This window comes from Dermacentor andersoni, chromosome 1, assembly GCF_023375885.2.
Source record: "Dermacentor andersoni chromosome 1, qqDerAnde1_hic_scaffold, whole genome shotgun sequence".
NCBI classification, from domain to species: Eukaryota; Metazoa; Arthropoda; class Arachnida; order Ixodida; family Ixodidae; genus Dermacentor; species Dermacentor andersoni.
In genome coordinates this window covers 49844117-49916205 of record NC_092814.1, presented here as the reverse complement: position 1 = coordinate 49916205, position 72089 = coordinate 49844117, and the positions used below count along the sequence as shown (strand labels likewise).

The window sequence follows — 72089 nt, the reverse complement described above, 5'->3', positions numbered from 1 at the left end:
TATTCATGGGTGAAAACCTCATCCATCCAACGAAGTAGTCGCGCAATGTAACCTGCAGCGAACAGTTTGAATGCTTGTCAAAGTATAACAGCACAGCTCCTATCGTAGCAGAACGGTACCCACGCTGTTACGATCGTCGCGTATGTTTCATGGCTCCTAAACCGCAGCTTAGAAATAGAGGATAATACTGCAATAAGGTCAGATTATTGATTGGAGCATTCAGAAATACACAATTGATCCCCGAGGCTGATTGTAGGCTCAAATATGCGCGCACACATCGCGCTGCGTGTTCCGTCCACCTCAACACCAGCAGAAATTCCGGCCATGACGCCTTAAACCACTTCAGCACGTCTCACAGAACCGTTTACCACGTAGAAGACGCACGCCATACTAAACAGACCGCACGACCGCGAAAACAAACGCCAAAACCTACCGCCGAGCGTATACCTGCCATGCAAAAGACCGCTTTCACCCAAGCCAGTATGGCGCTACTCATAGGCGGCGCCACTGCGTTCACAATATGGCGGCGCCTACGAAAAAACGGTCTATACTTTGGCGTCATTTCGTAGCGGTCGTCACCGCAGAGCGGCGCTATGCTCTTCTTATCATTTACTTATCATGCTTTCGCCCTGCCTTCCTCTTCCCCATTTTCCTCATGCTTCCACTGTAGCCTCCTCCGCTTTCCTCCTCGCGCTCTCTTCGCTTTTCATCTCTCGCTGCGATCCGCGTTGGCTCTTTCATCCTTCGTTCTGCTCGTTCGCTCGGTTACGTTGACGACCCCGACGCCGAGGCACGCCGACGCTCATCGCAGGAACGGGCGCTTAAGAGCTGCGCTGTAAAAGAGTATTGAAGTCGATGGTCGAGTAACTTCGAAGCGCAAGAGATGTCAACGGTGAAAATAAGCGAAATTTGTCATGTTCAGGCTCATATAGTTTGGCGATGAGGTCCAAGTACAGAAGCGCGCTTGAGGTCATTCGGAAGATTGTACGAAAGTCATTTATTTAGGAGTGATTTAATCGGAGTACTCCTTGTTTAAGGCGAGAAAAAAAATTATATTGTGCGTCCACCGCGTCCATAATTAAGCGCGTCTGCGGGTATAAGATGCGGCAGCCGCGCGAGTCGAAAGACCGCACGTTGCATTGAGTTCTCACGATGTTGGCTATTTGATGATAACACTTATTGGGCACGCATGGGCCGGTTTTCCGTGGTGCCGCTTACGAAGTTGTTTGTTGGAGTGTACAAGTAAAAGCGGAAGCGATCGATAAAAACCTACAGAAGGACAATGCCACCTGACAATTACTGAGATGACGGCATCGTTGCAGCACAGATGGAGAGCGAGCACGTGTGGTTTACTCGTAGGTTGTGCACGTTTAAAAAGCTTCTAGCTTGGAAGGAGGTAAGAGGACGCTAGTATTGCTACTCTGAGTGTTGCCAATATGATGGAAGAGAGACGTCGTGATCGGCGTGCCAGTGCTTCTGCATTTGCAGCTTGTACTTCTGAAGATAAGCGTCAAGAATTTTAAAGTACTTTTATTTCTTTAGTTTACGAATGAACTAGCTGATTCCTTCGTCTTAAACGGAATGTGTTTATTACAACGAAGCTGTTAAGGGCTACTTTCCTCACTACTGTGTCCGCGTGTAGAAAAGAATTCCGAAGATAGTACAATGCCAGGCCGACCCGCGGTGGAAGTGCAGTTCGCCACTAATGGGCCCACGTACACAGCTTCACTGGTCATCGTTCTTCACAGAGTGGAAGGGCGTTTTTTTTTTTCTTCGATGTTCGTTTTTACGATGGCTGCGGATTGTTTTTAAGATAAAGTGACACTTCATGGTGTCGCTTTTCCAGATCAGATTAAAATCTACTATTTCGAAATAGTAGATTCCAAACTAGTAAATTAAATTATTGATTACTTTAATAAACACTCTAAGCTAGCTATGCAATTGCTGCTTGCACAGGAGGTTTATACGCTCTGGTGGACACAACTTTTCTGATGAACAACTATATATATATATATATATATATATATATATATATATGGATTTATCTGCTTTTTTGTGTGTTGGGTTTTCTTTTTCTCTCTATTGCTATTCTCCTGTAACGGTTTCTACGCTGCCTGTCAAGCTCTGCAGTCAAGCCCAACGAGGCTTTGGAAGCCCTGTTGAATGTATTGTGTTTTCTAGAAATAATAAAAAAGAATTATTATTATTATTATTATTATTATTTTGACGGGCCTGCCGATAGATAAGATGGCAGCAGCAATAATAATAATAATAATAATAATAATAATAATAATAATAATAATAATAATAATAATAATAATAATAATAATAATAATAATTATTATTATTATTATTATTATTAACACTGGAATATAGATTTTAAAATGTGCAGGACACTCTCTAAACACCTTTACAAGTGTGATCATTCCGTCTATGTAGCACATGTGGAAGCTAGTACTTCTAAAAATTCAAAGCCTTTTTGGAGACACGTTCGTGAACAGTCATCCAACAATACGAAACAAGATATCTACTTAGCGGCGACAGCCAGCCTGTCCCAGATGTCGCGGGCGCCTTCGCCCTACACTTCGGGTCTGTGTACGGTGAAGGTATACAGTGACGGAGTTAGTGAGCTTTCCAATCACCCTTCCCTGGATTCGAGTCTATCGGTCTCAGAGAAACTTGTCTGTAAGAGCGTCAAACGCTCAAAACCGTCTTTTTCGTGTGGTCTTGATGACATATTCCACCTGCTTTGATTAAGACGTTCGGGTGCTTGCTTGTTCGAGTGCTTACTTGTATTTTTAATTCTGCTTTAAAGACGAACACGTTCTCAAACGTTTGGAAAACAGCGCGGGTCGTTCCCATCTTTAAGTCAGGGGTAGAAACTGCTGCGAGTAACTACAGGTATATTTCTCACCGATGCGCAGCATCTAAATTATTCGAGTCAATTTTGCATTCAATAATTTCATCCTCTTTTAAAAATACTATCATTCCTCAGCAGCATGGATTCATACCGGGACGCTCCACAACTACCAACCTCGTTAGCTTCATGATGCGTGCCTCTCAAGCAATGTATGAGAAAGGACAACTGGGTGGCATTTATTTTGACCTCAGCAAGGCGTTGATGTCGTATGCCACAAAATACTCCTTCATGAGTTGACACAACTTGATCTGCACCAATCTGTCACAGCGCTGATAAGAAGCTATACCTACGCGACCGGTATTGCTACGTTAACGTAAATGGTCAGTCGTCAGAACTTCCTGCGGTTACATGTGGAGTTCCTCAATGGTCTCAATGTGCGCTTTTACGTTCCGCAGGAAGGCACAAGGAAACAGCGCGCCTTTCAGCCTTCAGATTTTTGTGACCCTCTATCTAGAGTGCAGGCCCATTCAAAGTACCTGGCTATCTTCCTGCCTAACTTTGATATTTTCCTGAAAGGAGTTGCAGAGATATTTCAATAACCGAACAAAAACTCTCATATCTGTTGTGTGTTCCGTCATTCTGTAATCCTTTCTTCTGTTTCTCCAGTTTTGCATTGTATTCTCTTCGTGTACACATTTTATGCTCTGTTAAAACTTGTATACGCGAAATTGTTATTCCTTTTTTTTTTATGTGTGCACGCGTGTGTATGTGTGTTTGTGTGTGTGAGCTTGCATTGTTCTTCGTCTTCATTGTTTTGCCGAGTGCGCCGGCACCAAGACCCTCGAGGTTGTTCTTTGGCACATTAATAAACATATCTGGGTGATTGACTGATTGATTGATTGATTGATTGATTGATTGATTGATTGATTGATTGAAATATTACAGTGCTTGAAAGAGGGAGCCTGGCGTTGCAGAACTAGTAAAATAGTGACAGCGGTAGCTCGCTGCTCATACGTGTTGTGCTGATCAACAGGTGAGCGTTGTTGTAATCGCACCGCTGGCACGAGTTGTTGGGGTCTCGGTGCTGACGCCCGTTATTGCCAATGGGTCGCAAGCCCCAAGGGTAGCGTTGGCCTGGCGGCCTGGGGCACTGGAAGCATCCGAAGGTCCCGGCAAAGCATGAGAAGACTGGTAACAAAACAACTGGTTTATTCTAACATAGCAAAAGAGCGGCCGGTCAGGTCGACCGAAGTGGAGAGACGGGAGAGCACGTAACTCAACAGTACAAATCGGAGCCTCTCTCCTGGCGTCCGGGGGCAGCTGCTCTTATACTCTCGGCGTCGCGGTCCAAAAGGGAAGGAGGGAAGGTCACGGGATGAAGGTCACGGGACGGCGCAGCAGGAGCCCACGACGGCGCGAACTGTCGGGCCGAGAGACCTGCTGAACCGAGTGTAGTGACGCATCGCCAACCTTCACCCACACGACGGCGTGAACAGTTGAGCCGAGAGACGTCCAGGCTCCTCATTCGGGGAACTCCGCTCCCCGGCTGCCGCGCTTTGACAAGCGAGGGCACACACACACACACGCACACACGAAGACACGTGGCACTGAAACACGCCTGGACACGCTTGGCGGGTAGGCGTTGCGGCGGCGTCGAACAGGCCAAAATGTCCGCCGTTTTGAACAAAGCCCCGGCGTCCGTTGCATCCGCGCCGGCATTACCGCGCGTTGTAGGCGAAACGTAACAGACCGCCCCGCCGGGGGAAGGAGATCCCGATGGTCAGGGGACTGCATCCGCTGTCCGGAGGGATGTCGCTCGATGATGCTCATAACCGAAGTTGGGCGTCCTTGGCGTTTCTTGAGCGCAGCGCACAGAGAAGGCCTCGTTCTCACGTTCAGGTGCACACAGGACACTGCAAAGTGACTTCGGGAGAGTTGACATTTTTGTTCTCGTTTCCGGCAAGCGTTAGAACCACGCCTGAAAGTCAACCGCTCAGTCAGCAAGCACGGCACAACCCTCACTAAGCCCTGCCAGGCTCTTTCCCCTTTTATACTGCTGCCTAGTTCCTTACAGTAGTTTAGCAGCACTCAGAACGCGTCCACAAATCGGAAAAATTGCACTAAAAAGCACATCATCACTTTGAAACACTACACAAAAGCAATAAGTTAAAAATCCTGCCTCAGGAAGAAAAACATCAGTAACAAGCAATTTTGAGGCTGATTCCCACGTTAGGGGCTTCGACTTAAGCCATCGGCGTTACCGTTGAGACTCCCCTTTTTGTAACGCACCTCAAAGGAATATTGTTGCAAAGCGAGGCTCCAGCGCAGGAGGCGGCCATTTTTGGGAGAGATGGTCTGCAGCCATTGGAGAGGGCAGTGATCCGTTTCAATGATAAACCTCGAGCCAGCTAGGTAACATGACAATTTCTGAACGGCCCACACGATACACGCACACTCTTTCTCGGTGGCGCTATACGCCTGCTCACGACTGGTCAGCTTACGACTAGCATACAGGACGGGGTGTTCTACTTCTCCATTTTCCCGTTGGCACAGTACAACGCCCATGCCTCGCTCACTAGCATCACACTGAACAACGAACCCTTTTGTGTAGTCGGGTGATCGTAGCACAGGCTGGCTTGTTAGGGCGCTCTTTAGGGCGCTAAAAGCTCTTTCCTTCGTCTCATCCCAGACGACTGTTTGCGGCTCTGTCTTTCTTAGAGCATCCGTCAAGGGAGCCGCGATATCAGAGTACCTGGGAATGTACCTCTGATAGTAGCCGGCGACACCTAAGAACGACCGAATATCGGTCTTCGTGCGCGGTTGCGGGAAGTCTCGCACAGCGGCCACCTTTATTTCAGAGGGGCGGCGACGACCCCGACCAATCACGTGTCCGAGGTAGACAACCTCGGCCTGTGCTAACTGGCACTTGGGAGCCTTGACTGTCAAGCCCGCATCGCGCAGGCGGGTTAGCACTGCCCGCAAGTGCGCCATATGCTCAGGCCAGGATGCGGAGAATATCGCTACGTCGTCTAGATACGGTAAAGCGAATTCTTGCTGTCCCCGCAACACTTTATCCATGAGGCTTGAAAAGCAGTATGGCGCGTTCTTCAAACCAAAACTCAAAACTTTAGGACGGAATGTCCCCATTGGTGAAATGAATGCCGCATACCTACTAGCCTCTTCTGTAAGTGGAACCTGCCAATAACCCCTGACAAGATCTAGGGTGGAAATAAACTGAGCGCTACTCACTCTCTCAAGGCGCTCCTCGATGTTAGGGATCGGATAAATTTGATCCTTAGTGATGGAATTAAGCCTGCGGTAGTCGACGCAAGGACGAGGTTCCTTGCCCGGTACCTCAACTAAAATCAAAGGGGAGGTATAATCACTCTCACCCGCTTCAATAACACCGAGCTGTAGCATTTTCTTTACCTCAGCCTCCATAATATCGCTCTGGCGGGGTGACACCCGGTACGCCTTGGATCGTACTGGCTCTGGGGAGGTAAGTTCTATGTCATGAGTAAGGACAGAAGTCCTACCAGGCCTCTCAGAGAACAGACCTTGAAACTCTTGTAAGAGCTGGTGTAGTTCTGTTTTCTGCTCAGGCGACAGCGATGCTTTACTTATTAAGTCACTAATGACTTGATCGGTGTCTTTCCTGTTCGTCACTGAGCCTAGTCCCGGAAGCTCGACCGGAAGCTCTTCTAACTTTCCCGCATCGGGAATTTCCTCTCCAGTATCTGGTGCCTTTAACGCTACAGGCTCAATTTTATCCCGTTCGGGCGTGCTCTGAATACTAGCTTGCTGCGCCTCTGACCCTTTCTCATCGTTCAACAACGTCGGCCCCGCAACTACCGCCTTTGCAGCGAGCTCCCGAACCTTCGATCTGGTTAAGGCCTGAACGCTAGCCTCACCAAACAAAAGCCCCTTCTCGCGCAGGAGGTGATCGGACCTGTTCGAAAATAGGTACGGGTACTGGGGGGGCAGCATAGATGACACTGCGGCCTCCGTCTCAAGTGCTCCGAAAGGTCCTTCAATAAGCACTTTTGCTACCGGCAGACACACGCTATGAGCTTCCACTGCTTGCTTGATCCATGCGCACTCGCCTGTGAACATATCGGGTTCTACGTAAGAGGGGTGAACTACATCCATTGTAGCTGCGGAATCGCGAAGCACTCGGCACTCTTTCCCGTTCACGAGGAGGTCTCGCATGTAAGGCTCGAGAAGCTTCATGTTCTCGTCAGTGCTGCCTAATGAAAAAAACACGACTTTTGGTTTTGTTTCTGGACACTGCGCCGAAAAGTGACCCGGCTTCTGGCACGTATAACAAACGCGCGCTTGCCTCGTCTCGAACCGCTTTCTGCGTTCGGCTTCGGTTGCCGCCGTCTCCTCACGTTCGGTCGGACACTGCGCCGAAAAGTGACCCGGCTTCTGGCACGTATAACACACGCGCGCTCGCCTCGTCTCGAACCGCTTTCTCATGGGCGTGAACTTCGGCCTCTCAAACTTGGAGCCAAATTCACCCTTTTGACCGTCCTTAGCTCCGCGAGCCCGACGCGTCACAAACTCCTCGGCTAACTCAGCGGCTCTAGCCACCGTACTAACGTCTGGCCTATCCAAGACCCAGTACCGCACGTTCTCAGGTAACCGACTATAAAACTGTTCTAGCCCGAAACACTGCAGAACTTTCTCGTGGTCACCAAACGCTTTCTCTTCTTTGAGCCACTCCTGCATGTTTGACATAAGCCTATACGCAAACTCTGTATATGACTCACTTCTGCCTTTCTCGTTTTCCCGAAACTTCCGACGGAACGCCTCCGCTGACAGCCGGTACTTTTTTAGCAGACTCGATTTCACTTTGTCGAAATCCTCTGCCTCCTCTCTCTCCAAGCGAGCGACTACGTCGGCCGCCTCGCCGGGTAGCAAAGTGAGCAAGCGCTGTGGCCACGTTTCCCGAGAGAACCCCTGCTTCTCGCACGTTCGCTCAAAGTTAACCAGGAACAAACCAATGTCCTCTCCAAGCTTAAACGGCCGCATCAGGTCAGTCATTTTGAACAATACTCGTTCTCCTGCACCGTGTGCCTGACTTCCATTACGAGCGCGTTCCATCTCTAACTCGAGACGCTTCATTTCCAAAGCGTGTTCGCGCTCTTCTTTTTCTTTCTGTTCTTTTCGTTCACGCTCATCTTTCTCTTTCTGTTCTTTAAGTTCGCGCTCCTGTTTCTCTTTTTGCTCTTTAAGTTCGCGCTCCTGTCTTTTTGCCGTCTCCCTCTCCTCAATGGTCTCAAGGCATTCCGACAGCTCGTCATCCTCAGCTTCTAACTCAAGAATAGCCCTTAGCAGTTCTGGTTTTCTGAGTTTGTCTGAGACATCCAGACCCAACTCTCTTGCAAGCTCCAGCAATTTCGGTTTGCGCAACGACTTCAAATCCATGGCTGCTCTGAATGCTGCTTTCTCTACTGCCTACTATTGTCTTGCCGCAAACTAACCCGGCAGCAACGACAACCACAATTACCAGCTCTGTTTCTAACACTAACAAAAGCCTGGCAAAACTCAGAAGAAGAAAGTCCCGCACTCACCAAACCTTGCAGCCAAGAATTCCGCGCAGTCGTTCCGCTGCAGGCAACCAGTCATCACACAGGGCTCGTTGCGCTGCTCCCGGATGGTCGTTGTGCTGCTCAGCATACAGTCAACCGCATCTCTTCGCTGCTGGCCTCCGTTGTCGCGATCTCACCGCTGGCAACCAGATGTTGGAATCGCACCGCTGGCACGAGTTGTTGGGGTCTCGGTGCTGACGCCCGTTATTGCCAATGGGTCGCAAGCCCCAAGGGTAGCGTTGGCCTGGCGGCCTGGGGCACTGGAAGCATCCGAAGGTCCCGGCAAAGCATGAGAAGACTGGTAACAAAACAACTGGTTTATTCTAACATAGCAAAAGAGCGGCCGGTCAGGTCGACCGAAGTGGAGAGACGGGAGAGCACGTAACTCAACAGTACAAATCGGAGCCTCTCTCCTGGCGTCCGGGGGCAGCTGCTCTTATACTCTCGGCGTCGCGGTCCAAAAGGGAAGGAGGGAAGGTCACGGGATGAAGGTCACGGGACGGCGCAGCAGGAGCCCACGACGGCGCGAACTGTCGGGCCGAGAGACCTGCTGAACCGAGTGTAGTGACGCATCGCCAACCTTCACCCACACGACGGCGTGAACAGTTGAGCCGAGAGACGTCCAGGCTCCTCATTCGGGGAACTCCGCTCCCCGGCTGCCGCGCTTTGACAAGCGAGGGCACACACACACACACGCACACACGAAGACACGTGGCACTGAAACACGCCTGGACACGCTTGGCGGGTAGGCGTTGCGGCGGCGTCGAACAGGCCAAAATGTCCGCCGTTTTGAACAAAGCCCCGGCGTCCGTTGCATCCGCGCCGGCATTACCGCGCGTTGTAGGCGAAACATAACAGCGTCATACATTTTCCCGCTTCGTGTTAGGAGCGGAAGACATCGTCCGCGGACACGGAAAGTTCTGGAGGTTGAATTGCCGGTGCCCCGCTTGCGGCGTGACTCTGTACCAATATTGTTCCATGGGTGCGCGTCATACCTTTCGAAGCCAGAGCACAGCCGACACGAAACTGTGAACGGAAGCCTGCGAAAATCTTCACAACTTGCTTGGGCCTTTAAAAAATGACGTGTGGCAACGTACGAAGCGCCGCAAAAAGAGCCATGTTTCTTAACCCCTGGGAAAGTGAATGTGCGCCTCCGAGTAACCTCGGCGCCAGAAACATGAACGTGAGACCTGCACAGTAAACCTCGGCTGAAAGCTTCTGTTACAATTGTCGATCACCTTACAGTCAATGCCTCATGGTATTGCGAAGAACAGATCAGAAAAGTGGGCGACAGTGTTTGAAAAGCCAAAGATGCATCTATTATATGAATTCCTCACTGCATATTAAAAAAAAAAAAACACATGCGTGTTATCTGGTGTTACGTTTCGCCTACGACGCGCGGTATAGCCGGCGCGGATGCAACGGACGCCGGGGCTTCGTTCAAAGCGGCGGACATTTTGGCCCGTTCGGAGCTGCCGCAAAGCCTCCCCGCCAAGCGCGTCCAGGCGTGTTTCAGTGCCACGTGTCTTCGTGTGTGCGTGTGTGTGTGTGTGCCCACGCTTGTCAAAGCGCGGCAGCCGGGGAGAGGAGCTCCCCAAGTGTGAAGCGAGGAGGTCTGTCCGGCGCCCGGCCGGCGGTTGAGTCACTACACTCGTCTCAACATGTATCTCAGCTCGTCCGTGCCCCGCCGTCACGTGGTCACATCCCGTGACCTTCCTTCTTGCCCGTGACGCCGAGACTATAAGAGCAGCTGCCCCCGGACGCCGAGAGAGAGGCTCCGATTTGTTCTGTTGAGTTACGTGCTCTCCCGTCTCTCCAATTCGGTCGACCTGACCGGCCGCTCTTTTGCGATGTTAGAATAAACAAGTTGTTCTGTTACCAGTCGACTCATGCTTTGCCGGGACCTTCGGATGCTTCCAGTTGTGCCCCAGGCCGCCAGGCCAACGCTACCCTTGGGGCTTGCGACCCGTTTGCAATAACGGGCGTCAGCACTGAGATTCCAACACTGGTAAACGCCAAAGCTCTTTCCGCCTCTTGGATGTCATGTGCGCACTTGTTAAGTTAGAAAACACTCTTGACGAGTACATTATTATCAGCACAACGTTTCTGAAGGAACGGTTAAGAAAGTAAACAAAGTAAGTAAATAAAAGAAAAGGAAGATGACAATACTGGCACAAAAAAATAAAAAGAAGAACGTTACTTTCAGAACGGAAAAGATATAAGTTCTGTTGTTTGTTGTGGCCACAAAAAAGAAACTTTAGGATATTTCTGTTTTACAAGTTTGACGCGTGCATCTCACTGCGTTCATTTCATATTGCGTTAGTCTTGCTGGGTATAGGTCATGTATTATGAAATCGGAATGGTGTATGCTGTGTTCATCGTATACATTCTAATAGTTGACTGAAATAAATATGTTATTTTACTTCCTTATTTTTTTATACACAAACGCGTTTATACAGTCCAAATGTAGATAAGGCTTCCACATTTGCAATGAACCGTTAAAAAATATCAGCGCCCCTTTCAGTCCATGAAGGTGGTCGAACAGCGAAGCTGTGTTAGTTCCACCGAGTGTTACACCATGCAAGTCAAAGTTCGTAAGCAGTCTATACAGTAAATATTTTGTTTCATCATTCTTTCACCTCATTTTCGCTGTTGCCGTAGGCAGCTTCTTTCTCAGCAGTATAGCACTACTCGTGGTCTCCCCATAGTTGTAGCTGGGATGGAATGCGCGGAATCGCTACTCGAAAGTTCCGGATATTGGGCGCACCACTGGGGATGCGGGCGCGGCAATCGTTTTTACGACTGCTTGGATTGGTTTGACGATTGATGTCTTTATGTTTCTTAATGCGGTTACACACGCGTTCGGCTGCGACGGAGAGAACGTCAGTGACGGTATGCCCGCAGTCTGCCGCTGTCGCTTGCGTTCGATGTCTCGAGTATGCTCGGTGGAGTGGTTAGCAGCAGCCACCCGGCATTAGAGCTTGCGATTATTCATAATTAAATTGCGTGAGCCAAAATTAAATCCGTCCCTTACGTAAGATAATCAATGGCTCATACCTTCTTAAGCAATGGTTCATACCACCGTAAACGCGGCCTTCCCCATTACGACGACAGAAGTGAAATTCTGTGCTGGAATGACGAGCGGCAACAAAGCCAGCTGTGGAAGAATACGACGACACTCGCGCCACTGATGATGACGATAGTTTTAGCAAACTCCGACAACGATGGCACAAGGTCTGCATGAACAGTTTCGCTGTAGAATCAAGTCAGAAATGCCTGACTCTTGTACGATGCCACGTAATGGGTAGGAACCATTTTAGAGACAAGAAATGGGGAGCAGTTTCTACTCGCTCATCCTGCTGAAAAATCGGCACTATACAACTGACAAAAAACAGCAGTTGGCAACCAAGGCATACGGACCCTGCGGGATTGTGTTAATCCGCCAGCCAATCACAGAAGCAAACAAAATTGCCGTAATGCGACCTTTTCAAAATGGCGTCGTACTTGATACCTCCGGAACGTCTGCTGTTCTTGTTTTCATTGGCGGAAGTGATGAGGTGTGCAAAAGACATGGACGAAGTGTATGGAGTCTGAGAATTTCACTTTTCAAAAGTCCACGGTATAGTTCATTTCACTGCTGAGTCGGTTTTACTCGTTAAACTTCACTGCCAACTAAAGTTAAACTTGACAATAAGTTGCAGCGGAGCAAGCGTTTTATTTCTGTTCAATAAGAATTAGGCTTTCACCGTTCCGCTATAATAGACGAATGAAAACGTACAAAATTACGCGCTTATAACTTTATTTTTGTGGTTACCGCCTCATTTAGGTAACAGGGAAAGTTTGAAGTACGAACTATTTGCAGCCTCGCGGAGGAACGGTGGCTGGCGGTTATGAGGGCGTGCGCGGGGCTTCACTGCAGACTTAAGTTGTATCTGACTATAGATGAAGATTGTCAGAACGTGCAGTGCGGCTTTTCGTGTCAAACACCGGTACCAATTTATCCCACAACCTAGAACGTAAAATCCACTATCGCATCTCGGGCGCGCGAAGGCTAGGCGAAGCTGGTCGGCCGGCGGGTCTCCACGTAGCCGACGTCATGCCACGTGACGCGCACGCCTAAAGGTGGTTCGCATGTGGTGTTGCTATTACACCGGTTATATATTCTGCTCCACGCAGCGCACTTATCACTCCCGACACACCTCGTATTAGACAAAAGAGCCATCTCATAGAAAATATATATGTATTTAATTAATGTCCGGTGCTAACAGACGTCTTCAACGGTGTCGCTTCTGTTCAGTGGCCCCTACAGCCACGGGTCCCGTGTCCGACTTCTTTCTCGGTCCTGGCTCTACCCTATAGTAACGATGATGTTCGTGCCGACAATTTCGGCCTTGAACCGCACGCGGCGGTCCCCTCGCTTGACACGTTGCTCCTCCCGGGGAGACCCCTTAGTTACCGAGAGGACAGGCGTGCCGTCGCTCGCCGTGCCACGAGCGTTGTCCTGCTTGCCGGTGGCGTTGAAGACCTTGAGGACCGTTGAACTCTACGTCCGGGGATGTCCCCGAAAGCCGACGCTCGGGCAAACGCCTTGTTGCCGCTGTTGTATACCAGGCGTTGCCACCTGAACGTTCCGAGGGAGTCTTTGCAGATGTTTGTTCCCGCACGGGAGCTTCTTGGGCTTGGCCCCCAGCGCGTCGGACTCGGGAACGCCACCGTCGTGGGACCGGCGCACCGGGCACCTAGTTTCTCTTCGAGAGTGCTGGCGACGCGCAGCTGTCGTCAGCTCCGAAGGCCGCCCTGAGTGAGGGTGAAAATAGAGTAGCTGACACGTAGTTGTTCCATAGCGCAGCGGCCCTGGATGGGCGGCCCGGCACGTGCATCGCCGTGGTCGGCAACGCCACCGTGTTCGCCGCTGCCAGAAAAGACAGCAAGTGTACGTGGCTCGCAGGCGTCTTGTTCTCCTTGCGTGGAATCCTCGGGTTGTTCTGGTGCCTGGGCCGGTATGGTTGTAAGCCACCTCCGGTGGCGCCCACGGCGGCGATGGCGAGCTGTTTTCTGCTTCCGGGCCCGGATCCCGGTCTGTCCTGCGGAAGTTGGGCCGGCCTCCATGGCGGCGCGGGAGTCCTCGGAGCGAAAACTTGCTGATGCTTTCCTCGGCGGCTCTGGGAGTGCGAGGACCTTTGATGGCACTCGAACAATCCTGGCCGGCCAAACGGTGGCGGTGGAATGGCTGGCTCGCCGGGAGCAACCATGTGCCAGCTGGCAGCTACAGCAGCGGCAGCGGCGGCTCTCTTGGTCACGGCAGGTATATACCAGTCGAAGGCGAACCAATTGCACTCAATTTGCATTAATTTATTCGTTCTTGTTTGCCAGCTGGGCCCACCGCTTGCTTCCGACTCCTCCAATGGTACTCCTCCCTGAATGGGCACAAAGTACAGTGGTTCCAGAGGGCGGTACCGCGGAGACCACATCGAAAGCCCACGAGTGGGCCGCATGGCCCAGAGTGGTTGGATTCGTCCCGGGGCCACCACCCGGCGTCGTTTGAGGGGTCCGCTGTACCTCATCCAGGCTGCAGAGCAGGGACGGTGTAACACTCGGCCTGCAGGGCTGGGTTGTCTGGGCGCAGCAACTTCTCCGGGTCGCAGTCGGTGTCCGAAATGGAACTGAGCTACCTGGAGCTCAACGTCGGCCACCCCGCTTCGAACGGCTGGCTAGAGCGTGGCGATGCCACGAGGTGATGATGATGATTATGAAGGCTCAATTAATGGCATAAACCCACTATGGGGGATATGCCACGAATCGGGTGGTAATTAATATGATCGAAAAAATAAATAAATTAGTTAACAAATCAATAACACAAAAAAGGAAGATAGATGTATAACTCAAGATGAAAAATAAACTGTGAATACATGAGATAAAGTAGTGATCAATACTGTAATCAGTCTTGCGTTGATCGGAATACTAAAGAAGAAAATTGTTACTGAAATACATAAAATAAAGGATATACTTAAACATATGAGCAAGTTAAATTTTGAATAATAATACTAGTAAGATTTAAACTGTGAATTTGTGCTTTTACTTTCTGAATTTTCTAAATTGAAGTAGAAGTAAATCAATTGTGAAAACTACGAAACATTAACAAGGCATTCTTTTTGTGCCGCATAGAAAATTATGAATGGCTAAGCAAACGTTCCTGTGGCTGTATCCCAATACTGTTGCTCCAAGGAAGAGCATAACAGTACTGCTTAAAGGCAATCCTAAATTTTGAAGTGGAATTTCTAGACATCGATGAGTAGAAAACAATCGACACGATAATAAAAAATGATCTATGAATTCCGGCTCATTGCAGAGGTAGCATAGAGGAGATACCGCCAGACTACATCTGTGCAAGTAAAAATTAAGTGTTGGAATACGGCAACGGCAGCCTAGTAAATGAAACTTCGAATTTCCGGTTGGGACACCATTGCCGGTTCCAAGATTAATTTAGGTGCAACAAATCTGTAGATTTTGCTAATGACAGGGCTTTTTTGTCTTCGCTCAAAGAAAATTGCCTATATCTGGATGCAGTGATGTGCGCAGTTGCCGGCAGCACAGATATCACAGGACCTGTTAAAGAGGCTCGTGCTAAGGAATCGGCTGTTTCATTAATATGAATGTCTCGGTGGCCTGGGACCCATACCGTGTGAACTAAACTTAGGTGAAGCGGAGCTAATGTATAAAACGTGTTCAATGCTGCCGACTTTGTAGACGCAGTAAGTGTGCTGCATACAGATACAGAATCTGTGACGATAATAACTTTTGTAGTATGAAGGGGTAATTTCCGCAAGGCAAGAACTATTGCCAGAAGAAGTTTGGCATAAAAAATTGATGTGTAATCTGGTAGGCGAAGTGAAAAAGACCAGTCGAGGGATGGTGAGTAGATACCCACGCCTGCCTTCTCTTCACACGAAGAAACATCAGTCACTATTACATTTAATTTGAAGCGGGCCAAATATTCTTGTAAACGGTCATTCAAATATGTCGTGGGCAGAAATTTCGCATTGTTGCTGGTCCCCGCGAGAGTGTTCTTCGTCTTCCTTCGTCTTCAGCCGCGATGTCGCTGCGGACTTTCGTCTACAGCAGCTCAAGAAAGCAGTTCCCACACCATTAAGTCGCACAAATTCAAAGCGACAACTGTAAGGGCCCCGTGGCACAGAAAATCTGGTGTCGTCGGCGTTGGTGAGTTGGCGGTGAATTGACGGTGAGCGAAAGTTTTCTACCAATCATAGCGTTCTGCGCCGTGTCTCTACCAATCCCAGATCAGTGTTCGGTTCCTTGCAGCATCACCAGAGGGCCGCACCGCAGCATAAAGCCCCTCAAACTTTGTAAAGTAGCTACACGCTTTGAAGAATGCCGCCGCCTCCTCCTCCCTCACCCAGGTCGATGCCGACGCCGCGTTGCTATTGGCCTAATGGCATTACGTGGGCCCTCGCGCCGGATTCGTTTCTTTACAGTCGCGCTCCACCCCCATTTTCGCTTGGGAAGCGTCTAACGACTAGCAAGGAGCGCATCATGGCGCCGTTGCTCTTCAGTTTTTTTTTTTTTTTTTTTTTGCGAAAGACGATTAAATTTTGTGGGAAGTGCGACGTCGCTTCACGGAATTTTCCCTCACCATGACCTGCGGCGCCTTCCTATGCCGAAATAGCTTGAGCAAAGGCAAGAATGTCTTCTCGATACCGTCCAGTAATCGCGGCTGGTTAAGAGAGGTATGAATTCATCGAATTGGGTGGAAGAACTTATCGCGCAGTTCACTGAGCATGTTGCCATTTGTCTGCTCGCTTTAACACGATTGCTGCGCGACGTGTACTTTGTTTATATAAGAAGTACGTGGTCGTATTTCGTGCGCTTAATGGTTTTGTACGCCAATAGGCTTGAATTCGCGGGCACGCGAGGCTGCGTGGGGGAAAAAGTGATTACGAAACTTTTAAGCTTCAGCCCTGTCCTTTTGACAAAACTTGAGGCTCGAACGTGAAAACTCGTCTCAGGAAAACAACTCTCTGTCATTTTTGGTTACTTACTAGCCTTCTTTAGAGCGAATTGCCTTGTTTGCCTCTTCGTATTCGCCTTGGTGGTCGCCCGGTGGATTTGCGATACGAAGGAAGAGCGTGCGTGCTGGCCCGGAACCGTGTTCCCATCTAGCCGCGCCCACTGTAAGGAATGTGGTCGTTATATATCCTGTATTGAAAGATACTAAGATTATCTTCAAGAGTAACAATCAGCTAACCCACGAAATGGCAGAGGCCTACTACAACAAGAAAAGAGGAGATAACTGTGTCAGCCACCCCTGCAGTCTTCGTACATAAAGAATTTGACGTTCTTGATAGTTGGACTGTTTTTTTTTGTTTTTTTTAATTTGTAACGTTGCCTTTGAAAGCTTTAACCCTTGATCCTTCACACACATGCGCAACCCTCCTACTCCATTTTATTGCGTGCATATATTTCTTTCCTTTCAATAAAATTTTTCATTTGTGGTTAAGCGTCTCGTCCCGTCTTCTCTCTTCGTTCTGGTCTTTGTGCGTTTTTACAGTTTCAAGATGCAAGGGTATCATGGATGGAAAGAGTAATGGCAAGTGCACTCGTGATGACATGTAGTGCCCCACTAGGGACAAGCGCGCCCCTCAGTGACTGCAAAAAGTGCCGCTGGGAGGCGCCACCATCCCATCCAGGAGAAAACACACTGGTTGCTCTGGCCACAGCCTCGAGAAAATACAGGAGGCCATGCTCGGGCACGAGGGCACCGACGCGTAGACAGTTTGGACCAGCTGTCGTTGTCGTGGCCCCAACGCAAGGCGCACGCCCGCAAGGGCTACTTGCCATTCGTAATATGATGCCTTCACGCTACAAGAAAGAAAGCAGAAAACGCTAGGTCACGAACGTGATGTCATAGCAGAAAAAGAGAAAATATACCACGATCGGCAGTAGCGCAACTATCCGCGGACGCTTGAATGAACTTGCGGATAGCATCTCATGACAGGACACCTGATTTCAGGGCGTTAAAGTAAGCATAGTGGTCTTTGCTGAAATCCGAGGCCAGCTCTTATCACAGTGAATTCAATCATTACTACCAGCACTGTCACCAACCACCACCTGCTCATATTTTTTATTTTTTTGTTCAAATCGGGTCATTTTCCCTGGCCCAATGGTTTTAGGGTTTTTATTCAGCGTCAACGTTATTCAGAACATACCTCGGAATTTTCACGCTTTATTTCCCGTCTAGACTCGTGTATTTCATCCCACTGTACACAGTGAATTATTCGCGTTCCACCATTTTCATTCGATTCAATATATTTGTGTTTGTTACCCTATAGAAGTTGCTGCGTTTTTTAAATCTTTCTGGAGACCAATCTTCCTACGACAGCTTCACATTACGTGTGATATGGCTCAATGTGTAACCTGAGACGCCAAGGCCTTTAATATCCTGCTAGTAACAGCGCAAAATGTAGACAAGGGACGAGACAAGAAGACACCACAAGCGCTGTCTCGTCTTCTTGTCTCGTCCCTTGTCTACATTTTGCGCTGTTACTAGCAGGATGGAAAACCAACAAGCCCAAGCTGCTATTCTAGCGAAATACTTTAATATCCTGAAATGTTGGAAGAGCGCCGGATGGCCAGAAATATTCAGAAGCGTAAATGTTAATCTTATGTTAACTATAATGTTAAATAACAAAGATATGAGGCGTCATGCAATACAATAATTTCAATTTTATATTTAGGTACAGTACATTGCCGGTTTCTCACTCGTCAAGTTGCGCCTCCCTGCCCTAGCAAGCATGGTGTGCTCTTTCGGAAATGAAGTTTAGCCTGGCAAGGGTCTAAACATTGCATAAAACCGGTTTCCTAAAGTTAGCTTTAGCGCAGTACACTTGTCTTATGTGGTAAAGCATACAGAACACAATGAGATGAAGCATACTAAAAGCGGAAAGGGGCCACTCTTTAAATGGCGCGAACAGAGAGGAAGCACAGTCGAAGAAGCATGGAATTTGAACTCTGCCGAATTCTTGTTCGTCCTTTAATTGTCGTAACTTTATCGTCATCATTGCGTCGCCGACCGCGCGTCGTCGCAGGGACGGCGAAATGAATGGCAGTGGTGACGCCAAAATTAATTCCTTGACTTACTATATATGAACAAAGCAATTAGACAGGAAATGGGCTTAAATCGTCACAGAAACTTCTGAAACAGCTTGAAATGGCTTCCAGTACAGTTATTAGACGTCTCAGTATTCGTACTGTGACCGAATGCGACACGTGTTCGCGTGTATAATTAAGGAACGCGTACTAGACCCCGTTACGGTCTGATATACGGGGCGTGCAAGGTGGGCAGAACCAGAGTTCAAATCGACACAGTCATGTCCGAAACAGCTCTGACGGCCTGACAACACACTTATTAGGCATTCTGGTGCTCGTACTGTGACAGGAGAAAGCGGGTGCCCGCGTGTAAAATTAAGGAACACATACAGGGCACGTGTTTCAGCGAACACTTCCAAAAATGTTTAAAAGTTGCCTGTGGCAGATATCACAATTCCAGTTCATGAGCTGGTCTACTCAAAGCGGCGGACAATAGTTGAACAAAAATTGATATCCAAAATTAATAAATAATAAAAATTCACTAATTGTGTTTTAACTAATTACAGTATGGCCCATATTGGAATTTACAAGTTCTAGCCGTGGAGTTCGCAAAGCGGATCCACTTGGAACGAATTTTCAAAATGACACCAGTTTCGAGATATAAATTCCCGAACTTCGTGGAGAAATGCATTGGCGTTCCAGTTAATTTGCTAACAAAACATCGTTCCATGCACTGAAGCAAACAAGCAACTGGAACGCCAATGCATTTCCTCGCGAAGTTCGGAATTTATATTTCGAAACTGGTGTCGTCCTGAGAATTCGATCCAAGTGGATCCGCCTTACGAAGTCCACTGCTGGAATTTGTAATTTGCACTGTGGGTCATAAGATAATTAACTAAACAGTTAATTAGTGAGTTCTTGTTAATTAGTCGACTTTGCATTTCCATTTTTTTGTGCAAGTAGTGTCCACCGCTTTGAATAGACCGGCTCATAAACTATAATTGAGCTATCTGCCAGAGGCAACCTTTAAAACATTTTGAAAGTGTTGGCTGAAACACCCTGTATATTATGTCCCGTCACAGTCGTGCCGTTCCATTTTTGGTGTGCTTCACTGCAATACAGTAAGTATGTTTCGCCGCGTAACATTGCTGTACTGCGGCAAAGCTGACTTTAAAAACCGACGCTATGCAATGTTTTTTAGAACCCTGCCGTTTAGGCGTACGTTTAGGTGTTTACGGAGAACAAGCATTGATTTTCATTCAAGGTTAACTTATTTCGAGAAAAAATTATCACAGAAGACCAGCGCCACGACAACTACATAAACAACAGCGCGGAATTAGAACACGTTTACAATTACGAAAACGTAGTACTCTAAACACCGAGAATAATGGGAGCAGAGGGTCCCGGTTTTTTGTATGTCACAACTACATAAAGTCAACAGACAACGACAACAAGGAAAATATAGGATGAGTTATTTACTTGCGTCAATAGCAACGAGGCGACGGCGACTAGGTTGTTAAGACAGTAATGGCATGACAACTGATTTTTTTGTACGTCACCCAAGGAAATTTACAACACGCTCCGTTACGAGCTGGGCCTACATGGAAAGCGATGCATTGTAGCTGCTACGAGGAAACGACTGGAGAATGTGGGCCATTCCAAAAGGCGCTGCAGCCTAACACAGAATCACAAACCGCTACCTGTCACGAGAGAAGAACAGGAGAAACTGGTGCGCTCTTGTATTTATAACCAATGCGCAAATCACCTCAAAAATGTAACTACCGCTGGCACGCGAAATGTGTGGATGTCACTTTACAAGTGAATGATTTTTTTTTCAAAGTAACTTCCCACCAAAGGGATATTTACTGTTGAAGTGGATCTGTTTGCTTCCCATTTGAAGAACCGTTTGCTTTCCTAATTGTCCCGTGAATCGTTTGTTTTGTGCTTGTAGACGTGGATATGACTCAATTGGCCACTTTGTATGTGAACTTTAAGCACGCACGTTTTTGTATTTGCAATAAATATTATGATTAAAAAAAAGACGACTGGGACCTAACGATTAGAGCATCGGGCTATTATGCAGGGAGTCCGGGGTTGAATCCCACCACTGGATAGGTCAATAAAAAAAATATTGCTTTGGTTCTTTCGCCTGTTTCCGTGGTTGGTGACGTGATGTTGTGATCATGGGTGGTGGCCCTGTGTCTCCACTGTTTAAAATTTCTGCAGCGCGAAACACCGAAGTGCGCAAAGAAAGGTAAAAATAAAGGACGAAGAAAGAAGCATTGTAAGAGGACAACAGAAGGTGCTGTCCTCTTGCAATCCTTCTTCCTTCGTCCTTTCTTGACCTTTCTTTCCGCACTCCGGTGTTGCGCGCGCTGCAGAAATTTTAAACCATGGACCCTAACGAACTGGCCCACATCGCTATTCTTTCTTCCACGTGTCTCCGCTGCCTATATATATATAGGCTTACGGTGCGCGTTCGTCGCCGATATCTGCGTGTCTCTTGTCGAGGGGCGCAGTTCCTTCTTGCCGGCTCACCCCGAGTCCCACAGTGCGTAGCATCTCTGTTGTTTGAAAGTGGAGTGTGTGACCGTAGAGTAAACCTAAAGTGAAGAAACCGCCGGTGCGCAGCCATCGCCATCGTCGTAATGCATGCCGTCGTCATTGCGTTGTCGTCACGCCGTCCTGGTCACGTTGGCGTCGTCGCGTCATAATTTGCGTCGCTGTCGCTTTGCCATCGTTGTCGTGCACCGTCAACCAAAACATGTCCACGATAATGTATGCAGCCGTCATCAAGCATCGTTATCGACGTCATCGCTATATACCTCGGAAGTATTGCTAGTGTTGTGTGCATGTGGGTCCGTGCAAGCTATTCGCTGATTTTGACAATCATCTTCGACGGCTTCTTTCTTTTTTCTTTCAACAATTTTCATTGAGGAGGGCCGCATCGACTCCTAAACGGAAACAACCCAACCAGCCAGTCACAGCCTAGCCTCGCCTACACTCTACCCCACCTGTGGCTTTACCTACCTGTGACCAACCAGTTACAGCCCAGCCACTGACTAGAATAGACTATAGTGTCACGTGGAGTGACGTATGAAGAACACAGTAGCAATACTGTGAAAGACGAAACTAACTTTTATTGGGCGAACCTGTGCCCACGAAAAAACAGGCTACACTTAAAGAACGGCGACAACGGCGAACACAGTCGGCGATCGTCAAAATCTGATCAGCGGGTCGAGCGCGTCGGCTTTTATACATCAGTCGTCGAATGTTCCAGAGTAATCGCTGGGACCCGCGTGCCTTCCCCAAAGTTCTAGATTATTCGCGTCGCGCACACATGCAATCATATCACACAAGGTTCGGTCACAGACAGCGGATGGAAGCATCGATAACATTCCATTGGATTGGATTGGAGAAACTTTATTTATGGCTGCAGTTGGGCGCTCGCGCACCCCGACGAGGGCCTACGTCATTCTCGAAGTTGCCGTTACTCGGCGCGGGTCTCCGCTCGCCGTTGCCGGCTCGCTGGGTCCGTGCCTTTCAAGCGCCTCGAGGACTTGCTGGACGGCCCAGAGCTGATCGTCTCGGTCGTAGCTCTTCGCGGCTGCCTCGAGCCACGGTGGGAGTGTTCTTGATTTAGCGTCTTCTATGCAGTCCCACAATATGTGCGTGTAGTCTGCGGTCTCCCTCCGGCAGACTCTGCACATATCTGTCGGATATGTCTCGGGGTACATGCGATTCATCAGTTTCGGGCTCGGTAGCGATCCGGTCTGGAGCTGTCTCAGTACTACCGCCTCCGCTCGACTCAGTCTCGGGTGCGGGGGTGGGAGAGTCCTGCGAGCCAGGCGGTAAGCCTTCGTGATTTCATTGTAATCCGTCATGCGGTCCTTGGTTCCGAACCACGTCGGACGGTCTGTCGCCGATACATGCAGGCGCGTCCTGCGCTGTGCGATAACATTTGTTAGGCGGTGAAACGTGTCGCCCGATAAAGACAAACAAGTACACGTGTCAATAGCATATCCTTGCCCCCTCGCCTTGCCCTTCCTGCTCGCCTACCTATCGCAAATTTGTATATATTTTCGAGCACCGCTTTTGTCATTCTGGTGGACATAGTGCAGCCCTTTCAGATGTACCGAAAATTATGCCTCCAAAGTCAAGACATGCTAAGTCTCCTCTTTAAGGTTGTTAATAGCATTATGCATTGCCCAAAACTTCTTGATCGTGTACAACTTAGCTTACCGCAAGAAATTCACCGGGCAGCTTTCTGGGCGAGTTGATGTTGTTTCATGCGATACTGGGGTTCGCGTGGAAGGACAAAGCGAGGCGCGAAAATGCATGTGCACGTACCGGAGCGCTCTGTAGCAGTTGATGTTTAGTGAAAATTCCGTGTCTTCAATATACATAACCGTACAGCCATGTGACGCGCCCTTTCGATCTTCCTGCTGAATTTAAGAAGAAAACTTATTTTTCTGACAACAAAACTGATGGTGTTGGGACATACTTGGAACCTTTGCTGATCTTCGCTTCTGCAGCTATAACTCCTCGTGTCAATTTACCTTTGTCGTAGCTTATTAGGCTGCCCTTTGAAAAAAAGCGGCAAGCAACCGTAGTCACTGGCAGTGCGTTGACAGGTGCCAGTCTCTGTATGGCGTAACGTTTTGTTTGTGCTCTAGTAACCGGCCATTTACACCTGTCTCGCCGATGTAGCTTCGGCCCCATTGACAGTGGTACATTTTAAACCACTACTTCTGCGCAACGAATGAAGTGCTTCTTCTGGCACCGTCTCGGGCTTTTCGTAGTCAGGACGAGAGTGTCAACACTGACGCTTTTCTGGCGCCGAAAAAGAAACTCTATAACCCCTACCTGGCTGGCGACATTCTTCAGTCAATGCGACACCTTGTATAGATATTAGAATGAGCGCAACCTTCTATACTTAATATAGTTGCGCTCGCAGGAACGCCATCTGGGTTCCGCCCTTTAATACGTTGCTTGCCACTGCGGCCTTGTTGCAGTAGTCATGTCATATGGCTCGACTTCAAAAAACACGCAATACGTATTCTGCCCAAACTGACATTAGAGCTCAATTGCTGTGTTCAGTACAAGTGTAGATAAACATGTTGCATGACTAACTCGCTTTCAGGCCCCGTCGTCGTTCAATTTTTCTCCTATTTGTTTCTCTACTTTATATTGTTTTGTGTATTAGTTTCTAAGAGCACTTTGAAAACTTCATATAGCTGTTCCTGGGCGATATATTATATATATATATATATATATAATAAACGTTTGATAGAATTATTATTATTATTTTTATTATTAAGCGTGCGTGTCTCCCATGATGACAAGAAACTGGTTCGAGTAGACAAGTATACCCCTTGTCTTTCAACTGTGACAACACTGAGACTAGGCTTCAAAGACAATGCACCAAAAGAGCCCGACTCTCCGAAGTATAATTTCGCCGCTGCGGATTACGTTAATTTTTATCGCCATCTTTCTAAGGCAGACTGGTCCCCTATATTAAAGTAGGGGAATAAAAACTATCAAGTTGGACAGTCATTGGAATCCTGCAGGAGGGAAGAACTGTGTGAAAAATAACTAGGGTGTCTAGATCTGCTTTTCATGCATCTATTCCTGGCCGCTCAAAGAATCTCTTGGCCAGAATTGCGCAAGCCTGCAACGAACATTCACTAAAAATTGACATTTTCCACGGACATTTGCCCACTTTCCGGGCTGCGCTCGAATTCATTTGATGACCCGTTTCCAGAAATGACGGTGTTCCTTTTTTTGTGCCTTGAGTGGTGAAGCATTGGTGTATGACATGTGCACTCTATCTTGTTTATTCGTGTGTATGTGTCCGCCTTGTTCTATGTCAAGAGTACCCTGTACTTATATTTATCCAAGTACACATAAGTATCGTATACTTAGTAATTGCCCAGTCTTCGAGAAATCTCAGTCACTGTTTTTTTTTCTCTATGTTATGTGGTGTGTATTGTTGCGTAATGCTATGTTGTGCTATGTTGCGTTGCGCTGCGTTGTTCTATTATGTATGTTACATATTACAAACTGCACTTGTATGGTTTGTGCGTGTTCTGTCCCTGTTTTTGATGTACATACAGAGTGTCCCAACTATCATTCACCAAGATTTAAAAATATGCTAATGCCACATGGCTGGATAGAACCAATGTTATATTGTTTGCCGTCGCTTGGAGATACTCAGAATATTTTTTTTTCATTCTACCTAATTACGTAATTAGTGGTAATTAATTAATCAACTTTTCAAGTATTACAATTAGATCAAAAGCGCCACTGAGAAAATTGTAGAGCAACGTGAAAAGCTCCCGATACAGCTTTATGTTGCTGAATACGTGCTACATAAAAGTGTTTTTCTGAGCACGAAATAAGCCCGCGAATACAAGCAAAAAAACTTGGAAAACGCTTAAGCTTCACCTTCAAGAGAGGAACGCGACAGCATTCAAAGATCCCTGACTGCTTCTCACGCTTTCCGGCAACTGAAGCGTATGTAACCGTAATGTTTACCGGGAAACGCTGACCGCGAAGGCTATGCACGAAGGCGGGCTTTCAAGTAGAAACGCGGCCTCTTGCGTGGCCGCGATGCGATGGAGGCGAGCGCCAGCTGGAGGTATTGCAAGGAACCGGGCGCTCCGCTCCGTGGCCCCCGAGACACCCGCGCGCCGGCGCGCGCAAATAGCGGACGACGCGGCTGGTTTGTGAGTGGTAGAAACGCTGAAAAAAAAAAGTTTTTTTTGAGTTATCGCGATACAGAATTATGTTTTCTCGTATAGTCAAATTACAAACCGACAGCTATCACGTCTGTAGGTTGTGTTGAAGTCATCGTTCACAATTTTTCCGCGCGTATTTTAGGTTGAGAAATTCAATTGGTTCAGTAAATTTCTTGCGTCAGATGGCGGGCCTGGGTTTGGGTGGTTCGAACTGTTTTTCACCGAAAGCCAACACCATGAGACTTTTGAAGCGGGTCTCCAACCGCCGTGGGGGTATGAAAGAGGAGAATCTCCTCCGAATAATCCAGTCATTCGTAATTTGCCACATCACCTACGTTGCTGCGTATCTAAATTGGTACAAGGCTGAACAAACCAAGCTCAACATCCTCGTACGCGGAGTCTATAAACAAGCCCTCGGCCTCCCCGGTTGCACCAGCACTGACCTCCTCCTTCAACTAGGCGTCCATAGCACACTGGACGAGCTCATCGAGGCCCAATGCCGCTCTCAGCTGGAGAGACTCACTCTCACAACGACGGGCCGTCATATCCTCACCTCGCTCGGTATCACCTGCCGCCATCAACACGGCCATAAACACCAGATCCCCTCCCCCATACGAGGCTGGATTCACGCCGGCCTTATCCCCAGAAACATGCACTCCGAATACAACCGCGCACGCCGCACAGCACGTGCCTCGGCTGTCACCAAATCCCTTGCTCGCTACGACGGTGCGAGTTTCGTCGACGCTGCCGAATATCCCCACGGTTCCCGCTTTGCAGCCGTCACCATTCACCACGCGTGAAGGCTCTCTCCACCATGCCCCACACGCTGAGGAAGCTGAAGAAGTGGCCATCGCGCTAGCCACACTAGACCTAACATGACATACCATCGTCTCTGACTCCCGCTTCGCCGTTATCAACTATATCAACGGCCGTATTTCACACCAAACCTTGCGCATCTTGCAACAAGCGCCCCGCTCAACCGACCATCAGGTTACCCTCGTCTGGTTGCCATGGCTCATGTAGGCACCGTCCGCCCGCACCTCCCCAACCTCAACGAGGTTACCCACTCCCTAGCGCGACGCCTATAGTTAACCGCGCGGGAGACGGGGAGGCTGCCCTTACTGGTAGGGATCGCCTGACACGCTACAATGATCTTGTGAAGTCCTACTTAGAGCGTAGAACCTTCCCCAGCCCACACAACAAACTATCCCGTGCGCAGGCTACACCTTTTCGCCTGCTACAAACCAATACTTACCCCTCGTTACAACGTTGCAACAAGATCTACCCAGACATTTACCCCAATCCCACGTGTCATATCAGCAAGACACAGCCAGCCACACTTCCACGCGTGCTTTGGGGCTGTACACAACAATACCCCGACACTAACCCCACGACCCTCTCGTCGAGATGGCACGCTGCCTTGCGTAGCTACAACCTTGACGACCAACTCTGAGCTACCCAGCAAGCCTGCGAGGCGGCGAAGAGGCAACACCTCGACGTCCCCACGTGGGAGGCCTAGGCCCAGCCACCACCTCTTGCTGGTATCAATAAAGTTTATTCAGTCAGTCAAACGACGTCCAACGCCGACACCGGATTTTCTTTGACACGGACTCTTTAACGTTATCTCGTTAATACATGCCGAATACATGCCTTGAGCGGCCAGTCGCGCGGCAATATTGCGTGTATTCGCGGGCTTCTTTCACGCTCAGAAAAACACTTTTATGTAGCACGTATTCAAGAACAAGAAGCTGCACCAAGAGCTTTTTATGTCGCTCTACAATTTTCTCATTGACGCTTTTCATCTAATTGTAATATTTGAGAAGTTGATTAAATGATTATGACTAACGGGCTTGAAGAAGACAAGTCCCCTTGTCGAAACATTGGCTCCTGCTTTCACCTTGTTCTGATTTTGCTCATCGTCTTGAATTTCCATCTCCCGCCTTCCCCGTGTTTTACGACCAATTGTGTAATTTGGTGGAATGCAAAAAATAATCTGAGTATCTCTAAGCGACGGCAAACATTACCTTGGTTCTGTCCAGCTATGTGGCATTGGCATACATTTAAATCTTGGTGCATAATACTTGGGACACCCTGTATATCTGTGTATGTATATTATACCATTTCTCACGTGTGCCAGTATACCAAGACCACCAGGTTGTTCCTGGGTACGTTAATAAAATTGATTGACTGATTATTAATCTTCGTCACACGCTAATTTCAAACTTACAGATACCGCCTAAAAGCCTTCAGTGTCACACGGCAAAGCACACACCACTGCACAGTTCACAGGCAAGCTGGCCGCGTGGGAATGGAAGAACGGAACTGCGTAATGAAAAGGCAAGGCCCTCGTTAAAGGCGAAATTATTTTAGCTCCCTCCGGTTCTTTTCGCGACAATAAACCAATGATCAAAAGTTATATGGATAGCGACTGTTTAATGTCATTTCCTGCGTGCCACGGGGTCGCAATAAACCAAGGGTTCAAGGTTCGCTGTAACTAAAGAAATTTGTTTAGTTACAGCGAACCTCGTGCTTAAGCCTCCTCGTGCTTAAGCACGAGGATGCAGCTATGTTTGTACCAAAGGAGGCAGGTCATCTATACTTTCGCTTAAACGAGCAGCAAAATAGCACGCACGTCACTGAAACTCTAGTGTGACATACAGGTTTTCGTCTTGAATGAAACCTTCCTGGTCTCCCATCTCCAAGCTGAATTTCGCATTGAAGCTGCTCGTGTTGCATTGATCCGGTCAAGGTTTTATTACTACATGATGGTCCATCAAAATCGCAGCTCTGACGTCCTTCGCCTCGTCGCTCGGATGCATCACGATCACGTGGACTGTTTTTGCGAACTACTCGACGAAGTTGTTCTAGCAGCCATTGCAACTCCAGCAGACGAAGGCCGAACGATACAGGCTCGCTCGAACACACGTTCGTTTCCTTGCTCTGCTTACACAGTTTAACCGTGTATCCGGTGTAACCGTGTAACTGTGTATACGTTGCAAGTCTTCAAAAGCACTTTGTTTTTCTCCGAGAGCTTGCTGGCTCAACTGTAATTACGTCTGAGAACTCACATGTCGCCACAAACACATGCGCCTTTGAAGCCGGTCGAAACGGCCCAGCCATATAGCTTGTTTCGGTGGTGGAAGGCATCAATCATCTGGACGCTTGATGGCCTCTTTGGTGTTCGACAAGACACGGCCTTAATCTTATATAGTTATGTCGCTAAATAATTTGTGCCTTTGACGGCGGCGTCCCGCTGACTTCCGTCACCCGATGCCAGCTCACCTAAGTTTTCCAGCTCCATGCTTCGTGTGTATAGGTCCTTCGACAACGCTGTTATGCTGCGTAACATTCAAAGGTCGAGTCTTGGCTGGTCACTCGCGGTAGTGGTGCACCAAGTCCTTGCGGACGAAGGCAGCGTCGCAATCGGTGCATTTCACCTGTTCGTCCGAGCAGCCGATTATATGTATGTTCCTTAAGTTCAGAGAACGTGCCTGTGAAGCCACAGGTGTGGTTGACGCAGCGAACGCGCATGCTGCATTCCGTATGATGGCGCTCGAATTGAAACACAGTAAAGTCCCTGGATATGCTTTCTTTCTTTTAGGATTTTATTTCTTTGTCTTTCATTTTAATTACTATATATCGTACTCAGGGACACTAAAACACAGTGCTCCATTTTTTCTTACTCGGCAAATACGTGTGCCACTAAACATTATACTGTTCTTGGAAGGGCAGCTTTCACTGCTTTTGACGATTTATTCATCATTACGGACATTTGCTCATATATGTGCGCTGGCTCGTATCTGTCGTTGAGCAAAGTGTCCTTTTTCAGGTTAGTAGTATTTTTTTTTAAATTTAAATCCTATTTTCGCGATAACTAAAATTATTTATAGCCGGACGAATGCTGCCTTTCCAGTTAAACCCCAGTTATCCTCTATATCTAGCCACGCTTTTGAGAGAATATCAGGCTTCTAGTCTCACCATCCTCAGTGTAAGACCACTGTACCAAGCGTGTTTTTTAATACTATACAGAATTTTACTGAAACTGCCTTCGGCAGATAGCTCAATTCTATTTCTCGAGCTGGACCACGTGAAGATGCGGACATTACTTACACATTACATAGAAATGCACAATCAACTAATGAACGAAATGTCACTAATTAAGTTTAACCAATTTACTTTATGGTACATATTGCAAGTTACGAATTTGCAGCCGGCCAGTACGCAAGGCGTATCCACTTGCAACGGATGCTCAAGCTGACGTACCGGTTTCGCGACACTCATTCCCAAAGTGTGTGACGAAATACAATGGCGTTTCAGCGAGTTTTGTGTTTCAATGCATCAAACGGCGGTTTGTTAAAAAGTAGTTGGAACGATAGTGCATTCGCTTTTGCGGTAAGTTTGACACTGCATATTGCAAAACCGGTGTCATACTGAGAATTTATTCGAAGACGATACGCCTTGTGCACCCACCGCGGCTACAAATTCGTAAATTTCAATATGCGACATAAAAGAATTAATTAAAATATTAATTGGTGACATTTTCCTAATTCGTCAATTAATTGATTAGTGACGCGCTGTAGTGCCGTGAGCAGTGACTATGCCCCATTATCACTCCCAACTCGCTCAAGAAGACATTGTCTTTGATCGACTTCAACTGCACGTTGAATCGCTTTCCGACATTTTCCTGTTTCTGGTCTCACCATAGGGATTGTCACCTGGTTCACTGCGCATCTGTGAAAATATATTTAAATTGACGGCTTCCGACACAAAGGAGAGTTTAAAGTTTGAACCAGTCCATGTCTTTCCTCTTGCTCGTCCTTGTATAAGTTGCAATGCATATTTCTTTCAGCATAATCATTCAACTGGCCCTGCAACAAGTTTGCGCAGTAAGAAAATTAACATTTAGACACCAGCACTAAATAGTTATTACAAGCCAACACTGGCCTTACTGTCACCTACCCCGCTCGATACAAACTTGAAATATTTCTTCATTTAGGGTAATAAACAAAGGGACTCCGTCATGTCTTGTCCCCAAATCAGCTTTTGTAAATAATAACGGTGCGCCAGTTTGAGCAGTGCAACCCAAGTCTACCCGAAACATGTATATTAACTGCAAAATGCAGACAGGCTCGGCATTTTTTCGGGAATTCATCATTATTCTAAAGTTTGAAATTACACTTATATAAAAAGGAAATACGGGTGATAATTATTGTGTCCTCAAGTCTTTCTTTTTTGTTTGTTTGTTTAGTGTTTGTTTAGGTTTATTGCGAAGACAGATAATACCAGGCGTTTCAGAAAATTCATTCAAAGTAGAGATGTGCTAGATACGCGAATTTCTCGTGATTGATTTTATCACAAAGGCATGCATGCTCGCCCGATGGTGAAGTGGCACGCGACTCATGAGTATCTGCTGAGGCCGTGACACTCGCGCTTTCCAGCGGCTTATGAATTCCCGGTGAAACTTGGCGCAGAGGCAGTGTCGCATCCAATGAAGTTATTACTGAGGAGCGACTGTTGCTAGTCGAAGAAAGCTTTTCTCAAAATCCCGCCTCCAAGATATGGAACCCGGTGGCTAACTGGATTCCATTCCTGAATGAATTTTTTGCACTTTCTTGATAACCATCAGAATGCTCAACTTCGCTGCACGTTATGCATCCCTCTTCTACGTCATCATCGTCATCATCATCACCCCTCATCAGACCTTTACGTCACCGTACCCCCTCCCCCTTTGCAGAGTAGCAGGTTAGAGTGAACTGGCTCAGGCCAACCTCTCTGCCTTTCTTTAAAAATATTCTATCCCTCTCTGGCCGGTGTTGGAATCTCAGCGCTGACGCCCGTTGTTGCAAATGGGTCGCAAGCCCCAAGGGTAGCGTTGGCCTGGCGGCCTGGGGCACAACTGGAAGCATCCGAAGGTCCTGGCAAAGCATGAGTCGACTGGTAACAGAACAACTTGTTTATTCTAGCATCGCAAAAGAGCGGGCGGTCAGGTCGACCGAAGTGGTGAGACGGGAGAGCACGTTACTCAACAGAAGAAATCGGAGCCTCTCTCGGCGTCCGGGGGCAGCTGCTTTTATAGTCTCGGAGTCGAGGGCAAGAGGGAACGCCTCGATAGAGGCGCACGTGACTGGGCACGGACAGGCGGAGAGACATGTTGAGACGAGTGTAGTGACGCATCCGCCGAGGCGGCGCCTGTCAGACCTCCTCGCTTCACACTTGGGGAGCTCCTCTCCCCGGCTGCCGCGCTTTGACAAGCGTGGGCACGAACATGCACACACACACACACGCACACTTGAAGACACGTAGCACTGAAACATGCCTGGACGCGCTTGGCGGGGAGGCGTATCGGCGGCGCTGAACGGGCCAAAATGTCCGCCGCTTTGAACGAAGCCCCGGCGTCCGTTGCATCCGCGCCGGCTATACCGCGCGTCGTAGGCGAAACGTAACACCGGCGTTCAATACGCTGCGGAAATCAGCCGCCTTAGCTAACTGCATGTCTGGAAACAGTTATGACCTCGGGTGACGGAGTTCCAACTTGGCGTCAGGACAACCGACTTATTTCGTTAAAAAGTTACTTAGCCTAGCTTTTTAAATTACTAGTCTCATTACTACCGCTAGTCATCTTAAAATGTATACCTCTGTGGTAAAAGCAATCCCGAGGAATCCGCGTAATTATTGCACCTTCCCTATTTCTAAGGAATTTCGAACGTATTTTCGAGCATCTCGTATATGCATTAAGCGTGCGGAAAAGTTCGACACAGGAAACATATCAAATGCGGTGCCCAGGACTACAAATATCGATTTATTATGGCCACATGGACATAAGCCAGACAGGGCGCTGTTTAATGAAGCACTGGGACTAAGAAAAAAAAAAGCTGTGGCCAGTTCGCAGCTGGCAAAACACTCGTGACAACAGTTGTAACGTGTTTCTTCGTGCAACTGTTCGTTTTGCAGCGTCAGAAGGCGTCGAGGTGAAACTTTTCAGGAACCGAGTATAAGCGGTGTTTATTGGTGAGAGCCTTAAAGCGACAAGAATGAGCGATACCAGTTTAGTCAAGAGCGGCAGAATATTCGTTCTATACTCTCCATTTTCATTCATTTCAATCTAAATGATCAATCACTAATGGCGCAAATGAAGACAAAACTTTTTTTTTTCGCACTCACACCTCAGCGCTGGTATGCCAGTATGACATCACGAATTTCGCAGTGTTTTCTCGCATTGAGGCCATTTTATTGTGACCGGTACAGGCTTTCGAAATTTGCTATAGATTGAATCCTTCGTTATCTTGGAGGGCAATGTAGTCATTCTCTACCAATAAACAAGTAACCAGGACCGAGTAAACGCTGTCGAAATCCATGACGTCACGGCAACTGGTACGAGAAACTTTCAGGGCGGTGTCGCCACCCATCCTTAGTCGCTGGTCTTAGTTCTTACGGCAACTCGCCGTGGTCGCTTAGTGGCTATGGTGTTGGACTGCTAAGCACGAGGTCGCGGGATAGAATCTCGGCCACGGCGGCCGCGTTTCGATGGGGGCGAAAACGCCCGTGTGCTTGGATGTATGCCCACGTTAAAGAACCCCAGGTGGTACAAATTATTTCGGAGTCCCCCGCTACCGCGGGCCTCATAGTCGGATCATGGTTTTGGCACGTAAAACCCTACAATTTCCTTTTTAGCTCTTACGGCCGCGCCACCTGTAGCGTCGAAAGCGCAACTATGTCACTGATCCACCTTCAGTCGTGCACGTGTTGTTGTTATGACCGCGTGTGATTCGAAACTTCTGAACCACGTGCGCCACTGTCCTGCAGGTAAACGTTCTCATATACCGCTGTTTTACGATGGCAAATTTGCAAGACATCGAAAACTGCCCAGAAAAAAAAAAGCGTGCGGACGGCGGTTCTGCTGCATCAAAGACTGTATAGCGGCCGCGCAGGACTGCCTGCTGGCCGTGGTTTTGTGCTTGCGCTTCCTTCCTGGAGGATCGTACTAGAAAGTATACTGTAGTCAGTAGACTGAAGTTTTTGGTCGAGAAAGAGTCTTGCCGGGAAGCCGACTTAATTTTTCTTTTTTTAAATTCTCCATATCATTTAGAGGTATTTATTTTGCTGCACGAAGCGTACTGCGTTGTGGCTGCAGCTGTTCTGGCTTGCGTGAGTTGCTGAGCACTTCACGCTGTGCGGCTCTACTTGGGTTCAGATTGCCGGATACGGTCACCCGAGTCTTGGCTGCCGGAGCGGCCCAAGGGCGTGCCGGTGCCTCGGCAGTTGCAAACAAAGTACTGCGGTTGCTTGGCAGAACATAGCAGTCTAATACAATTTTTGTGCAAGTTGTTTAAAAGAGCCTTTTAGTAATTCGAAAAGATATGGCGCCTATCAGCCGTGGCGGGCGCATTTCGATGGGGGCGCAATGCGAAAACACCCTTGTACTTAGATTTAGGTGCACGTTAAAGAACCCCAGATGCTCGAAATTTCCGGAGTCCTCCACTACGGCGTGCCTCATAATCAGAAAGTGGTTTTGGCACGTTAGACCCCATAACTTAAATGGCCCCATAACTTAGACCCCATAACTTAAATGAGACTTCGCAAGCGTGTCAAAACAACACCACGGAAGAACACGTTTTGTCTACGGTAACTCAAATGGTTGGCCAAGAACACCTACGCCTAACCCTTAATAAGGTCAGTCGTGCCTGCTCACTCAATTGAGCTGCTTGATAAAAGCATAATATGATAGTTGACTTTTCTCACGTCCAGAGATGTGCTGTAGTTGTGTATGCCTTGCTGGGAGTGATACTTAGCCAGCACAGTCACACCGGCGACTTCTTCCACGCTGTGAACGTGCCCGGCGGCATAGGGCTTTTTCCCTTTATGACGAATGGCAGGGCGTATCCGACCGTCTAATTTTGAGATTGGTTTGAAACCACACAGCAAAACTTGCGCCATTTGTTCGTTTCAAAACTAGCATGAACATTCGATCACGCTGGCAGATCCGCGTGGGCAGACCGAGTAGCGTGGTCAGTCAGTGTCAGTTTTGACGGAAGGTGCCGCAAGAGGCACTAACGATCGCTGCTCGGTCGCGCCGCCTGGGCAGTGTCAGGAGCGTAACCACAGCACTCCTCTTTAGTGTTCTTTTATGTGCGGTAAAATTGCAGATCCCGTAATTCCCTGTTGTAGTGAATGTTGAAGCTGCGCGGCACCTCGGCAGCCGGCGGAGAGCGTTCCTATATATTTTATAACTGCCTTCATGCAAGCTTTAGCAGATCCGAGTGATCTCTTAAGAGGCGGTTGATAAATGAACTTTGTAAATATCTCCAGGCCTTTAGGCGTTCGCCCTCAACTGACGCCGATCTTGATGTAGGTATCGGCAAACTCTTTGGTATAGCACGGGTATATATATATATATATATATATATATATATATATATATATATATATATATATATATATATATATATATATGTCGACATTTGCTGGTGCATATATTTTAGGAGCGTAGACTGTTGGGCCAGTTGGTGCATCATGTCGTGTCGTTTAGCGGAAAAACGGGCGGGAAGAAACGGAATGCACAGGACAGACGCTCACTTACAAATGAAGGCATGTGATCAGCTGTTTCTTTATTTCTAAGAACACGACCACGTTTGTTTTTCAGGCTTCTGCGGTTATGGGGTTATACTTGTGGTAACGTGGGTTCTCGGACTCGGATACTTGAAGACGAGATATCTTACTCTCATTCCGCTAGCTGTTTTTCGGTGACATGGCCGTTTGGTGCCCATTTATTTATGAGAACCTTTAGTTTGCAGTCAGCACACGAGCCGTCCATCTGCTCGTGCGTCCTTGTTTTTCTTTTCTTTTGTCACTGTTGTCTACTGCACACGTAAGTTTGTATTTTTTATATTCGCATTCTTAATAACGGGGAAGAAAGTGGCCCGCCCTTTATTTAATGTAGCGGCATCATGAAGGACAGTCCGGTCTCGGTCGAAACTCGCTACCCAAGACGACTTCGGGCGCTCTGTAGTCCAGACATCAAATCAACAAGGTAGTCACCACTGTTCTCGCACGGCGACCTGAATATAGGGAGAGTTTAATAAAAAAATACTATATATATTAGTAGCCAGCATGCAGAAATGCCTTGAAGTTTTGGTTCGTCTTTTCTCCAGCAAACAGATTCAGGAGCAGGCACTATGCTATACGATGCGCAGAGCAATATCAACATTGCTACAAGTGAGCGATAGCTAGTAAGCGTGATCATTCAGTAACATGCATCAGTAAGTGCAGTATTTTTTCCCGCGCTTTGATTCCACTGAATTGATACATTAGAGGCATGCAATCCCGCATGTGCCATTTGTATGCTGTCTTAAGTAAATTTTCTTTCTCTCGTTGTATATGTTCTTTTTCTATAAAGAGGGTGAATGAATCACGCTCTTGCGAACTTCGCGCGCAACTCCAACACATCTTATAGGAGCGAGCGCGTCCGGCCAGTCTCGGCTGTCCTCGTTATCGCAGAACAGACGGTCCAGTGTCGGTCGGCCGGCGTCAAAAGCGTGGCACGGCTAGCGAGAGCACAGATGCAATCGCCCTCCTCCCGCCACGAGGGGTGAGCAGCCGCGGCTGGAAGGGCGCGCCCCCTCTCCGCCGACGGGCCCTGGATTGGCGCGGTCTTATTGAATTAGGGAGCGGGGAGCAGCATCCTCCCATGATGACGGCCATCAGAACCCGCGCGCGCGCGATGCCGCTCTCCCTAAACACTCAGCACGTTGCCCCCCTCCGCGAAGGGAGAGCCCCCGTCGGGGTCCATGACGTCAGCCCGAGCCCCCGACTAAAGAGGGGCGGGCAGCAGCCCCCTTCTCTCCCGAGTCTCCGCCTGCTTCACGCCCGTCCCCGGCGCATTGTCCCGCCGGGGGCCAATCCCCAGGCCGGTCGCCGCGGTGGCCGACGAGTAGAGTCGCCCTCTCGACCGAAGGGCCAGAGCGAGCCATGACTGGCAAGGAGCGCGCGTCGCCCATCTTCCGGCCCTGGGCCCAACAGCAGAGCGCCGAGCCCCGGATCGTGCAGCCCGAGCCGGTGTACCTGCTGCCCGCGGCACTGCAACCGGCCTTCCCGATGACCGCGTGGGATGTCGCCGCCGCCGCCGCCGCCGCGCACCACCACGCATCCTCGCACGCGCCCGCGTTCCTCCAGCAAGAGCTGGCCGCCCGGTGGAAGGCCAAGAAGCAAAGGCCGAAGCGCTTCCAGTGTCCACACTGCAAGGTGTCTTTCTCGAACAATGGACAATTGAAAGGACATGTGAGAATCCATACCGGTATGTTCCTCTCCTGTTCTTAGCACGAAAGGAAAACGCAGTGGCACAGCACGCGCGATGGTCAGCTCGAGACTGGTCCATACTGTTGCGCCGTCGTGTTCTGTCACAGCGGTGATCCTTTGGTTGCTTAACTCCAATAAGCAATCGACCTCACTCAGAGTGTATGTGTGTGTCTTCTGTCGCTTGAACGATGACCTTCTGATCACTTTCGTTTTTTTTTTTTTTCCTTTTTACAAATCTGAATCGTGCTATGAGCTGTTTATTTTTTTCTGCGTATGAGGTGTCCCTCTGACATCATTCTAGACACACTGGCCAAATCATTCATGATGTTCGAAAACCTTCTATAATCGGAATCCTTAATGGTGCTGCTCAATCATGCAGTAATGCATGCGACTCCCATGTCTACTCTTGTAGTTTCGTTTTTGATTATGAAGCTTTGTGTTGCATGTACAGATATATGTGTGTCATCCGACTTTCTTTCCTCACGGGCATACTGAAATATAGGCGTGCAGATATTGTCGGCAAGGATCTTTCGCAAATGTTTTGAATCCACCCCACACGCTACCAAAACTCGTGTTTTTGGAACGCATATACCGGGTGCTTTTGTAACACGCCTGCAAGATCGAGCGGAGGCAGAAGTGGAGACGGTGAATATTTCCTCACTTATGGAACAAAGGCGAGTGGGTGGAGCATTTTCCGGCACATCTGCCCGTGTATTAGTGCTGCATGCATGCATTAAAGAAGAATAAAAGAAATCAGCTCATGTTTTGCTCTAGTGGAAAGGCGTGTCACACGTATACGGTTGTATTACGTTTGCTGCGTGACCAAGCTTAATACTTGATCTTGCAGTCGTTTCGCATTTGGTGTACGTTGGTTTCACGTGAGCACACCTACAGCGTTTTGTCTGTAATAGGGAATCATTCTGTGGAGATAGCAGGATAGGAATAAATATAAGGAGGTTCAGGATCCGGTTTGGTATACCTTACTGTGGGAGATGGAAAACCAGGAACGAAACGTAAGGGGCAGAGAAGGCCTGATATGGGCCCGTGCGCACCATATGTGGGAGCTACACTGCACTGTCGGATGACCCTCGCGCGGCCATTCACTCGTTCAATACAGCAGACTTAGGCCGCAGGCAATAACGACTAAAGACTATAGCGAAAATAAGGCAGCCTATAGTTGAAAGACTCGGTACAAATATTTGTCCTGTGCCTTTCTATACACGACTTTGCTGTCTGGCTTTTCGCTCTGGTCTTTCATTCTTCATTATCTGCTAACCAGTCTCATGTTTTATGATACGTGGGACCTATTGACCAATATCGCAACTCTGAAGCCAGAAACGCTGCCGCCATGCGCACACGCTCTATGATGGAGCTTTATATCTGCGCCCATTCTTGTGCGGGTAAGATGGCCACGCACAATCTTCATTCATTATTCAAACAAATCCCGCAGCGCCAACATGCATTATTGCGCGGGGGATAGAGCAAACTAAAACAAATCAGCAGAGTTCCGTCTCACGACTTCCACCGGTAACAAATTCCATTCCGATACGGTCCTAGAAAAAGAAAATTATAGACATCTGTCCTTGGGTAACAGGAGCACAATGAGTGTCTGTAGTTCTTTAACGCGAATGATTCAACCCCTCTTAACGTGATGGTCCAATAAAGGTTACCAATGGTAATGGACGCTCAGGGAGGCAGAGAATATATACACTTAAGGATAAATATATGCATACCGTGCCGCGAGTTTACGAAAGCAAGTTTCAGCATTAAATACAATAAAGTTGTACGTTGACTCCACGTGCCTTCAATCGTGAACTAAGAACTTGCAGCCACGGTACGTGCCTCGCACTTCGTAAAGCGTCTTTCCTTGCCAACGCGATTCTTTTCCGTTCCAATTTTTTCCCCATCCGTGGTCTCTACACAGACACCTCTCGTCGGCCGCTTAAGAAGCTCAGGTTGTATACGAACTCCTCGGCTATCAGCGGCTAGCAGCAATTTTAACATTAAAGCATCGCCCAGCGTGGAACCACAAGCTATAGCTGCTGGAAAAAGTCAATTTTGTTGCAACATACTTCTTTAGAGCAGTGAAGTTTTTTACGTTTGTAACACAATTTACTTTGTGACCTAATTTTCAGAGCACGAATAAATGAAAATTCTTTCAAGAATGTGCGCCACTAAATTTAACTTAAGTTTTGTAGGTCATAGTCACCATGCGCAATTAGTTATATTCCAAACATATATTTTTTTTTGTATAATGTGTTGAAAACCATCGAAAGATAGAAATTTTAGGCTACGTGAGAACATGCATTTTTATTGTCATGCAATGATTTTCAATAAAGTGATAAGCTTCAAGAAGGCAATATAGGAATGCACTAGGACGTAGCGGTAAAGCGTAGCGGTAAAGCGTAGTGCGGCTTCAAACACGTATTCCTGTGTGAACATGAAATGCAGCTTCATTAAGGTTGGCATATGTGCCAAATTATTTATTTCGCCCCTTTACTTTCTAGTAGCGATACAGATAAAAATGAGGGGGTATTCAAGTTGTTTGCATAGTTGCCATATACACAGCACCTGACATGTATTCTACACTGGTTTATTGCGGCTTCTTTATATACTTCCCTTAAGTACATTCAATCTCGCTTTTCCCTACAAAACATGTAAACAACCGTCACAGACATGATTGGTATGAAATAAAGTTTTACGCCCTATCATAACCGAATACCGTATTGCATTTTAACATATAAAGGGTGAATGATGTAAAAATATGTGCACCGGTTCTTTCGTGTACCGTGGCATGCTTGCTGCGGCACAAGCCAGGCGTTCAAGTGAGGCGGACGCCTTTCGTTTTTTACAGCGAAGCTGTATATGGCTAGCCGATTCGTCCGTCCGTCCGTCTGTCGGTCGCCTGTACGCCGAAAACTCCTCCGGCGCAACCCTATGCGCATGCACGAAAAGAGAGAGAAAGAGAGAGGCGCGCAATTAGCCAACACCACCTAGATAGCACAAGGCCTGTTTACTACGATCCACGACGTCACGCTACCTGGCCCGAAATTTCCATTGACAAGGCTGGCGTGATGGAAGCGGTGACGTCAAAATCACTGTTGCCTACTCGGGAAAATCCCCATTAGATTCTCTGGCAGTCTGGCCAGGTAACATTACGTCATTGATCGCAGTGAAAAGGCCTTGTGCTACCTAGGTGGTGTTGGATTAACTGTAGCAGTAGTGACGTCATTGCTCTCCGTCGCAGCCGAGCGCGCGCGCAGCCGTTTCTCTCCGGCTCCGAAATGGGTAGGTCACGCGTTGTACGTACTCCTGAGGAGCAGGCAGCTTTCGATCTGCAACGCCGCGAGCAGAACCGGGAGCAAGCTCGTCTGCGCCGTGCCGATGCTGCAGCCCGGGCACAAGAACAGGCTCGTGCAACCGAGCGCAAGCAGCAACTGCGTACCGAGAATCCGGCAGCCTACCAAGCCGTCGTTTAATGAACCGTCGGGATTAACCCAGTGACGAACACCGGAGCCGCACGTTTCACCTTCGCTGGTTAACCATCTGTACGGAGTGCTTGGGCGGTGATTTTTTTAAAGAGCACACTCTCAATGGTTTTCGCCGCATACGTGTGCAGTCTGAATTTTCAAGACTGAGTCATAAACTCAGAATAACCCAACCTCTGAAATTCCGATGTGTGCCGTATGTCTGTCTCGTAAATATAGAGATTGTACCTTGTTGTTCTCGCCAGAAATGCGGTCGTTAATCTGCTACGAATATTTTCTTCTCGACAGATCGAAATTAGCAAACTTAGTTCGGTTGCCGCAAAGAGGTGGTGCAACATCTTCGACACTGCCATAAAATAACCTGATCGGTCACAAGGCAGTAGCGCCAGCGGAAACTGCAACAATGACAACGAGTACGTCATCACGCCGTCATTACACGTCCACAGTTTATATGCACATTGCACACATTGCATGTTCACATTACACGCATTCTGTATACATCGCAACCCATGAGATGCCATCAACGGGGTTTTGCAAGAACTTCTAGAATTTCTGTGGCTGTTTTCAGTCCGAATCCAAAAAAGAAAACAAAGGAAAAAAAACGCTATATGAGAACTTGGGACAGTAACGTGGCTTCTAACCGGCTCGTGACTACTTGGCCAAGGATGGAAGCCTTAATTGCCCTAATTTATATTTTCCCTTTATTCTCCCTTGAACTAAGAGCTCTTTGCCAGGGTACTGTATTAAATATCAAAGATTGCAACGAATGGTACACATTTTTCCGCAATAGTACCGATGGCTCCTTCCTTTGTCGTATCAGAAAATATTAAGCGAAAAGTTGGAACAAAGCAAACACATGAAGTGATATCGCTGCGTAGAAGTAACAGTTTGTGTTGAGGCACTGCAGACAAAATAGCCACTCGGAAATCACTTGGCTAGAGCGTGACGCTTTCTGTCGAGGTGCGTTTCACCTTGCACACAAATGTCATGCAAAAACGTATTATTGCGGCAAAGACGGAAAGCGTTCGGTGGTGACCGTAACTATACTCCACCTCACAAGTTGTTTCCAGCACTGTGGAAGCTGCAGGACTCCTTATCCAGTAAGAAGGCCGAATGACCCTCGAGAGGTGTTCATCCGCGCCGCGTCGTCTGCTCCGAGGCTGCTAAATTCGCGGTACGTGCATACGCAAAGGTCCTAACATTACACCTATTGATGTAACATATCATGTACCAAGCAAAACCAAAACTTTCCAATCCCGTCATTAATGAGACAGTTACGCTCGGAACTATATTTCTGCTGCGCAAGGATATTGCCTGCGTACGCCTCGTACCTTCCGCAATGCTGGAAACGACTTCTGAGATTGAGTATACATACATTCTATAGAAAGCTGGTACGCGGGCCGCGGCCAAGCTGAATGCATCTTCTGCGCGTATTATAACTTATGCACACTATATATCGTAGGCATCATTGATTGTCATTCTGGTAATTTGGTTGCAGAAGCATACGATGTGCTGTTATCGTGACAAGTGTTCCAATGTCCGCCGCACTCAAGGCCTGTTCTTTGTGACGTCTGCGCAGGGGAACGCCCGTTCGCCTGCGAGCACGAGGGCTGCGGCAAAACATTCACCCGGAACGAAGAACTCACGCGACACAAGCGCATTCACACGGGACTAAGGCCCTTCCCGTGTCCACTGTGTCAGAAGCCATTTGGCCGCAAGGACCACCTCAAGAAGCACGTGAAGACACACGAGCGAGCTCTGCTTCCTGGCCTTCCCTACTTTTTCGGCGGCGCGCCGGACTTCCTCTTCATGTGAGCCCCACCTGTTGACCCATCGCAAACGTCTTTTCTGTGAACAATGCAGCATTCTCCGAGGACAGCATCACCAATTGGCCGCTGCTTGGAGCTAGCCACTCCTCGCTAAAAAAAAAAAAAAAAAAAGGTCTAGAACGAACCCTGTGTATGCGCACTGAGAAAATTTCGCAACTTGGTTCCCCTCGAAGGACAACTGTACTCTACGTTGTTGCTTTTTTTCGCCGTGCAGCTCTTTAACGTGTGATTATTTGTCCAACTAAGAGAACCTTCCAAGTTATCATTCTTCCAGTAATTAACGAAGGTATCGCTGTTCTTAAAGCGTTAATACGACGCAACGACACCTGCCGTCTTGTAATTGCATGAGACATTAAGCTTCCTTGGTCATGAGCTAGGCTAAGTAAGCGACACGTGAGACCAGTTCCGAAGCTTAACCTGTGCAACTTTTCTAAGTAATGTCTTCTACTGCAGTGTTTAAGTAAAGAAGTGTGCTAGATGAGCGAGAAAGTTTGATAATTTATGACAGCATATTTATATAGTGCTCCTGTACAAAATGAGCGAAACTTGTACATAAAATATTATAGTTTTGTACAAATACATAGACTCAATGAGTGCCATAAGAAACATTGCTACACAAAGTGAGCACGACAGGGCCGGGTAACTTTGCCGCAAGCCCTCACGTTCTCTTGCCTTCGCATCACATTTCAACAGTGGGTCCAATTGTGCTCAGAAGTGAGGAAAACTATTTTTGATGTGCAAATTTTATGAGTGCTCAGACGTCTGCATCAGAGCAGAACATATTTCTACAACTCTCTTGCTGTGAGAACAATGCATTATCAGTGAATGCGTCATAGGATTGAGTAGTTGTGCGTTGTGATATATGCTACCCCTGAGGCAGCTGCCACTAACCTTTCTGGCCTCATTCCTTTTTCTATACCATATGTATAGTGCCATGTTTACCAGCACATTTAGTGTTAATTTAAACCTTACGTTACGCGAACTTCTAATTTTTTTATGTCTTGTTAAAGAGAAAACATCGTTCGTCACCGATTAATATTCATATCGATCCTCAATGTCGATACGGGTTCCGAATTACAATACAGGCAAACATTGTAACTATTATTTTATATCACCATCGTTACCAGCCAATTGAAACCTCCCAGTGAAACTGTACTTCTCAAAGCTTAGAGATTACTCACGCTATAAGTGCAGGCGCTTTTCAACATTGTGAGCCCATCCTTGCTCAAAGCTAGCCGTTGCCAGCAACCTCGATATTTGTACAAACGATGCATATAATTATTTTACTGTCCTTTTTTTGCGCGCGTGTGTGTGTGTGTGTGACCTGTCCTGACAACTCCAAGGACCCTGGATTCTGTCAGCGAATGCATCTCTGAGTCATCGACAGCACCGCTGTTGTTAACGCGAAACTCAAAGTTCACCATTCTTGTCATTGTGTCACTTTTTGTACATATACTATTTTCATATTTATTGACAAAATAAATAATTTATAATGATCCTGTCTTTTCTTTGCGCAGCTGAATCACGAAACTATATTAATCGAAGTAGCGAAAAAACTAAGAGAACGGAAGAACGAAAACAAAACGCGCTACAACCAATTCAATAACAATTCAAACACACATATTCAATGATGAAAGAGTGCTTATAGTAAATCCAGCGACCTCTACCTCAAATAATACGCCCTGGATTATAGCAGGACTAACACGTTCAGTTTTCATTACAAGAGTTCACTCTACATTGCCCCTTTGATGCCAATGTGACTTGGATTTCAGCTGCCGCGGCGACTCAGTCACTTCAGCGAAACTTTAAAAATATGCATATGCCACGTAGCTGGACAGAATCAAGATAATGTTGTTTGCCGACGTTTGTAGATACTCAGATTATGTTTTGCATCTTGCCTAGTTACAGAATTAGCCTTAATTTGTTAATCAACTTCTCAAATATTATGATTAGATGAAAAGTGTGAATGAGAGAATTGTAGAGCAACATGAAAAACTCCCGATACAGCTTTCTGTTACCCAATACGTGCTACATAAAAAGTTTTGTCTAGCGTGAAAGAAGCCCGTGTGAAGCGGGTAATCAGATGCTGTAAATCTGTCCCTTTAATTACTGCATTTAGCGTAATGCATTTAGCATTACTGCATGAGCTTTAGCGCACCCGCGCTATACGCAATGTGACACAAGCGACGATAATCTCAACTAGCTATATATATAGTTGGGGTTGGCAAGATAGAAGCATCCGTGCGATTGTCGCCTAAAGAAAGAAATAAAAAAGTTGCAGCTTCGCACGAAGGGCGAAGCATCGATTGCGATAGCGAATTAGCAGACAGCGATACGAAGTATAGTACTTTTATCGGCCGTATCAATTTGTAAACATTTGCTTGCTAACTAAATTAACAAGCATGGGGTCAGTGCGCAAAGCAAACATGAACACATAACACTCTATGACCGCGGACACTCGCTGCCAAAACGCTGGTGTAAGGAAACGTGGCAGTAGCAGCGAGCGAAGTGGCCTTCGTGCTGCCTATCGCTTCAATGTAAAGTGAGCGCCGAGAATGCACAGCACGCACAAAGCTACGAGCTCCCGACGCACCTATATACTCTCAAGATACGGCTGCACGACCGCGCGCAGCCACCGCATGCACAGTTGCAGCCGTAGTAGAATACCCCCCCCCCCCCCCCCCCTACCTATCTGCACAATTGGTCACCGAAGAAACCCACAACTGATCGCCGAGGCTGATTATAGGCACGAACACGCGCGCACACATCCCACTGGGTGCTTTGTACGCCTCATCGCCGCAGAAACTCCGGCCACGCTGACTTAAATCGCTTCAGTACGTTTCACAGAAACGTTTCCCATGCAGAAGACGCCACCTCGTAAGAAATAGTCCGCGCGATGCGAAAACCACCAGAAACTGCTGCCGAGCGTATACGTTGGAATACAACATGGAGCGCTCGTCCAAGCCAGCATGTCTATCCGTAGATGACGCCACTGCCTACGCAATATGGCAGAGCGCATGAAAAAACAGTCTATAGACACAAGCGCTCGTCTAGTCCAATTGCCTTGAAGACGTGCATTAGCGCTTTCGTGGCCTGAGGATTTGTTGGGATAAGAAATGAAAGCGGCGCCCAACTATACAAGTGGTTCCACCCTGCAGTTCCAACAGCTCTACCGGAGCAGCGATTGTGCCATCCAACCCTTCATACAGCTCAACCTTTCGCATGTTGTGACATCGACAACGACAGAACTTGTGGTTCTTCAAGGTGGTGATCATGATGGGCTTCAACAGAAGCCTAATCGATGGGCAATTTTTAGCAACTCCAAGGCCACCCTACAAACTCTACAGTTTGCTTTGTGTCGTGGATCTCACGAGTATTTAGTATATGAAATTAGACATGCATGCTCGCCGCCAAGCTTTATAGAGTACGGCCATGACATTATATTTCAGTTCCTCTCAAACCAGTGCAGAATTACCGGCAACGATAGAGCAAATGAAGCTGGGCGTCCGACTCACCATGCAACAAGATCATGCAGTGAGTGTCAATCAGAGTTGTGGTGTGGCGCCCTCCATTCTATTCACACTCCATTCCAGAGAGTGGAGGTCCCCGCAATTTCACTCCTTTTAGCTCCTCGCCAGTTATATAGAGCACTTTTCATCGGATTCTATAAGCTATAGCTCTCCCGTGCTTGCTAAAACATGCAAGTCAAATATTCGAGAACTTCAGAGCGTGCAAGCACAGGCACTACGTGTTTGCCTAGGCATTCCGCGGAACGCCTCAACAGCAGGAGCCATTATAATGGCTCAAAACCATCCGATCACGAGTTACATTAGCACCGACACGCTTAGGGCCCATGTTCGTCATGTTTCACGGATGCAATCAAGCTCTCTTGCCTGCCTGCCAGAATGACGAGCACAGGCGTCCTTCTCCAACGAGGTCAGCTTCCATTGTGCCTCCCTATACCATCGGGCTTCACACCCTCAGCACGTTCAAACTCAGCTTTGTGGTGTTTAAAACAACCAAGTGCGTCTTACGGTTCCAGGGATAAGAAAGAAGACTGACCTGCCTACCTTGGTCTTGAAGCAAGCAGCTCTGGATTGTTTGCAGATTTTCTACTTTGACCGAGTCCACATATATACGGACAGCTCTTCCACTCAGACCAGTTCCACCGGCGCAGTGGTTATACCATCACGATCAATAAGCATCCGATACAAGATTTATCACTTGACAACATCAGCCGGTTCAGAGCTTGTTGCCCTCCGAGGTGCCATTGATTATATTAACGACCAACCGGCTAATCGGTGGGCGATATTCTGCGATTCGAAGGCGGCCTTACAATGTCTTGTGTCATCTCTTCGTCGCGGGTCCTGTGAACAACTCGTGTCGGAGATACGAGAAATACACCATCATATGATCGCGAAAGGATACGACGCCGCGTTTCACTGGCTGCCTGGCCATTGCGGTATCTCTGGCAACGACCTCGCTGACGAAGCTCCTATAGCAAAGCACACGAAGGAGCAACCCTTGTTTCTCCACCTTTATCACGGACTGACGCAGCCCAACAATTAAGCAAGCTAGCGCACCGTATGACATCGGAGAAGTGGCACACACCTGTATTCACCCCAGATCGATTGCATTCCCTCGACCCATCTATGCAACTGCATGCGGCTGTTCCAGGGCTTCCGCGAAATGAGGAAACAATGTTGTGCCGCCTACGCTTGGGCGTCGCATTCACCAATGCATATACGTGTTTGATTGGCATGGCTGATAGCGCCGAGCGCAATGCCTGCTGTGGCGAGGAAACTATAGAACATCTTCTGTGCTACTGCTCATCTTTTGAAAATGAAAGACATGACCTCTGCACAGCTCTCAATCAGTTAGATAGAAAGCCGTTCACCATGAACAATATCTTGGGACCATAGCCTCGCATATCGCAGCTACAAAAGGCCACAAAAGCACTGCTGCGATATTTGAAAGCTACCGGATTGAGTCAGCGTCTGTGATCCGGACTGAGTGACCGACTGCTATCCCCAGTGGACTTTCTCTTCTTCTTTTGATCTTTCCGTCCCCTTTTTCCTTTCCTCAGGGTAGGGTAGCCAACCGGGCTCAGTCCTGGTTAACCTCCCTACCTTTCGTTTATCATTTGCTCTCTCTCTCTCTCTTAACCCCTCGCAATGACGGGAGCTGGAAAATTCTCACGCCCGGCGCGGCTGAACTGATCCAATTCACTCTTCCAATTCCAGCCAATAAAACGTTTTCTCTTATACTTGAAACTACAGCGCGAAATTACACAGTACGAAAATGAAGAGATTAAGGACAAAGCGCGGTTACCACCACGCCCAGCATACGGTGCTTCCTCTAGTTGTTTACTGCTTGCGCTTGCGTAAAAACAGATTTTTGGGGTCTTAACTAGGTTACAAATAATGTTACATACCATATTTCTTGCGTGGGTACTATAATTTTGTCACGTAGATGCGACTACCACAAAAACGAAAAGCACTTTAACGAGCAACATTTCTTCTTGAGCATTTCTTCTTGTCCGTCGGTTATCGCAGCTTGTGGATACTCGACAGTGTGCGAAAAAAAAAAATGGCGCGCTTTCCAAATCACCGGGAACTCGAGCGAAACTGTTTGCGCGTCATTTATGGCCTCCATCCTTATGTCGTAGGTCCAAGGATGCTCTCGTTAAATCGAATCATTCTTGATAACTAAAAGTTGCTGTCTTGATGTACACTTTATCCTTGTAGAGAATAAAAGTATATGGGTCTTCAGAAGTGTTCAATGTGTAGAGCACCATGCTGTTTTCCCGGAGCTGCCACTCGGCAACTCTGGTGTTAATATCGCTGTTGAGAATCGATGCAGCGCGGCAACATTGAAACGGTATAGCGTATCGCAAACGTCATGCATGGTTTCGGCTCCCACGGGCAGCAAGATTTCCTTTATTCCACTTTAATTTCTCATTTCCAAACACAGTTTTCTTTTGTTGCTTTCTACATTGATTGCTAAGAAGAAAACGAGCCCCTCGGTTCGCCTAATTATTCCTTCAAGTTATATACACCACATGCGGTATATTTAGCTCCATTACTATTCAGTGCACATCTAACTTCCCAAAGCACAGCCCGAGCTATGAGAGACACCGCATTGGGAAGTTTGGAATACTTTTGTCATCTGAAGTTCTGCCACGTGCACACAAACAGCGACACAGGGTTGTTTTTTTTATTAATATTATATTATAATCGAGCCGGCAACTTCGTGCTCAGCAGTAGAACGCCGTGCCGCTAATCCATATCACAGTGGGTATTTAGCTGTAGTGTTATTGTGGCAAAAGAAAGCAAGCTGTACAAGCAAACAATTAAGCGAAACCTGTGCGCAGAAGCGTGAATATCGGTCCTATACGTTCGACAGACGTTCTAAGAGCCTTGTTTAGATATTTCTTTGCTGTATGTATAAAACAGCCTGCTGTTCTCAGATTTATATATCATCTTCTTCTCAAACAAGGCTGTTGAGCGAGAGAGTAACCTTTCTATAGGTGTTATAAAGATATTTCTGCTTTTCGTGCCCCCCCCCCCCCCCCCCTATCATGTTCAAAAAACAAATATTATATTCGGATTGCGATGCGTTTGCATTTTATGCTTCCTTGAGACGCGTTTCAGAAGACTTCCCCGGTAAGCGAAATCAGGACACATTTCCCTCCTATGAAGTTGTTTCATTTTCCTGAAGTAGTGAAAGACACGCGAGAACAGCACAATAATTCGTTACGCTTTGCGTTCGACATTACTTTGTTCAATTATGTAGTACCAACTTGCGCATTAATGTACTCTCTGTGTGTGTTGTGTGTGTGCGTGTGTGTGCGCGCGTGAGTGCGTGTGTCTATGTGTACGCGCGCATGTGCGTGTTTGCGCACTTGTGTGTGTAAGAGAGAGAGAGAGAAAGAAAGAGAGAGACTGTCTGCCATGCACTGCTTTCCCGAATCTAATTTTTCGATTATAGTAAAGTGCAAAAAATAAACAAAGAAACCGACCGTTAATTAAGCCTTCCCGACACGTTCCACCGACTGCTGAAGATAGACTTTCAGCGAGGTTTGATACAACCTCAAGAGCAGCAGCTACGATACACCGCGGAACATTGGCCATGAGCCAGAATAGGTCAGAGCTCCGCGTTGCATAGCCCCGCCCCGAGTTCAAAAACGGGAGGAGAAGGCGCACCCTCTCACGGAGGGCGCGGGAGCGACGCACGGTCCACTGCGTTCGCGCCTCGTACTGGAAGCACTCCGCTCGGAGCGGGCCATCTGTGCTGAATTCGCGACTTGGCTACGGGGGCCGCAGTGAATCGAGCTTCGGAAAATAAGACGTCAGGAGCGCGGCTTTCCATCCGTGCGTTCGAGCAAGTCGCCAAAGTCGACTAAAGAGCTCGATGGACTCGGCGTCGAACCGAAAGAATTGATATGCCAGCGTGTCTCGTGTGTAAGCAGACCAGAGGCACTTGCGAAAGCCGCGCGGCAAACGCGACACTCCGTTGTCGCGCATTGGCCACGGCCGGGCGTTTTCCGCCTAGGACCGGCAAGATTGAGAACCCCGGCGCTGCTCCGGTGACGGCCGTGACTAAGCGTGCGTCGCACCCCTCGCCGGCCCGGCTTTTCCTCTACCGCTTTGGAATTCCGCGCACTCTCTTAACAGCGACCGGTGGCCAGCTTCACGGCTAAACACGAACCGAACACACACGGTGCCGAGAGCGCTGTCTGCCGAAAGAGAGCATGCGTCCGTGTGCAAAGCAGTGTGTCGCCTAGAATTCACTGACAAACGTCACAAAAGTGAGAAGGACGAGGGAAACTGCGTTGCAAGCACGGAGCACCGTCGCAAATCGTTTATCATCACGCTTTCAGCACGCGCTTCCCTAAACCTTCCTTTGCTATGGAGCACCCGTGCTGCAAAAGCTACCACGACCGCCAGGCTACCGCTACAGGGACCTTTGTGTTCGGACGCGGCATCTTTGTAGTGCGAGCGGCACTTTGTTAAAAAGGCATCGGTGTTTCCTTTTTGTTATTTTTTTTTCTCTTTCTCTCTTACTCGCCCCACCGGAGGCGCGTTGTTGCTGCGAGCTGTTTGAAGCGTCGGCGTGACGGCGACGTTTGCATCGGACCTCTTCACTAAACGATCCCCAGACACAATGAAAAGTTTGCTCATTTGTAAGCGCGAGTGCGTTACGGTGGTGCAGAGGGGCCTAGGGAAAGGGCGCGGAGTCACGGCGCGAAGTCATGAGGCAAGAGGGGTCGTAGCTGCTCTTGTGCCTCTGTTCCTCTCTCGGCTTTTTTTTTTTCCTCTTCTCTTTTTCTCTCTCTCCTGCCTCTACATCAGTAAGTTGTGAAACGCACAGAAACATGGTGACACGTTCGCGCTTCTCCGGCGCTCAAAGACCCACGCGACGCGGACCACCGACCCTCAGCGCCCCAGGCGCGGTCTTGTTCATTGCTGAGAACCAGAAGCTTCGTTTCGCTGCGCATCGACGCGGCCCGTTTATACAGGTACCACGACTTTGTCGGCAGCCGCCACTGAGGCGAGCATGCAGTTTATTCTTGCGTGCGCTCCCGCGCTATAGAAGCGCGCACAAAAGGCAACGCCGGCGCGGCGCGGTTGCATAAATTATGCGCGCGAGACCTGCTTTGTAATTCACCACATACAAATTATCTGATACTCCATCTGCGCTTACTGAAGCGTATAAGGTTGCGAAACTTGTCGGCAGAAGCCCAGAGAGCTAAAGTAAGCCTTAGTTTGTGACCGCAAGTGTTTCTTTTTTTAACTGTTCAGTGTTCTTAGTTTTACATCTTATGTTTGGAGTAACGTCTTGATAGCGAAACTCATCCATTTCTTTCACATCACAGGTTTGTTTCCGTTATCTTAATGGAGTGTAGTAAGAGTTCTCAATAGAGTTTTTTATATATATAATACGTTAACTCAGTTTCAATGCATGCATCACTGAAAGCAGATACTTTAGTCATAACAGACGTCGTAATGAAGACCCTAACTGACTATGTCACCTGAAGTTCCATATGCGCGTTACATCACCACTTTTGAAAATGAAGTACAACATGGAACAAAGTGAAATGAAGACACGCTTCAGGAAACAGGAAAGAAGTCGCGTTCGTTTATAGCCATGACTTATCGCGCCTTCTCCACTTCAGCATCCTGCCTTCAGTCGAGTTTGCTTTGTGGATTCTACTGTCGAGGTTCCAATTCCCGCCGAATTCGACACGTAAGACGAGTCATAACTACACTGGCTTTTTCCATAGCATCAGCTCTCAAGTACACCATCGCAGACACAAATTCTGAGCGTCAATTACGCGTGCATCCGGCTTTTGTGGTGGGTGAAGTGCTGAAATGAGGCAATGCGACCTGTTCTAATCCGAACAAGAAAGATTTAGTTTTTTCACGAAGGTTCTTAAGTCTCGAAATGTTCCGAATGGATAGGGTAGGAATGTGTGCGACGAATCCCTTTACCACGTCGAACACAAGTATATACGAACAGTTTATGATGTGTCGTATATGCAGATTTTTTGTTCTTTCTGAATTTTTTTTCTTACTAAACACGCTTCCTTGTTTGTACTGACAAGGTCTTCCTTATGGGACATTCGCTACACGCATTGCCGCTCCGTACGAAATAACATCGCCCCCTGTACCTTCGCGCTACCCTTCGCCTTACACACAAAAACAAAGCAGGGAAGTGTCATTACGGACGAGGAAAGCAACTACCGCGTATGTACGACTGCAACCGAGGATAGAGTTTGCCCGAGCCCGTTTGATGCACATTGCAGGAAGGGTTTCCTGTCAAAAATACTAACATGGACAGCGCTGAGGAAGACACTCGACACGCCGTTGGACTAGCAACTGAACGTTTAATATTCTGTTTGATACTTATTACACCGCAAAACCGGTCTAGTCCGTCTCTCTCTCCCTTTCTCTCTCTCTCTATCTCTCTCTTGTCACGGCGATAGCTCGGTTCTTCGGCTGACAGACTAAATTTCCGCAGTAACTTTTTTTTTTTCTGTTAGTATAATTGATGACGGTAATGCGTGATTGGCCACTCCCGTCTGTGTCCCTGGAATCCAAAATTTCGTGTGTCAACTTGTCTATCTTTAAGGATGCTTTTCGAAAATGTGATGCCGTGAAATTGTACTGTGCAATGGAAACGGTGTTGGTGAAAATCGAGATGCTCGGAGAGAGTGTCTTCTAAAGATACCGCCACTTTCGAATTACAGTGCATGTTTATGTGTGAGTGTGTGTGTGTGTGGGGTGTAGCACATACAGAATGTAGCACATAACTTGTAATAAAATACATAAAGCACAAAATAAGCCACGCGGCAATTCTGAGCGCATTTGCAGGCTTCTTTCACGCTCGGATAAACACTTTTATGTAGCATGTATTGACCCAAAGAAAGCTGTATCGGGAGATTTTTCATGTTGCTCTACAATTTTCTCATTGACACTTTTTATCTAACTATAATAGATGATAGGTTAATTAATTAATGAGCACTAAATATGTAATTAGGCGGAATTAAGAAAAATAATCGGAGTGTCTGCAGACATCAGTAAACAACGTCACTTTGGTTCTGTCCAGCTACGTGGCATTCGTATATCTTTAAAGTTTGCCTAGAGTTACGTGGGACACCCTGTATAAATTTGTCGTTTTTACCGTCCAAAGCGCAATTACGGCAGATTTTGCAGATATCTGCCATCTGATATCAGCAGATATCGTGGAATCGCGGTTCACTTGCTCAGCAACAGGAAGGCAAGGCGTGGGGAGGAAATTTCGGAGAGCGACGAAAACAATCGCGGAAACAGACATTTGTTTGTGAAAGTAGAATTCCTGCTAAGCAGAGACAGGATGAAGGCGGGGTGAGGGAACGAGTCTTCATAATGCTGTGGGCGACGATGATGACACATTATTGGCACTGAGCTCGTGCTGGTGGGCGAGTTGGTTGTACATGTTTACGTGGTTTGTCCGTGTCGTCTTCCTTCGTCCGTCGTTTTATTTGGCGCTTTCGTTGTAAACATTACTGGCGACACTGGTGTTCATGTGAAGTTGAAGCTCCTTCACAGCAAACTTTTTTCTTGTTTCACAACTTCAACGGCGTTGATAAATGCGAGAATTGCAGTTATTTTACTCACTTAATGGCGTTACTTCCTCAAAGCCGTCCATGTATACCTACAGCTCTCCATCGAGCCGCCCGGACAAGGGCCGTCTTGAATAAAGTTATCTGCATGTAAATTTGAAGAAAAGGTTATTTAATCATTTATTTATTTATTTATTTATTTATTTATTTATTTAATCAATAAAGCATCTGGGGTTTTCAAACGAGCACTTAACCCTCAACACGCGATCGTTTAGCATTGTTTTCACTTGTGGATTGCTACAGATACAAATAGAGAGAGAGAGAGAGAGAGAGAGAGAGAGAAATCATAAGGGAAAGGCAGGAAGGTTAACCAAGCTGAGCCCGGTACGTTAGCCTGCACTGGGGAAGGGGTAAAGGGGATTAAAAGAGGAGAACGAAGAGAGAAGTTCACACTTTGCATAGTTACACAAGCAAGCGTTCATCGCTACAGAACGAATAAAGCTCAAATGAACTAGTTAGCGCGCCTAAAAAATAAGCAACACAAATGAAAACGAATTGTACGCAGCGTATAATTTTTATGCACAGAGCATCTAGACTGCTAGTGTGCCTGTTTTGGTCATCATCTGTGTTCCCGTGCACCTGCACCGTTTCGAAAGGAGCTCCCGCAACAACGGCGTCCTTCCTTAACTACGCAATCTACCGTTTTCTTTGATCGAAGGAGCCTTGAATACGTGCATAACTATTCGTGCGAGCAACTATGCGCAAGGAAGTAACCGGACAGTGAGCAAAATGAATTTGTATCGGTTTCTCGTCATATAAGTTTGCGATAATGATGTTGAAGAAAAAACGAAAACTTCGTGTGGAGGAGGAGATAACTTTATTGAGTCCTGGGGACTTCCTGTGATTATTTTTTTTTTTCTTTAAAGCGATAGCTGTGCATACAATATATTTTGAAAAATTCGGGGTCTCTGTAGCAAGTATCATCATTATGTATATCATTACCAAGTTTCATTTGCAGTAGCTGCCAAAAAAGGCAAACTTTGTCCCCACCTAGGCTCTGATGCCGCGTCTGTGATGTGTGAGCCATCATGCTATCATCACCTTTTGTCGTCATCACCGTAGGACCAGTTGCCGCTGTTTTCGGTCGTTCTTCTTTTTAAACGGTCCTCTGTCATTCATTCCTCTATTTATCTTCCAGCTCAGCTTCAAACATGCCTGTCAACCACTTTCTTTACCTCTTCGTGTGTGCGTGTCTCTCTCTCTCTCTCTCTCTCTCTGTGTAAAGAGGAAGGGGGGTAGCTACTTTTTATTTTTTACGTAAGCTTCACAAAAAAATAGGCATCTTTGCAGACGCAGGATTAGGCAGTTTTTCTGCTGTGTGCCGAGTGAGTGCATGCGCATGCCTTCGCTTTCCATTGAGTCTGGTTAAGTTCCCTGCATTTCCCCTTATCACTGATCTCACTCTCTCCGTTGACAACATATAACTGAATATATAGTTATGCGATCTGTTTGCTTTACCACGGCCGTTAGATGAAAACGCACAGGTGTTTTAATCAAGCGGCTATGGCTTTACTTTGTTTTCATAATGCCTCTGATGTGCGCCATTGCTTGCGCACATCGATTCTTTATAGTAGTGTTTCTCTGGTCTCTGTGCCTTCTCGTTGTGTCTCGTTTGAATTTCAACAGGCCACACAAATAGCGAATTCTGCTTCTTCGCCCTCGCTACGCCGTGACAATGCGAGTCAGACGTGGCTGTGTCGAGCGCACATGGTGAATCGCTGAGTGCGGAAGTGAGAGCCCGCTGACGCCCCAGCTAGTGCTGTTTGCCGGCATAGCTCAGCTTCGCTTGGTCTGCCATTCCAGAAACAATACAGCTGAACTTGGCTGCTTGCCGTGCACACTCCGGGAATCTATTGCACACGTGAAGGCCCCGCCACTGAGTCAGCGCGGCCCGCGGTCAACAGAGAAACGACGCTCGACCGCGCCGGCTCTCGAATCTGCGTGCATCCGACATGCGTGATCCGAGCGCGAAATAGAGACGGCGAGCGAAAAGAGAGATGAGGTTTCCGCTGGCCCACGCCCCCAACAAGCGGCACGCTCTTCTTCATCGGCGGTCGCTGGGAGCCAACAATACGGGCGCAACGAGCCCCAGCGAGAGAACGCGCGCGCGCCACCGGCGCACTCGAACAAACGGACCCTGGTCGCCGCCGCGTACACTGGGCGCACAAAGTCGCCGGGGGCTCCCGCGAGGGCTACAAAGGCGCCGCATCTTGGTGGGAGGGGGTGGGGGTCGACCAAGCAAGGAGGAATAGGCTCGCATCGCGCGCCATTGTTTCCATTGCGCTCCCGCTGCGGGTCCGCCTCCTGCGAAGGACTGCTCCTGATTACGGCCGCGCCAGCCCAAGGTGTCGCCCAGCGGCCGCCGTTGACAGAGTGATGCATGAGGTTACGCCCAGCGGGGCACTTTGAAGGTCGCCGCCACTGCGGTGGACACCTTGCGTGCCCGCTTGGCCACCTCTCTCTCGCTTCCGAGACGTCTCTCTCTGTGGCCGCGCGGTCCGATTGAAGGGCAATAAACGCACACTGGCGCAGTTGTCTCCTTCAATGGGCGCCCAAGAGAGGCCGGTCGTCTCGCACCAAAGTGCAGCCTGGTCGCGGCGCTTTTCGAGAAAGTGGGGAGACCGCGGGTACGTTGGGCCCTTCTGTCGCGAAAGGAGCCGCATCCGCAGCCGCACACGGTCGTCAAACCCTCGTCCACAGAGACAGAGACGTAACCGCAAGTGACTACGCGCCGCGCACACGCTGCGCGCGCCGCTTTTAATGCCCCGAGAAGCGCTCGGGGCAGCAACGACGAGGTGCCGAAAGCCCGACGGGTTAAGGGAGTCGCGAACGATCCGGGATTGAGCCGCCGTTGTGCTCTCTTCCCGAAACCAAACTAGAGGCACGTTGACGGCGCTTCGGCCATTGAACTTGAGCATCGAATTGACAAAGAAGCGCCACTCGAGAGCATAAAGTGCCTTTCGCGCTCGTTATTTTCGCGAGGGAACGCTGGCGCTTTTTCCCTATCGTATTCTGTCATGGGTTTCTTTGTGTTAGATGGCGCTTACGCTGAAACCTTGTTACTTTACGATCTTACGGTCACGAGCGCGCATTATACGTCCTACTACAGAGTACGCACACAGAGTTTATCACACCTTCAAAAGTTTTCTTTAGTCCTATACGCAGCGACGGCGATGACAAACAAGTAAAGAATCCACGTTTCCGTCATTGTGCGATTGGTAGAACTGACATTCTATGACAGTGTAAACGAGGCTAGATTTTCTTTTCAAGCAGAAGGCGTTCATAGGCAGCTTTAAGGACGTTTCTAGCAAGCTCTCGCGAGATCTTGTAGAGTCTCGCCTCCTCCCGTATAGTCTGGTTGCTTCGATAGATCTTGCCATGTATCACCAAACAGTGTTCACCGCTGGTCGTCAGGTAAACAAAGCCACACGACGGAATGCAACACAATGAAAATTCGTCAACACCGGCTGCGCCAAGAATCGAGACAGACAGTTCTCGAAGCTGAGACCGGAACTGAAACGGTAGGAAATTTTGTGGTATATTATTATGAAGAGGAAATTATATATGTGAATCATGTTTATTGTATATACACAGTGATTAAGAGAGCTGTAGTCAGGTCTGCAAGCACAATAACAACAATGCGCAGGACAACTAAGGGTGAAAAAAATTTTCTCCATATTGAGACAACGAGATTCATACGTATAAATTAAAAGAGGTAAGCACAAACATCAACAGAAGGTGACAGCGAGACCGTGGTCTTGTCAACAACACAACACAAATGCAAAGGGCAGTTAAGGGCATGTCAAAAGTTACTCCATGCAAGAGGCCAATGAAACACAGAAATTGATACGGAGAAATGCATAAACACATAAAAATGGACAGCAAAGCAGTCACAAGTCATCACGCGAATTCTACAGATGCGAAATCATTTGACCTAAATGCAATTTCGGGAACACTTGGTTCAGCCTTCCGACGTAACACACGAATCTTCCATACCTGGAACTGCATGAGTATGGATGGGCATGAGAAAAGGCACATGATCTCTAATAAGTCATCGTGAGATATGGGATGGTACGAAGACTGAGATCGAAGTCTTTCTTTGAAGTTAGCCGGAAGCCATCCCGAATTCATCTGCACAAACGTTTGTTTGAACGAGCTTCTGCTACTTGCGAAACGCGCGGCGTGCGAAATATCGGAGTTTAGCGAGGCGATGAAAAATATGTGCGGTGAATAGCACCATGTACAACGCCGACGACAGCCGAGACGACGAAGTGTGGTAACCTATAGTTAACGTGGCAGCATCAGTGTGTGCAGTTGAGGCTCGAGTTTGTTGATGCATCTTATACGAACAAAAAAAAAACGACACCATGGCGCTGAACTACAACAGAGTTATTGGAAAGTGTCCGTCATATACATTCGCATGCTTATGACAAATGTTGTTGCGTGCATGTCGACAATACAGCAATGCTCTATCAACATTTGTGGGGTCTTAGGTCTCACAGGAGTACCGACCACCGCAGGCAGCATAGCCGCAGGGACTTTTCCTATAGCGGCGTGTCCCAGCTTGAGCCTGTGCTCTCGCAGCGACGGTCTATAGGCGCCCTGACTATTTTTCGCCCTTGGTGCGGGATCCCTTTGGTTCACCACCGCCCCGAGACCGGGCGTGCGTGCAGTGTCGGGTGCCGCCGGATACAATAAACGGTTTCCTCTAACTCAGGGCAATACTGTGTTCTTGCGTGCGTCGCTCGGTAGCCCATTGCGGCCTGAGCTCACGCGCAGCGGCACTAGACGGCTGACGCGGCCCTGTGGCTCGCTAAGCTCGAAGCTGCGGTGATCCGTACTCCTGTGAAACACGAAGACCCCACACATTTGAAGCGCGATGTAAGAAACTGCGCTTCCTTAATTCGATAGCGCAACAGAGGTCAAAGTGACAGACTGCGTACCTATAGTCCGTGAATCATTTTGGCCTCCATTACTTCACGCATTTGTTTGTTTATATATATATTTTATTGTAACATGGTGCTTCGTAAAAAAAAGTGAATTAATCGCACACTTGCCACAGTGTAAGGCCAGAAAGTCATCATTCCATTTCGTCACATTTTATTGTGTTCTCTGGTTATTTCATTAATATGCATCTTATCTATCATACAAAAGAGCGAAACCCACTTCCATTCAATATGCTGGTTCTCTGCGCACCTGGAAAACATCGAGAAGGCCCTCCTGAATCTCAACGAGATGGCCCATAGGAGTGCGCGAGAACTAACCCTCCGCAGCGCCGCCCTCACGGGTCCGGACTACCTCCGAAAAAACAGGGACACCCCACTCACATATAGAGAGCTCACTAAACACTTCTACTTCAGCCGAAGAGAATTTGCCACACCGTATCCCACACTCAAGAGACCATAAGCACTCACTTCGAGACTACTTCAAACCAATACATACCCCACACCCAAACGCCTACACTACTACACTACTACATGGCGGAACGATTCCCCTATACGCAGTGCGCGAACTGTAATGAATCACTTAACCTCAAACATATGCTCTGGCCGTGCGACCAAACCGCCAATGCCGATTACACTCAAGACCTGGCCAGGTTCAAGGCTGCCAGTCGCAGTCCGGATCTGGTTCAACAGCTTTGGGCAGTCCAGCAAGCACCCGACGCGGCCGCGAAGCTCCGTCTTCCGGTCCCGACGTGGGATTAGCCCTCCTATGGGTCACCCCATATCCTTGCAGAACCCAATAAAGTTTTCCATCCATCCATTTATCCATCTTGCAGTTTGTCACACATGCAGCTTCTGACAACTTTGCCTTGGCTCCGTTCGCAACAGAGCCGAACGGGGCTCAGAGGTAAACCGAGTAGTTGCCGTCAAGATTTGACAGAGACCGCATTTTCTGGGTTATGCGAGAAATACTCGAACAACATGCTTGGTCTTCTACCACCGAGCCAACGAGCAGCTATCGCGGCGGGTTTGGATCGCCTACCTTTTTCTGAAAGCGTACTAAATGCGACCACCATTAACTGCCGGCATGTCCATCATAACTCATCACTTCCTGCCACCGTGACCTGCTGCAGGACGCTGGTCCAAAGCTCATCTCCGCGTTGACATTCGTGAAATTCCCGAAACACCCAGTTACAATTTCCTTATTTATACACACGTGGAATGCAGAAATGCTCTCTGTGGGACACCACTGCCCAAATTAGAACAATGTTTGGTGCGTGTAAGAGAGAAAGTGAAGCAGAATTCTTATTTTAGGCCTCAAATATTTCACAAAATTGCCGAAGCGGTAGGTGTAGAAAACTGCAGCACCAAGTTTACAACTCCATACAGCTTAAACAGACTGCATCTATTAGAATGTCTATTAGAATCCATATATCAGAAACCGGACAAATATGCATTCATTTGGAGCTTACGTTACATTCTCACATCAGTTATGTGAGTTTTGCGAAAGTCCTATACAGAGATTAATTCTACATGCCAGAACAGCGCACAATTATGTCAGCGTTGTCTACATCTTGGTGTTTTAATTAATGCAGTCACGTGATGTCTGTTTTCATTACGTAGTTGTAGAGTCTTAAACACAATGACATAATAATAATAATTCTGGGACCATTTTTATGAATTTTCTCTTACGTAAAAGTCGTTTTCAGATTTGCCCGTGTTCGACCGCCAGCTATTCGGGATATAGATCGACGTGATAACGAAACAATCGCCGTGATGACGTCCAATTACTGTCGCACTTCCGTAAGAAGCGTTGCGAATAAGAGCCCTAGTATTTGATAATCTTTGTAAAACAAGTTAGGCCCCAACTATGAAATCTTCTCCCATATTTAATCATTTTATTTCAATTAGATGTAATAAACCTAATTGAAATCGGTTCAATGGATGCCGAGAAAGACTATTCCTCCTGCCCCACGTATCTACACAGGCGCTTCCAAGGTCAAGTTCCCCCTCAAAAACGCGATATACGTTAAGTGTAGATCAGTCCTGCTTATAGCATGTTCCTTGATTACGTAAACACGTTTAGTGTATGCGTGTGCATGCGTGCGTGCGTGCACCTGCTATCGTGAACAGCCCCTCACAATCCTTCCCCCGCGCATCGCATCTCCGAAAGCGTGACGTTTCTTATCACTTTTCTTTTTGCTTTTTCTTTCACTGAACATAGCAACGAAAATTACGAATCGTTCCAACTAAAAGATAGATCATTTGTTCCGCAATACCTGACAAAAGACGTCGACGACGCCGGTACAGTATTGTGCCTCAGTGGGAAGACTTGACTGTAAAATAATTTACACCCTTAAAAGTGAAAAAGGGTGTAAATAAGTCTATAACTCACACCCTTAAGTGTCTCACGCCCTTAGGGTGTGATTTATATAACTGACACTCCAAGGGCGTGAGTTATAGACCCATTTACACCCTTTTTCACTTTTAAGGGTGTGAACTATTTTACAGTGTATATATTGAAAGAGAAAAACAAGGGCCGGAATCAAGTTCGGTGCTTCGTCATTGCGATGAGCGGCGTTCCGACTACATAGCCACCGGAGACGAATCAGCTAATTTAGGGGAATACGAAGATATCCACTCAGCTGGGACTAAAGGGAACGTCCACCTCCCACAAGCACTGGGGTTTAAAGCTGGGGGGAGCGTTAACTGGTCAGTGGTCTAGATAAGACAGAGACATTTAGAGTATTGGTGGGGAAGAAAAAACGCACTGAAGAGATGGAGCCGGAATATCTACAGCCATAGGCAATCTCAAAATATAGTAGAGATAGAGGTTTTAATCTAAAGAAATAATATGAAGTGGAGATAGCCAAAAACGAGTCGAGAAAAAAGGGCCCATTATATCATATCGGCCTACCACGCATTTTCCTTGTTGGGTCACGCGACAAAACGTGAACGTGTGAGAATCAACTGCCGCTTTGCTTCCGCTGAATGGAAGACCTCAAAGAGGGTCATATAATTTAATGCTATCTCGTACCCTTTTAGTGGTGGCTTAAGTTTAATAGAGTTTCTGGTCCAGAGCAGTGCTGCTTTCTTTGTACTTCTACTCTTATTAGGCTAAAAGGCACGCAAATATTGCTGGCTCGGCCTAATGTGCTTACACGCAGGGTTGTTTGCATTTCAGATTCATTCTCGCAGAACCTTGCCTCAATGTCACAAAAAAGAGAGAGAGAGAGAGAGAGAGAGAGGAAATGGTTCGGCCGCCGTCCGAAGTGTTTGAACCAAAATTAAAGTGTTCTGTAGCAGTGACACGGGATTCAAACAGAGCCCTCTCGACCTTTAGAACAACTCTTAATCATAACTAGAAAGGAAGACGACGTTTACGGGCTTAAGTAGCTGATATGGTAAATGCTGAAGTTGTCTTAGAAAGCTATAGAACGTTGATGCAGGTTGGCTGAAGTCAACCCCGAAGACGAAGGGAACGCGTAGTCCGAGGGAGTGTTGAACTCACCACCCAGTTTATTAACAATGAGGAAGAAAATGTCGATGACAACAGTCAGGGCAGTGAAGTCGCTGGTGAACGATAGACGCAAAATATTATAACCATATGTAAATAATCTCAGCGAACAAAACCGCAGACATTGGAACACGTGCCAATTTATTATCAGTGTTGCCTAACACATAGGAGCGCTGTTCAATGCTTCCCCGGCGGCTAAAAAGGGCGTCACATTTTAAACGTAACATTTATTCCGCCCGCCCCTTTGCCGTGATGTTCTGGTTTTGCGCGAGAATCCTGTATCACGCATAGTATAATTCATATAGGCATGTTTCCAGGAGGCCATATCGCCGCCTGCGAGGTAAAATGGTTAGGTTTACAACACCATTCACAAAACTTCCAATACTAAATAGTTGCCTCGTTTTCAAGCATTGCAGTGTAGCTCAAGAAATGGAAACTGAAGGAGCTCTCACAGTGCGTGTATGCATGTATGTGTTCTTTAATCAGAAGACGCAGAAAGGCTCTCACAACACACGCCTGCTGCCAGTCAGTCTGCGGAAGAGTTCACAGGAAGCGACTTAAGGGCGCGACATGTCACGGACGTAGGCGGGTGCATGGTTCTTCATTCGGGAAGCCAAATTTTCTTGCAGCATCCTTTCCGTTAAGCCGACATAGCCGCTACAGCGTGTCGTCAGGCCGCCTACTCATACTCAGCTCCAACCTCGTCATGGGGCGAAGAAAAAACGAAATTTTTGTCCACCACCGTACATGGGACTTGAGCTCACGTTCCCGCGGTAGCGCTCGCTTCGGAGCCGGACGCACAAACCAATGCGCTGTAGCGCAGCCTTGGCGCTCGCTAATTTGTGCCCTGTTTTGCACCAGTCTTTGAGAATGGTGTCCTCTGAGCACGTTTTCCGGAAACCACCACAGGGAATACTGTAGCGGACCTGGTGTCCATCGCAAAGAAGTTGCTCTTAAGAATTTGGTGCGGGCCGTTGTGAGAGCCTGCTGCTGTCGCAGTGAATGAGTTCAGAACCCGAAGAACCGGTGAAATGGTTCTCTGTCCCTGATATTTCGTTTACATTTTTAATGTCTTGATAGGCAAGCTGGTTTTGTGTAATGCGTGGGTTGTTTCGCTTCATCGCGAAACTAGAAGAAAATAACAAATTTAAGAGACTGCCTGAACGTCGTATTAAACGGAATTTCGCTGTTGATGTTGAAGCGCATGAGCGTACCGGCGTGGGTGACGTTTCTTGTAACCTAGATATGCAATTCTCTGAAACATAATGAGCAGATAACATGCATTAGACATTTCATCTGTACTTTTGCTGCACGGTCGACCAGAGTATGACTCCCCGGTCTCTATAACCCCTCGTCCCCGCCTTCTCGCTACCACAAAAAGGATCAAGCTTAATCGTCAAAAGGCGTTTCGAATGTCGCACTTGACCCGTGTGAATCTCATGAGCTAGATAACTAGCGAAAGCCTCTATACATTCGTAACGTGCGTTAAGGTGACAAGCGGGCTGCGTGATACGCATAAACCTCGACTTTAAAAGCTGACTGAGGTCGTGGTGACGTGGCTTGATCCTCAGCAGCGCCGCGTATCACTTAACGCGCGCTTACTGATGTGAAAAGGAGAGCGCCAGGCAGAGCGAAATTGTTACAAAAGGAAAGAAAGAGAACGAGGAGCTCGGCGACATACGTCGGTGGATACGTCGGCTGAGCGGGGCGCGTCACCACCAGAGGAACCTACGCGCCGCAACCGTCATACGCGCCCCGCCACCGTGCGCGGCCATTCCCGCAGCTTTGTGCGCCGCCTCAGGCGCGAGCTGAGCGCTGGCTGCTGCTCCTTCGCGAGCCCCCGATCGCTCCCCTAAATAAATTAGTCCGGAGCCTGAGCATCGCGCGCCCAGCGTCGATTTGTCTTTCTTTTTTGGGTCGCCCCTTGACGATTGTATACACGCCGCCCTGGTGCTGCTGCTCGGTTGGCTCTTCATAACTGCTCGCCTTTTCCCCCTCGTTTCTGTCTGCGCACTCATGGCGGAGTCTCGCCGATGTGGCTAGGATGTCCCGGAGTGAGACTGCAATGAAACTGCATCAGAGAAGGGGGGGGGGGGGGGGGGGGGGGCACGTCTCGATTTCATACGGGCTCCCATCTTTGTCGCGTCGAAGAATGGGCGGCAAGCGGCAAGCGACACGGTGCGGAAAGCCGGTTAAGGAGTGCACGCATGCGAAAAAGGGAGCGGGCAAGCAGAGGGGAAAAAAAAAGGAAAGTACGGCAAAGAGATCCGAGTGCCGCGCGAACACGTATCATCCACTCCAGCGCGATCCGGAAGAAAGAAAAGGCGCGCTTTTCGACTCGAGGAGTCGAGAAGCCATTGAAAACGAGCCTCTTGTGTGTGTCGGACAGAAAAATGGCCTCTCCAGGTATTCATGGTCGGGGTGTCGCCTTTCAGCAGTCGGTCAACGCTTTGGTTGGCTTACTTTGGCCTTTTTTTCTTTCTTTCTTTCGTGTCCCCCATCTCCTCCGTCCTACACTCATGAGCCCCGCGTTGACTTTCAGCGGAGGGGGGCCCCCCTGCCGCAACGGCGTGATCGAGCATGCCGTCGTTAAAAGCCACGGGGAACCATTGGCCTGCCCCCTCTGCCAGCGCTCAAGTGGGGCTCCGCCATATGGGGAGAGTAGCGCGTGGGGGTCGGGATGTGGGGAACCCTCGAGCTTGGTGTCGACGAGAGCACTCCATGAAAGCCGGCCACGGCTGCCGAGGCCGCAGATATCGCCACTCGGCGTCACCACGAGCACATATTGGCACCGTGTAATCCGACACGCGGATTTGGCACGCCGTGTCTTCGCGCGGCGCGAGCCGCTCGAGATGCGCTCCGCCGGAAGCGGACAGTTTTGTCGGCTTGCGCGATGGAGTGGCCTAATCCGTCTTGAGCCCTTTTCTATCCGCGGAAGCTTACGCGCACGCTTCCTCTACGATGTTTAAGAGGTCGTTTACGCGAAACCCCGAGATTAGCTCCACACCGCCGCCGCCTTTTGCTCCGCGGGGATACGGCTACGCAGTGTTAGTTTTGTTGCGGTGCTGCGCAGCATGGTGGTGCTCGCAACCGTGTTCCGACAGTAATTCTATTTTGTCGATCATCACTGGCACACTCCCACAACTGGAGCACTGGATAGAGAGCAACGACAAGTCCGGGCGTTGGAGAGACTTCACTGCCTCGTTTTATTATACATTTCTTTTTGTCATCTAGCTACAAATTTTACTGTTAATCTGCACCAAGGGAAGTTTGAATACATGTTTAAATATATGTTAGCAATAGTACACTCAGCACAATATGTTTTATAATCAAATCGAGCCCGACTTAAACGCTTAATTGCTATGTGTTTGTCGTGTATTTGCAGAATCTCGCATAAGCTATGGGTCCATTCCGGTGAATACAATGCGGGAGCTTGAGAGTGAAACTTAAGCATTACTGCTGCAGTCCTAGCTGGCTTCCCATCAATGCACTGATCAAGCCTTGGCTAACCCGCACTTTGCAAATTCGATAAAAAAATGTGGTGTGCAATAATTAGAATATAGTACCGACGCAGCTGCATACAGAACGGTGAAATTACCTGTACGCAATAAGAAGTATATGCAGATTCGAGGATTTGACGTATAGAAGAAGATAATGTCCTTGCCTGACAAGAGACTCGTGACGCGTAGTCAGCCTCTAGAAGTTGTGCAGAATACCTTTACCTAGACCAAGTAGTAACAGGAACAGGCACTCCCAAGACATGACCGGCAGCTTACCGCTATCCTTGAAAAGATAAGTGTGCGATTATTGCATCGTATATTAGTGGGTCTATTCTGTTACTGTGTGTTAAAGTGGAGAATGGGAAATAAAATTGACAATGGTAAACATTCTGGCGTTACGAAGAAGAGCGATCAGATTACTTAACAACTTCAGAGAATATAAATGTCCAGTTCAAAAGATTAATTTTGGAGACCCTGGGCTGAAATTCGATATGTATGGGAAGATATCGCGAAGAGCGGAAACGTTGTTTCACCGCTTTTTCCTTGGGGTACCATACACAAAGCACTTTTTTATAAAGTTCATTGTGCAAGCTCCACGCCCTGTGTTTGTATGGAGTGGCGGACGAGGACATAGCCCGTGCAGGTGCTGCTCGACTGTCCGCTATATGCCCAGCAAAGGCAACAGCTGCGCTGGAGGCGTAGGTTTCTGGGCAATCATACATTGTCCCTCGGGGACCATGGCCAGTTAGTGGCCTTGAAAGAACGGGTTTCAGTGCAGTGAAATATTTTTTTACAAGGAAGGCATGCGCTCGGAATACTATAGGGACGATTGTGCGCAGTGACCCACCTTCGTTGTTATGTGCCGTCTTTCTTTTTTCTTTCACTTTTGTATGTGAAAGTGTTTGCGCGGGCTAAAGTGTTCTATTTATTACCATCTTTAGTTAGTTAGTTAGTTAGTTATAGCAAATTAATTTTATTTTTTTTTATTTTTTCATAGAAGGGAAATGGAGTAACCGGAGCCTGTCTGCTTCGAATCTCTCCAGTTAGCCCCCCATTTAGCCCTACCTTCATTTGTAACATTATGCGGATACTGAGCTTCAGCAAATGACAAAGAAAAACAATTACAATGTAGCTAAGACCCTGTTCTGTCGTCCCTGAATTTGTGCCGTACATCCATTGCAGCCCGACTATAAAGGTGCCCGAGATGAAACCGAAAGAAAACCGTTGGCGTTCGTATTTTACTCCAGTACTCCAACATGCGCCTTAACTTGTAGCCCATGCATGACATGCCCTAATTGACGCCTGTCGCGAACACGCCGAGGGAAACGCAATGAGCGTCTTGGGCAGGCTCACACTTGACGTCACTTAGGTCAAGTCAAGCATGGGCTTCAATTGAAGAAGCATTTCTGAATATTGGGGTTAAATATAATTCGCACAACTGAAGGGAAGGAAGAAGTGCCAGCGCTGCGGACGCACTTCGCGACGGCTCTGCCTTTATGAATGGTTTCCGCAGAATTATCGAGTCAAATACCTGAAAACCGACCACCATCGAATAGAGCAAATCGACCCGAATCCAGAGACACCGAGACCCGGGGTGAGCGACCTTTTTCGAAGTGAGAAGCCCAGCTAAGCTTAACGCCGACTAGGCCTATAGCGGACCCCTACCGGCCCCCGGTAGGGCGGAAAACGGTGTCGCAGTGTAAGCCAGAGGATCGGAAGCACTTCCGAAATGGAGGTAGACGAGGCAGAAGTGGGGGAAACCCTGAATACCAAGTCCAGAGAAGAAAGAAATGATCCCGCGAGCCGAGCCGAGGACGGCGACGCGGATAGATGGATCGAAGTTACGTACAAAAGAAAGGGCCGCGCGAACGCTACCCAAGAGGCAGACAAGCTAGGCACCCGCTGGAGAAGCCCGACGCGCAAAAGGCGGGAAGAGCATAGTGAACAAGATTCTACGAGCAAGCAAGATGCCCAGGCTACCTATAGAGACGACATCAAGATAATCGTCAGACCGAGAGACGGGCTGAACATCAGAAACACGTGCAGCGCCAGCCTAGACGAGGCGATACGCAATGAAGCAGGAGTGAGCAGCGACAAAACCATCACGATCTGCCCCAACCACACGCAAAACATCCTGGTGGTAAGCACACCGAACGAGGCGACGGCGACGAAAGTAGCCAAAATCAAGGAATTAACAATCATCGGGAGGAAGCACACGACCAACGCGTACGTCTCGGCACCAGAAGAGATGGCCAAGGGGATAATCCGCAACATTCCCCTCAGTTACACACAAGACCAGCTCTTGCACGCACTGGTGAACGTGAGGAACCCTTCCCTGGCGTACGCCAAGAGACTGGGCAGCACGACCACCGTGATACTACTGTACGAGGGCAACAGGGTCCCCGCCTGGGCGCACTTCAACAGCATCATGATGAGAGTATCCCTCTATCGGAAACAAATAGACTTTTGCAAAGAGTGCGGCAGGCTCGGGCTCGGGAACGGACCCGATGTGTGCCCCAGACCGGACGACAAGCTGTGCCCGGCATGCGGGAGCAAAAACCCGGCAGGACCACGAATGCACACCTAAATGCAAGCTCTGCGGAGAAGCTCACCCCACGGCGGACCGGACTTGCAGGGCTAAATACAAGGCGCCGTACATGGTAAAACTAAGAAGATGGACAGCGAGAAGAAACGAGGAAGAACTCTTGCGAGTAGCCGGCTCACAAGACCCCGACGGCGGGGAAAGCAACCACAAATAACCATCTCCAGCACCCAGATCCAAGTCCAGCTCCAGGTCCAGATCCATGTCCAGGCCGGGAGCGCGGGGACGACCGATCTCGAGGTCCAGGTCCAGGAACAGGGACAGGACCGGGAGTGGGTCCATATCCGCCTCGAGGGGGACGAAGCCCGAAACGAAGGGGAAGAAGCAAGAGCAGACGACACCAGCAAAGGTGAGCTGGTCAGACATAGTGGCCAATCGCGAATCGGGAAGGTACGGCAATACCAGTAACGATAGGGGCAAGTACGAAAATATAGAGGAACGCGTGAAGGAATATCGAACGGAAAACTAGCTGCTCAGACAGGAGCTAGAAAAGGCGAGAAAACAAGACAGCGAATCAGCAAAAAAAAATTGACGAACTACAGAAAACACTTAATGAAATACTTACCAAAATGCAGACACAATCGTCGCCCCCGTCAGCCGCCTTCGCCTCCGTGTCCACCCCATCCACCGAAGCCATGGAGGAGGAAGTGGATATGTTAGCAGATATAGCACACCCACTGGGCGCCAAGCGTAAAATCCCGGAGACCAAGACCAACGAACAGGTCGCTTCGGTACAGGAGGTCAAGAGACCCCGACCTAGCACAAAAAGAACTGACGTCCTTGAGGACATGCTCAACAAGCTCTCTGACAAAATGGAGAAAATGTTCGAGATGCTGGCGGCGCGCATTAGTGACAGCGAGGCAGAGAGGAAGGCGCAGGCCCTAAAGTACGACAGGCGGCTCGCAGAGCTGGAGAAGATCTCGTAAAGATGGCGGGCACCAAAAAGAGAAGACTCGTCATCTGGCAGTGGAACTGCCGCAGCTTCTCAAACAAAAAAGCAACGATGACACAACACAATAAATTAACCGCAAAAAGAAAAAGCCCTACGTAATCATTCTCCAGGAAACATTCGACCACGCCAAAATTGCCGGGTACGCCACCCACAAACAACGCACGAAAGGGACGGGGAGGGACATAGTCGTGACCACATTAGTCAAAAAAGGACTGGTCGTGATCCCGCGAATTATGAGAAAAATTATGGACATTAGCCACATCCCCATAGAAGTCGTGCCACGCACCAAGAAGGAGAGCAGCACTTTCGTCCTGAACGTCTACAGCAGCCCGTCCAAAAAGGGCCTAACACACAATTTCGAGGATTTAATTAACGAAATGTTCACCATCACCGGCGCCAACAGGCTCGTCATCGGAGGGGACTTCAACGCTCTACACACGCAGTGGGGATGTGGACACTCGTCCAAGAAGGGAAAAGATCTGGCCGACCTCATAGAAAAGGCCGGCCTAACCCTTCTTAACGAGCCGGCCTCACACACCAGAGTGGGTGCGGGCCCCCATAGGGATACCACACCAGACCTAACGCTATGCAGGAGAGCCGGGATGATCACCTGGGAGAACACCTTCGAGGACCTGGGTAGCGATCACAGGATACTCAGTATAGCCCTAGGAGAGGCCCGCGTCACGAAGGGAATAAAACATAAGTTCCGGCTAGTAGACTGGGACAAATTCCGCAAAATCAGAGACGAAAAAGAACAGGGACCCATAAGAAACATAGAAGAATGGAACGGAGAGCTGCTACGAGACGTAGAGAAGGCCACGACCGAGATGGAGTGGGACGACTGGGAGGCTCGACGCGAACATGAAGACGACGACAACGGTGGTGGTCACTCTCCGCGGATGGACAGCAGGCTCGCGCACCTCGTACAAGCCAAAAAATCCATCCAGAAACGGCTGCAAGGGCAAAAACGCAATAGAAATCTAAGGCGCAAAATCGCGGAACTAAACAAGACCATCGAAGCACACTGCGCCCAGTTATGCAATCAAGATTGGGACGAGGTATGCGACGCCATGGACGGCAACATCAACACGGGCAAGACGTGGAAGATCCTCAAGCACCTGCTCGACCCGTCGGAAACGAAGACAGCGACGAAAGCGGAAATGATCAAGCTCAGACACAAGTACAAAGGAAACATCCGTGAAATGGGTGATGAAATCGTCAAGCTGTACCTTGAGAGACCTCCAGCCGTTGAACACCGGAACTACTAGGGCTCTCCCAACGAAGACCTCGACAGAGATTTCTCCCAACAAGAAATCAATGCGGTCCTGCAGACCATCAAGACCAAGTCGGCTCCGGGCCCCGACAAAGTGACCAACAAGATGCTCCGGGACCTCGACGACCAGGCAACGAGCCGCTTGACAGACTACATCAACGAGTGCTGGCGGAACGGCGGGATACCCGACGAATGGAAGAGGTCCGACGTGATCCTCATCCCCAATCCGGGTAAATCCTTAGATATACAGAGCATGCGGCCGATCTCTCTCACTTCCTGCGTTGGTAAAGTGATGGAGCACGCTTGCCTGAGTAGAGTTAACGGCTACCTGGAGTCAAACGACCTGTACCACAGCAACACGATTGGCTTCAGAAGAGGGCTCTCTACCCAAGACGCCATGATACAACTCAAGGAGCAAGTCATAGACACCACGGGGCGCGGCTTGAGGGCAATACTTGGACTTGATCTAAAGAAGGCCTTCGACAGGGTCAAGCACACGGCCATCCTGGACAGAATCGCGCAACTCAGCCTGGGTGAACGAACGTATAATTTTATCCGAAATTTCCTTACGGGAAGAACAGCCAGTATCAGACTGGACGAGGAGGAGAGTATCCAGGTGGACATGGGCAGCGCTGGCACACCGCAAGGGTCCGTCGTGTCACCAATGCTCTTCAACTTCGTCATGATCGGACTATCGGAAAAACTGGACCGAATAGAAGGCATTAATCACACCGTTTATGCGGACGACATTACGATTTGGACCACGAAAGACGCAAGCGAGGGCGATATGGAGAACAGACTTCAAGGGGTGGTGGAGGCAATCGAAAATCATCTGGAGGGCACCGGACTAGAATGCTCGCCGGAGAAATCGGAACTGCTGCTCTACCGCCCCAGAAGACTCGGCAAACCGTCCAGGGACGTAGCGGAACTACACAAGGAAAGGCACGGAGATACCCATGGTCCAAAAGATTAGAGTCCTGGGTCTCTGGATCGAAGCCAGGGGAACAAACACGGAAACTATAACACGCCTGGAAAATAAAGTCACGGCGACCATTCAGCTAATACAGAGAGTCTCCAACAACAGGAGGGGCATTAAAGAAAGAAACGTCGTACGGCTCGTTCAGGCCTTCGCGATCAGCCACGTCGCGCACGTGGCGGCGTTCGTCCGCTGGAACAAGGCTGAGAAAGACAAGATCGACGCGCTCATTAGAGAAGCCTACAGAACAGCACTGGGTCTCCCCCAATACCAAGGAAACGAAAAGTTACTACAACTCGGGGTACACAACACGCTGGAGGAAATCGCAGAAGCACAGAGGATAGCGCAACTCGAAAGACTCTCCGGAACCAAGGCGGGCAGAGAAATCATGGAAAAGATCGGCATAAACTACCACGGAATGAACGGCCCCAAGATGCAGATTCACCCAGACGTCCGAGCCACAATTAACACGGAAAATATCCCGAAGAACATGCACACCGTGCACAATGTCGGGAGAAGAAAATTCCGCACGAAAACGATTCTCAAAAACCACGGCGAGCGGGAGGGGGTGCTCTTCGTAGACGCCGCGCGGTACCCCCGAAAACGGGACGACAACGGTGGTGTCGGCGCTGACAAAGGTAACTCCCTCTTCGCAATGGCGGTCGTATGCACGAAAGGAAAGGCTGTGACTGCGGGCTCCGTAAGGACCAGATCGTCGGAGGCAGCGGAAGAAACAGCAATCGCATTGGCTCTAATCAACGGTCGGCAACAATACAGAACAATAATCAGCGACTCCAAGACGGCTATTAGCCGTCTCCACCGAGGCGGCCCAAATCCTGAACCGCACAGCAGAAGACTTTAAGAACGGCACAATTAGAACCAAATACCTCAAATGGATCCCGGCACATATGGGTTACCATGAATGCCCCCCCCCCCCCCCCCCCCCCAACCTCAACGGGAAGGCCCACCGAGTCGCGCGAAAACTAACCCACCGCGGCACGGACAGTGACGGCCCAACACCCCGCAACCCCCGGGGAAGGAGGAAGGACTGCGGCGGAGGCGATGGAGAAGACTGAGGAGGCGAGGACGACGAAGAAGCGATAAAAGACGACAGAGACAGACTGGTCACGTACCACGACATACTGACACACTACATGAAGCAAAGAGAAGAATACCCACAACCCCACAAACAACTCGACAGGTCTCAAGAAACATATTGAAGAAGATTGCAAACCAGAACGTTCCGAAACCC

At 48.3% G+C, this 72089-nt stretch overlaps 1 protein-coding gene and 1 pseudogene across 1 annotated transcript; both read left to right on the top strand.

Moving 5' to 3' along the window:
- Positions 1–30757: 30757 nt before the first annotated feature.
- On the top strand, positions 30758–30916 carry LOC126546460 (U4 spliceosomal RNA; annotated as a pseudogene).
- A 5279-nt stretch (positions 30917–36195) lies between these two features.
- On the top strand, positions 36196–43403 carry LOC126543198 (uncharacterized). Its single transcript, XM_050190334.3, has 2 exons — positions 36196–36588; positions 41658–43403. The coding sequence occupies exons 1-2, from the start codon at positions 36264–36266 to the stop codon at positions 41891–41893; spliced, it is 561 nt and encodes a 186-aa protein (XP_050046291.2). The 5' UTR covers positions 36196–36263; the 3' UTR covers positions 41894–43403.
- Positions 43404–72089: the final 28686 nt, after the last annotated feature.

What these genes read in the sequence shown, in the direction of transcription:
- LOC126543198 (XM_050190334.3), top strand. Translation starts at nt 36,264, where the DNA reads ATGACTGGCAAGGAGCGCGCGTCGCCCATCTTCCGGCCCTGGGCCCAA. An exon ending in ACATGTGAGAATCCATACCG is followed by an intron (nt 36,589 to 41,657) that starts GTATGTTCCTCT and finishes ACGTCTGCGCAG; the next exon opens with GGGAACGCCCGTTCGCCTGC.